Here is a 72,089-nt window from a genome sequence, read left to right on the forward strand (position 1 = left end):
CAGGAAGTTCACTGGGATGACTTTGGGCCAGTAACCAATTCTTAGCCTAACCTACCTCTCAGGGTTGTTGTGAGGGTGAAATGGGGAGGAGGAGAACCATGTACACCACCTTGAGTTCCTCGGAAGAAAAAAGTAGTACAGTGATACCTTGGGTTAAGTACTTAATTCGTTCTGGAGGTCCTTACTTAACCTGAAACTGTTCTTAACCTGAAGCACCACTTTAGGTAATGGGGCCTCCCGCTGCTGCCGTGTTGCTGGTGCGCAATTTCTGTTCTCATCCCGAAGCAAAGTTCTTAACCCGAGGTACTATTTCTGGGTTAGCGGAGTCTGTAACCTGAAGCGTATGTAACCTGAGGTGCCACTGTATATTAATGTAATTTTTAAAAGGAAATATTGTTTTTCAGTGCTTATTGAAGACCTAGATCTTCCAATACATCTTTAAGTGGAGGTGTTCATTGGATTTCTGCATTTATTTATACCCCACCCTTCAATCAAAAAGTCTCTCAGAGAAGCATATAAAGATCAGTTTTAAGATGGTCTCTAAAAAGGCATAGTACACAAAGGAAGGAAGGAAAATCAAGCTCCACCCCAAATTCTTAAGTTCCAGGGGAACTGTAATCTAAAAAAGTTTTATTTTATTTTATTTTATTTTGTCTTTGTCGTTTATCACAATGGTAGTGGTAATCTGCCCATGACCAGCAGTTGAACCATCATGTGTTTTGATTCATTTAAAAAACAAAAAACAAAAAAACATATAATTTTATTAATCTAGAATTTGAAAATAGAGATTTTCAGGAAAGAGAACCATAAAACAAATATAAAACAGATCAAAAGCATGAAAAACAAAAACAGTTGTTGTAGCAACAGTAAAAGTTAAAGAAGCAGTAAATATAAAAGCAGTTAAAATCCTGGGCAACCTTTTTTTCTTTTCTTTTCTTTTTTTGAAAATGTCTAAAACGTGGCTCTCTGGGCAATTGGAAGAGGCAGGATTTTGTTTTGTTTTGGTGTGATAGTACTCAATTATATGGAATATCGTGACCTCTTTTTTTGCCCCCCCCCCATGGTAGCCCTTTTGTGCTGGCACTCTGAGCACTTTTATCAAGATTTGAATACTGACACCTCAACCCCGCCAAAAAGGAAGGAAAAGGAAAAGGAAAAGAAACACTAAGGAGAAGGATCCATGGGTGACAAACCACATTATCCCTCTTTCAGGAAAAGGGTGAGATTTCGGAAGACAATGTTGCATGGCAAAGCCTTTTAAAGCACAGCTGAAATGGTCTCCGAAGTATGGCTGCCATAGAGAAGCTCAGCCTAGAGGGTCATGCTCCTCTAGGAAATGCTCAGGCATTGCAATAATCTTTTCCTTTACAGCAGACTGTCATGAGGCTGTGGGTAAGATTTCCGGTGGTATAATGACACCTGTCAGGTGGTATAGTGGTGCATCCTTTTTCCACGTAAAGCATCCGTTCAACTGCAGACGAATAAAAACAAATGCATAAGTCAGTGTTTCTCAACCTTGGGTCCCCAGATGTCGTTGGACTACAACTCCCATCATCCCTGAGCTCTGGCCTTGCTAGCTAGGGATGATGGGAGTTGTAGTTCAACGACATCTGGGGACCCAAGCTTGAGAAAGGCTGGCATAATTGGTGAAACCACATTCAAAGAGCTAAACCCCCACACACAAACATGCAGAGGGAATCCAATTTCCTTCTAGCCAGTAGTACTAACTTGAACAAAACATTGGGCCCCACATTCACCCCACCCCTCTCACCATGCACCGCTCCTTCCAGGGAAGGGCCAGAGGTCGGTGGCAACATGGGCATCAGCATCATGGCAGGGGCTCCTGCTCTGCTCCCTCCCTTGGTCTTTGTGTAGCACTGCAAAATGCAGGGTTTTCACTGCAAAACGCTGCAAAACTTTTTGCCAAAGTTTGGCGCCGGTTTGAAGTGAATTGGACAACATGGGGATTTTGGTGACCCCATGACCCCCGGGGTTGAATGTCTACTGCTCCATTTTGGGGGCACTGCAAAACACAGGGTTTTCACTGACCAATGCTGCAAAACTTTTTGCCAGAGTTTGGCATCTGTTTGGAGTGAATTGGACAACGTTGGGTTTGGGGCATTAATTATGAGCCCCGCTTTGATGTATCAATTACTCCATTTGTGGGGCGCTGCAAATGTGGGGCCTTCACTGCAAAATGCTTGCAAAACTTTGGCACTAGGTCCAAGGGGATTCCAGATTTGGGAGTTCATTAATGAAACTATCCATGGAAAACCTGATCACTGTTTGCTCTGATTCAGTGGTAAAATGTGGGTTTTCCTGGGGAAAGCACCGGGACCAAAACAAAAAACCTACTCAGATGTGGAGCTTTAAAGCTTGAACTTCTGCCTAGAAATGCCCCACCAAAGGAAGTCTGGATGAGCCCCTGACAGTTAAGGCCAGTCACGAACAACTCTGGGGTTGCTCATCTCGCTTTACAGGCCGAGGGAGCCAGCGTTTGTCCGCTCCGCAGACAGTTTTTCTGGGTCATGTGGCCAGCATGACTGAGCCACTTCTGGCACAACACCAACACCAGAGCAGTGCACGGAAACGCCGTTTACCTTCCCTCCAGAGCGGTACCTATTCATCTACTTGCACTTTTTGGCGTGCTTTCAAACTGCTAGGTTGGCAGGAGCTGGGACCGAGCAATGGGAGCTCACCCCGTCGCAGGGATTCGAACCACCAACCTTTTGATCAGCAAGCCCAAAGCTCAGTGGTTTAGACCACAGCGCCACCTGCGTCCCTGGATGAGCCCTAGTCTAGCACATAGCACTAAAAGACAGAAAATAAGCCGGTGAGATGAAACATGCACAAAAGTAGCTCGAGGGAACTGCTACATTTGCTTCCCAGCAGTTGGATCGCTGTTGTTTACCAGAAGGGAGAAGGGCAAGGAGATTGGCTTGGTGCAAAGGCACCACCAGGAGCTCTGGAACTGCTCTCCCAGTGCTTTTGCAGCACAACCACCTCCTCACCCCTCTCCTTTCCAGTAAGCAACAGGCTCAATGACCCACATGCCATGAAACTAGTATGGCCACTCCATCCCACTTAAATTAACACATAAGAGTTAATTTCAAGGCAAACATACCTTCTTTGATATAGGTTGTTTTGCAACTTAAGGCTGTGCATACATCACTTCCTTTGAAACAGATAAAACCAGGATATTGGAATTTGCACACCTTGCATTTGATAGCTTCAGCTGCTTGAAAGGGGGAAGTAATTTAGCATGCAATTGCATCACAACCCACCCTAATTCTAAATAGCTGCACGTGCATCAAAACTAATACAAGATAAAGTTACAGAATGATCAGAGGTCCAGTAGGCATTTACTGCTAATATATACGAGGTCATTTTGTTGTTGCAGCTGTTGGTCATCATTACTGATCTACAATGTGCAATCACAGGAATACTTTAAGAAAACATTTATATGGAAAATAAACTAGAATTCATTTTGAACAAGAATTATGCAGAGAACATGACATAAGAACATAGGAAGAGCTCTGTAGGCCTATCTAGTCCAGCATCCTGTTTTCATAGGATAGTGCTGGTGTAACCTTTCATCTTGTTAAAGGTGTCCCAGGAGTGTATGCTAAAAGTTGTTCCAAACACCCCTTATCAATAATGTGCATAAACTGACTTCATTAAAATCACTTGAAGCCTTGTTTACAGAGGCTCATGCCATTTCAAAAAATGTTAACATTTATGGTCCCGCTTTGCTAATAACAACAACAAACACTTACAGGACATAAAGCACATATGTATGGGAAATGCACAAAAATCATACCAAGATAGAATGGAAGAGACTTAATGGTTGCAAATGGTGTAACATGAAGCAATGGAATTATCTCCACACCCGAGACTGACAACACCCCATCTGTTTTACTCACAAAAGAGCAGAGCTAAAATGATGAGAAGCACAACCAAGTTAATCATCTTGGGCTTTCTTGCCATTCTTGACAACCCAGCAGAACAACAAGGTCTCCTCAGTGGAGCTGGTATAGGAACAACAAAACGTCACTCAGGATAATGGATTTAAACTCTCGTGGAGACTATAGGCTGCTTCTGGAGGAACCTCGTGTTACATTTCCCACCTGCTACGGTGGTTGATTACAGTCTTAGCAGCAAAGTACAGCCTAGGAACTGGATGTCCTTTGCCCATTTGAGTGTTCTGTTGCCAAATGCTGGACCATTAGGTGCCATTTCCATCAATTAGTCTAAATATAGGAGAAGCTGTGGTCTCAGGGTAGCCAGTGGGAGGCATAGATTGATTCCCAAATGACCCAGGCAGGTGATGGGTCAAGATGTGAAGATTATGAATTCAGTGTGAGAGTACCTTCAGTGCTTATCTCAGAGGTGGGAAACCCTGGGCTACACACCCACTCAACCCTCCTCCCTGGACCCAGGTGTTTTTGTCAGTTTGCATTTCTTGGTGCAGAAAGTACTGATGTGATGTGTAGAGATCTTTCCTATTCTGATTAATTCAAGAGGGTTCTGGAAGCTTCTAGCAGAAGGTTCATGATGTTTGGGTTATTCCTTCAGAGAAGCTGAGTACAGCTGGCTTAAACTGGTTCTGTTATCTCTTTCTGTCAAGGTCATGCTGACTATAATAATAAGGCCAGAAGGAGCCTGGGTTTCACTCTCTTTCTATCTCTCTTTCCTTCTGGTGTGATGTTCTCTATATAGTATGCTTAGTGTTAAGTTTTAGTCTTCTTTCAAGTTATTCTAAGTTTAAGTCTGCTGCAACTAGATTTCTTATGGACAGTGCCAATCCTGAATGTATTGGGTTTGTGACCATTATGCTCATTGGCCTTCAGTTGCTGGATGAAATACAATTGCCTCTGGTCTATTTTTTGGGAATCCTGCAACGTGTTTAAGTTTTTACTCTGCTAACTATACATTGGAGTACTGCTCTGGATCAATCTGAGTAGAGCTCCATGACAGTTTCTGTCTGGGTGGAATGTGTCCTTCAACTCTGATAATGCCTCTTGCATGTCCTGGATGAGGAAAGTGAAGGGTGTGTGATTGTTTGCAGAAACTTACCTACCATGCAAAAGTAACATTGACATTTGTTGCTTCATCCACTTTTGTCTCTGGCCCTGCCCACCACTAACATGCGGTCCTTGGAAGGTTACCCATCAGGGAATACACACCTTGAGCGAAAAAAGATTCCCCAGCCCTGACATATGCATACCCTTGTGGTCTTAAGGTTCTTGCATAGTCTGTTTTTGGAATTAGAGCTGAAGACCATAATTATCCCAAGAAATAAGTCTGTGTGCTGTGTAAATGGCCAGGCAGGATCCAGACACAATGGATGTCCAAATTAACTTCAGGTTCTTCCTAGTTTGTGTTATGAGCCATCTAGGCAGGACCAGCACAAGGGGTACACATAAACTTGACTTGCAGGTATGATAAGCTACCATCTACACCGCAGGGCTGTGTGTTTCTCACATAAACCTCTGCTCATATTTGCAAAAGGAAGGATGGCAGGCAACACAGACCACTGGGTTTGATTCAGACCAAATGATGTGACATCAATTTTTCTCACAGACCATTCAGAGACTACCCAATATGACTCATCGAGCCTAATCTACTTCTTTCCCCATCCCGATTCACTATTATTATTTTTTCCGTGCATAATTTTTATTAGTTTACAAAATCAAATACAAAGCAAATCGTAACATTTCTCTACATTGTCTTTGAAAAACTGACTTCCTTCAGTCTTACCACGAATTGTCCGTAATTTTAATAAACAATATATCTGCATTCCTTTGTTTGTAATGCCATAAATCAATCTTGTTTACACATTTCGTTTTGACATTACCCTTTACCTCTTACAGAGCACCTTTGAAGCCCACCAGGGTTATCTGATCACCAATTAGACTTTCCAGATATCTTGTGAAACTTTCCCAATTTTTGACAAACCTCTGATCTTTAATATATCTAATTTTACCTGTCAACCTGTCCATCTCCGCATATTCTAATAGTTTGGATCTCCACTCCTCCAATGTCGGTATACCCTCTAATTTCCAATTTTTAGCTATTAGAACCCTTGCTGCTGTTATAGCATATTGGAATAGCTTATAATCTTTCTTCTTAATTTCCCTTCCTACCAAACCTAGCAGGAACGCCTCCGGTCTTTTAGCAAATGTATATTTTAACATTTTCTTCATTTCATTATATATACTCTCCCAAAACCCTTTAACCTTTTGGCATTCCCACCACATATGGTAGAAGGTCCCCTCCTTTTCTTTGCACTTCCAACATTTGTTGCAGGATCCATACATTCTAGCTAATTTTGCAGGTGTCAAATACCAGCGATAGAACATTTTCATTAAGTTCTCTTTTAATAACACACAGGCCGTGAATTTAAGATGTTGGTTCCAAAGTTTTTCCCACTCCTCAAAATAAATGTTGCGACCTAGATCTCTGGCCCAGTGTGTCATTACTGCCTTAACCTCCTCTTCACCTAGGTTCCATTCCAATAGTTGTTTATACATTTTAGACAAAATCTTGGTGTTGTTTTCCAAAATCTCGGTTTGGAATCTGGATTTTTTGTCAGCATATCCTTTGTCTTTAATATCTTTCCTAAACATTCCGTTTATCTGATGGTAATGCAGCCAATCATACACTTGGGGCTTAACCTGGTCATATGGCCTCATTTTCCACTTTCCTTCTTCCTTCATTAGTAGTTGTTCATAAGTTGCCCATTTAGTTCTCTTATCGCTCTTTTTGACCGACATAACTTCTAATGGTGACAGCCATTGTGGTGTTTTGGGTTCCAGAGTATTTCTATACCTTTCCCACACTTCCATCAGGGGGCCCCTAAAAATATGGTTCCCGAATTCCTTGTGCATTTTCTTCCTCTCGTGCCACAGATATGCGTGCCACCCGAATCGATTGTCGTGGCCTTCTAAGTCTAGCACTTCCGCGTCTTCTAATTTTATCCATGTTTTGACCCAGCATAGGCATGATGCCTCAAAGTATAATTTCAAATCTGGCAAGGAGAAGCCTCCCCTTTCTTTACTATCCGTTAATAGTTTAAATTTTATTCTCGGCTTCCTCCCTTGCCAGATGAATTTAGAAATCTCCTTGTGCCAGGTTTTGAATATCTTTATTCCTTTGATCACCGGGATGTTTTGAAAATAAAATAGTATTCTTGGAAGTACCGACATTTTAATTGTGGCTATTCTGCCCCAGAATGACAGATTAAGTCTGCCCCACGTTTCTATATCTTTCTTGATTCCTTTCCATACTGTTTCGTAGTTATTTTTGAATAGATCTATGTTCTTTGGCGTTACCCATATGCCCAGGTATTTCACTTTCTTGATCACTTCTATTTCTGTTTCTCTTTGTAATTCCTCGACTTTATCTACCGACATATTTTTAGTTATTATTTTTGTTTTCCTTTTGTTTAATTTAAAGCCCGCTACTTCCCCATATTGATCAAATTCAGCCAATACTTCTTTCATTGAATCGAGAGGGTCTTCCATTGTTACGACCAGGTCGTCGGCAAAAGCCTTAGTTTTAAATTCATGTTGGCCCACCCTGATTCCTTTAATTTCTTTGTTGTCTCTGATGGAATTTAATAAGGTCTCTAATATCATTATAAATAACAGCGGGGACAGCGGGCATCCCTGCCTTGTTCCTTTAGTTACTGTTATTTCTGTCGACTCCACATTATTAATTATCAATTTTGCTCTTTGTTCGGTGTATATTGCTTTTACATCCCGATTCACTATTAGGACATTTCAAAATGGCTATACAGAAGTGGGTGCAATTTGAAGACATAGTAACCCCTCCAGAGAGAATAAATCCTGCTGAATTACAGGCATATACCCTAAAATGTCACACACACACACACACACACACACACACACACACACACACTGAACAGCTTCTGACATTTTTGGCCAGAAGTGGATGAAATTTGCAGGCAGTATCTCCCATTTTAAGAACATGAATCCCGACATATTTCACAGCCCTGCAGTAGCTTTCCTGAAAGAACAGCTGTTACAGGATCGGGGTATGTTTGTCTTCTAATTCAAGATATGGCATAAGCTTTCATGGGCTACAGTCCGCAGTTGGGTTGGAACAAGAAACTGCTGGGTTACAATACATCAGGGGGCGCCAACCCTTTTAGGCTCATGGACTGAATTGCAAACCTCGGCAGCACTTTGTTTTGTCTCAAATGGCAAAACGGGCTGCTCTCCCCCTGGTGTTATCATCAAATGTTTGGGGAATTATCTCAGTTAATTCACCCTGTCTTCATCCAGATTTGCTTGTGTGGTGCTGAAATGTCTTCCCTAACTATTCATTCGTCCCAGATTTTTCAATGTGCTTCCCTGTCACTTTCCCAACTGCAGAAATTCTGGGTTTTTTTATTTTTTTTAAAAAAGCCTTGTTGCACTAGGGAGACAGAGCCTTTGACTCCAATTTAACTGTGCACACTGAAAGGTCTGGAATACATCCCTGGAGCTGATGCAAATTTCAGACGGTTCAAACATTTTACATGGAATGAGAGCCAGTGCAGTGTAGCGGTTAGAATGTTGAGCTAGAACTTTGGAGACCAGGCTTCAAGTCCTCACTTGACCATGAAGCTCCCTAGATGACCTTGGACCAGTCACTACCTCTCCATCTAACAAACCTCACGGTGTTGTGGGGAATAATTGAGAAGGGGAAGAATGGTGTACATTACATTGAGCTCCTTGGGGGGCAAGGTGGGATACAAATGCCTCACTTTGGACAAAAAGATTCCTGCAACACAGGGTGTTTGACTAGATGATCACTGTGGTCCCTCCCAACTCTGTGATTCTAAATGCAACAAACAAACAAACAAACAAACAAACAAACAAACAAACAGCACCACCTTGTACTTTGCACCAGACAGCAAGATTTCTTGGGCTGGCTGTGCAGCCTACCTAAAAAAAAAAAAAGAAGTAATAAAAGAATCACAGAATCATAGAGTTGGAAAGCACTGTGAAAGTCATCTGGTCCAACCCCCTGCAAAGCAGGAATCGTTTTGCCCAATGCAGGACTCGAACCCTTGACTGTGAGATTCAGAGTCTCATGCTCTACCAACTGAAGAAGATATACACTTCTAATTTCACAAAGTAGCTGCTGATTTGATATTTATTTGTCTGTTTGTTTTTAAAGGCTTCCACTTTTCCATTGAAATACATGACCAGCTTACATGAAAACCCTAAAACCCATTGAAGGACTCAGCCAGACCCCCTTTGTTGTGATTGAACAGTTTATTAGTGGTCGATGCAAAGGACCAAACTGAAGGACTGGCTCTGTCTATGCGAAATATGCAACCGTTTATAAATACCATGATTCATCTCATTAAAGCCACTGTGAGAGGATGCTGCCTCATACAGAGTCAGACCATTGGTCCATCTAGGGTCGTTCTGTCTACATCGTTGCCTGACCCCACACTCCATTTTAAGACTTTTAGCAGAAGCAGACAAAGGTGGCTTGAATAATCCTAGCCTTCCCTTCCCCCTCAGCCCCCACTCTTGCATTTTTACTTTCTAACCTGGTGGGGAGTTTGGGCAAATTCACAACTTGCACACTATTTTGTAACATTTTGTTTGGTTTAATAAAAGTGTTATATATATATATATATATATATATATATATATAGTGTTTTAGGGTTGTAATGTGGGAAGCAAAGCTCCATTGACAGAGCACGAATTCTGTTCCTTAATAGTTGAATACAATCCATTAAAACTAATTAACTTTTTTTTTTTTTTACAAAGAAAAGAATTCCAAATTATTCAGATATTATTTTTCAGCCAGTTGGGTAAGGTTTCAATAGATCCATCTGTTAAACTCCAATGTTTTTCAGCCCTAAATGAAAATGTTGCTATTGGCTTTGAATGGAGAGAATTTTGTCCAGGAATTTCCACCATCACTGCCCTAGTTCGTTTAAATTTTAGAGCAAAAATTTCTTCACTTTTGGTAATTAAATGTTGATTCCCCCCCCCCCCCGATATTTGAAATAAGAGAGGTTTCCAGGAAAAACAGGTGGCAATAGCATGAAATCAATAAAGAATCTTTTGCTTCAAATCAGGCAGAAGATGCATGGAGCCCATTCATACACATCCCAAGCCTAGGGAGAGTTGCACATTTCTGTAGTGCAGCATTTGTTGACGTGATGAATGCGCCTTCCTCCATTTACATCCCTGCAGTCAAAGGCACAGCCTGCTGTAGTAGAAAGGAGAACAGATTCTGGAAAGGAAGAGAAAAATCAGTGAGCCCCCTGTAAGAAGGCAGACTTCCTATCTAGTTCCTATTAGTTGCCTGCTTATATGTCCAACTGAACATCTGGGACAGGACCAGCCTAATACATTTTGCCACCTAAGGTAAATGACAAAATTCAGCACCCTCAAAATTCAGAGGTAGACTGCCCCTGAACTTGGGGGGGGGGTTGCATTTCTTTCCCTTTGGCTGTCCAGGCTCAGAGAGCAAAGCTGGCTGGGAGAGGTGGCATGGCTGCATGTGCACCCACAGGAGCACAGCACTGCCTAGCCAGACACACAAGCAAGTGGCTTGGCTGCCTGGCTGACGGGGGCCTCCAGGTGCCAGATTGGCACTTACTCGCTCACCTGCCCACCCACTGGCCTCCATCCTTCAAAGCCCTATACGGCCTAGGACCCTCGTACCTACGGGACTGCCTCTCCTGGTATGTCCCACAGAGGAACTTATGATCTTCAAACAAAAACATCTTGAAGGTCCCAGGCCACAGAGAGGTTAGGCTGGCCTCAACTAGAGCCAGGGCTTTTTTGGCTGTGGCTCCAATCTGGTGGAATGCTCTGTCACAAGAGACTAGGGCCCTGCAGGACCTGACATCTTTCCGCAGGGCCTGCAAGACAGAGCTGTTCCACCAGGCCTTTGGTCAGGGCACAGCCTGACCCCCTCCTTGGCAATCTTCACAGAACTCTAGCCCAATGGTTGCCATCAATTTGATTTGAATTAATTTTATAAGGAAATTATTTTAGAATGTTGTACTATTTTATTGTTGTTAGCCGCCCTGAGCCCGGCTTCGGCTGGGGAGGGCGGGATATAAATTATTATTATTATTATTATTATTATTATTATTATTATTATTATTATTATCCCTCCATTGGTCAGTCCGCCTCGGAGAGCTTTGTGCCCTTGCCCAGGCCCCACCTACCATCCCACCTGTCTCACCATGGCAGCCTCTCGTCTCCCTCTCTCATTACATTAGAATTCATGGACATCTAATGAAGCTGGTAGATACAGGACAGATAAAAGAATCCACTTCTCCACACAGCGCATAGCTGAACTCTGGAACAATGTCCCACAGGAGGCAGTGATGGTCACCAACTTGGATGGCTTTAACAGAGAACTGGACAAATTCATGGAACGGAAGGCTATCGGTGGCACTATCCATGATGGTTTTGCCAAGGTTGGAGACAACCATGCTTCTGAATGTTGATTCTTGGGAACCATGGAGGTCCTTCTGCTGAGGTCCTGCTTGTGGGTTTCCTACAGGCATCTGGTTGGCCAAGCAAGATGAGCCAGTGGCCTGATTCAGAAGGATCTTCTTACGTTCTCATGGCAACCATGGGCAGCAGTGGTTGTTGAAAGAAGAAGACCTGTTGTTGTGGGCATGACTAAAAAATGCTGGCCCACTCAAGTCTCTGCAGCAGGAATGGGAACCTGTAGCTGCCCAGATTGTTCTGGACTACATCTCCCATCATGCCTGAGCACTGGCCACGCTGGCTGTTGGTGATGGGAGTTGGAGTCCAACATTGTCTGGAGGACAACAGATTCCCCATCCTTGGTATTGAGGGTGTGCATGCCAAGGGGCACATTTATTCACTGTCCTTTTAAGAATTCCTTTCTGGACAGTAGAAATAAATAGATACACAGAGTCCCAAAGCAAGCGCCATTAGGACCCAGAATCACACACCTTACCTGTAAAGAGCTTCTGCCGGAAGCAGGACTCCCTAGATTGCGCTATACAGGGAGGCTTTGGTGAAGGACAGGTGCCATTCTTAAGTTCAAACAAACAGGTGTAGCATTTGAGGCTGTTGACTGGAGAGGAGGGTAGATAAATACAGAGTTGGGAAACAGCATGGCATAATTTTGCCTGACAACCCATTAGTTGACAAATGAAAATTTAATCAACAGCGGTCATGATATGCGGGCATCATTTGAAAATGTGCAGACATGCTTTGAACAGTTGCTGATTTCTTCATTGCCTGCACTCTTAAAGCAAAGGGAGGGGAGGCTTTTTGGCTCGGTGGGTCAGTTCTTTATCTCCAACACTACCTCCATGGGCCAACTTTTACAGGTGGGTGGGACCACCCATGTTGAATGACCTGAGGTCATCATGACACAAGAATGGGTAGACAGAGAGTGCAGTGGATGGACAACCTCAAAGTTAGACAGCAGTGGCACCGTGGAACTTACTACACCTAAATCTCCTACTTTGAGTCCTGCTTTCTGCAAGAATTGACCACCCCCATCAAACCTCACCCAATGGAATGACACCACCTGACAGACAGATGGGTGTGATTTTCACAAAAATGGTCTCACATGACAAACTGGAATACTTGGTGGGCCAGTGGACCAAAGGTTCTGCAGCCTGAGGGACAGCTTGGACAGTTAACTCTCCTGAAGCAGGTCTACTGTCCCAGACACTTTGATTTTAGTCTTTGGTATAAAAGAAAGTTAGGATCAGTGCCTTGTCCAACAGAAGCTTTCTACCCCAGAAATTGAGACCTTGTGGCCCTTAAGATGCTGCTGATCTCAAACTCCCATCATGCATGATCACTGGTCCTGCTGGCTGAGGCTGATGGGAGTCCAACAACATCTGGAGAGCCACAGGTTGCCCAACTCTGGGGTCCCCTAATACAGCAAAACCCTACAATTCCTCATTTAGTTTGATAGGAGTCCAGTAAGCTGCCTTATAGGAAATAGGTCCATTGGCTGACCAAGCAAAGTATCACCTTTCTAAGCAGTTTTTGACCTTTTCTTGCCCAGGACAAGATTATTATTTTTCCAGTCAGAGCTCAGCTCCAGCACTTCTCAGAAAACAAGGGAGAAGTTAATGGTGAGCTCCAGCACCTCTTTTTCTAGAAAAATAGCACCTCCCAGGACCAACCTTGAACGCAAAAATGGATTTGGGGACCAATATTCTATCCCATATATATATTATGGTGGAAGTGCTCCTGCAACCCACCTTTGATTAAACTGAGACTTTAATACAATTATACCGAACTGCATTTTTAAAATTTCCCTCTGACCTTATTGCTAACATTCTTTTCCTCCCATGCAGCTAATAATTTTCCATCCATCCGATTGAGTGGACACAGTTCTGCAGAACCTGATGCCAAAATAAGTCAATATGTCATTAGGTGCCACAAGCCTGTTTGTTGCAACAGGCTAACATAGCAAACCCTCTGGAAACTGCTATGTTCTTGGTGTGCTTTCACAAAGTAGATAGTTCCTTTCTGTGGGGTGATCAGCAAAAACTAAGGATGAGCTCAGTTCCTTGTATATATTAGAACTACTCACCTCTGCTTTCCAGGCTCCTGCAAGTTGTATGTTCAGCGGCTCAACCCAAAACAACCCCATCAGTTAAAAGAGGAATCATACCTTCCAGACAAGTACAAGCATAAAGAATATGGTCAGCTAAGGACTCTGAAGTTGCTGGTGGTGCCTGTTTAGAAACCTACCCATTGAAAAGGCAAGCAGGATCCATAACCCAAGTGACAAAAGCTTGTTCATGCTGTGAATTGCAACTCTCGCACCAGGTTTGTTCCGGATATTTAGCCAGGATGCTTATGAAGGGCTGACCTGGAGCAGTGTACAAAGTTCCATTAAACATTAACATAGGTACAACAATCCCTTTCTAAAGATCAAAGGAGGAGCAACAGGAATGGTTAGTCTCTGAAACAAATGGCTCTTGTTTTTGGGAAGGGCTGCCAACTTTTCAACTGACCCCTGCAACTGTGCAGTTAACAGCACAGTGTAATGAGCTGGGATTGGTGTATTTAAGTAGATGTAGGTGAGAAGGGTTGGCTTTTAGGGGAGTGCATGGGGTTCCATGCAAGTGAATGAGTGGGCTGCTCCAGGAGGGACACAACTCTTCACCCCTCTAGACCCCAGAAACCTAGTGGTTGATTGATTCAGGCTAGTAACTTTTATGGGCTTACTTACAACTTGGCACCCAAGGGACAGGCCACCCATCACTAGCTTTCGAAACTAGCAGCTAAAAACAGTAGCCACCACAGTGCCCTTCAAATGTTCAAGCTCTCATCATCCCCAACTGTTGACTATACTGACTGGAGCTGATGGGGACTGAACTCCAGCAACATCTGGAGGGCATCACTTCGGGTACCAAGGTTGAAACATCCTAATTAGAGAATGCCTGGTGTGCAGACATTCCTTGCCTATCATGCCTCTCTCTTTCCAGAACAACCACCACGGAGACGAGCTGTCATAAATTTCCCGTCCATTGACTTTGTTTTTAACATTATTAAAATATTATGGGATGTGTCCAATGCTAGTCCTGCTCAGAGCCACTGGAAGTAAGAAACATGACAAACTTAGGTCTGTTCATTTCAATGGGTCTACTCTGAGTGGAAGTGAGTGGCGTAGTGTGGGGGTGCAGGGGGGGCTGGATGCACCGGGCGCAACATCTGGGGGGCGTGCTCGCACTCGCAGCTCTCTGCCCCTACCGGGTTAGGGGGCGCAAATTACCTGCCTTGCCCCGGGTGCTGACAACCCACGCTACGCCACTGGTATACAATATATAGAATTTTGATTTCCCTGAAGAACATTGTTTGAAACACATGGATGCATTGGAGATTACACACACACACCCATGGGCCCTTGGAAACTTTCTCACTCTTTTGTGCAGTTGTTGTGTGATGTGGTTTCACACAGAGGCATTTTCTCTTTCTAAAAAAAAATCATCATTGTGGAAAGGAGCTGAAGCGACAACTATATTCAGGATGTAGAATGAAAGGAATGGTTTGTGCAACTAATTTTTTTTGGCACAAAACCTGCCAGTGTTTTGGAACTAGCTGGCAATAAATTGTGCTTGGTGGAGGCAGTGGTCTGCTTTTCATGGATCTGTTAATTTTAGTTTCTCATTTTCCCTCCTTATGTTCAGTTCATCACATCTCTCCATCTATGCCATTTCTGCATAGTCCATTGCTTTCAGAAGCCACTCCTCCTTCATTGGAACCTTCTTTTCTTTCCATTTCTGTGCATATGATATCCTAGCTGCTGTTGTCATATACATAAATAGTAAGGGGATGTAAGGATGAGGTTGAAAGAGTGTGAGTTGTTGTTTAATCTTCATTGCTTTTGTTCTGTGGGAGTCACCAAAGGAGAATGTCAAAAGTGTTGACTTGGAAGGACAGTATGGTGTCTCTTGAATGTGTGTGAGAGAGAAATGGAGTGTGTGTGTGTGTGTGTGAGAGAGAGAGAGAGAGAGAGAGAGAGAGAGAGAGAGAGGGAGGGAGGGAGGGAGTACCATATGCATTTTTTGGTCTGTGTGTTTACTTGGTTGCCCTGCTTGTTGAGGTGTAGTGGAGGAGATTGTGATGGAGGAACAGAACCAGGTTGCAATGCCACCCACCCAAATAAGGGGCAAGCAGAATTCACTCCATATAATATCAATGCTTGCACATGAAAGAGAGGGAAAGATGGAAGAGTGTATATGCTGTCTGTGTGCACGAGAGAAAGAAAGTGGCAGGGAGAGGCATAACAGTGTGTGTGTGTGTGTGTGTGTGTGTGTGTGTGTGTGTGTCTTCACCTGACCTGATCATCAAGGGGGAAGGAGAAAGTGGGGTAGGAGAGCTGAAAATAATGTCTATTACGGAGAACAGCAACAACTGACAGAAGATAGACATAATATATTGCAAGGACAGGAAGAAACATCATGGACAGAATAATTGCCACACACAAGAAGAAGAACAAAGAGAGAGTCTGAATGCTTCACCTGTAGGACAATAAATAACTTAATGTGTTAATGTGAATGGAAGTCATTAAAATTGCAGTTGGATATAAGGGCTTGTTATTCTGACTGAAGTGAAATGGAAATTTATAAGATTTTGGAATGCAGAAATAAAGTAAATAATCAAACCATCAATTCTAGCACACGGAGGGGCCACCTAAATTGTATAATTTGGCTTTTGAATGATCGGCATTATTAATGATATTATAATTCGCCATTGTTATAACAAGGCTTTTATTGGATTGTTGTAATTGAAAACTAATAAAAAATATTTTAAAAAAGAAAATAATGCCAATATTTTTGGATCAATCCATCAACCTCTGATGGATGATTTAGAAGGATTGGTCCAGCATCACTTTCGCTGCCCATGTGTGCCTGTATCTATACTCAGCGGAGTTACATCTCAACACAACTCCTTCCTTGGAAGCATCTTCAGGGTTGAAGGTACACACGCAGTAGGCAATAAACACTCATGGATGCCATAAAGATTCAGTCAAGTGTAGAGGTTTACTTGACAGGTATAAAAGCATATTGGTAGCAACTATATACAGACATTCACCACTGTCGTGGTCAAGGCATGCTTAGAATCCAACAAGAGTCCAAGACTCTCTCTCTCTGCCTCTCTCACCACAAGGTGCAAGAAAGAGACTCACAACAAGTTACACGGAACCATTGTTATCATTACTTCCTGTCACACTGCACATGTCCGAAGAACAGTTCCCACAGAAAATGTCCTTGCATAGAAAAACAATCTCAGCCTTCTGCTGCCTCTTGGAACTTCTTTTCTGTTCTTCTCTGTTTCTGGAGAAAGAATATCCAACAAATATAGCTAAGTGCTCTGTGCACAGCAGAAATTGCATGGGCAACAAGACTCGTACAGCACACAAAGAATTCTTTGGTGTTTTGACTAAGATCATGTGCAATACCACTTGTAGGCGGCACATAATCTCTGTACAGACAAACAGTTGAAGGTGCAGAGGCTGGGACTGGGCAGAACAGGAGCAACCCCAATTCCTTCCCCCTTCATGCAAGCGCCAAATGACTCAAAGGGATTAGATGTTCTGCATCAGCTGATCACAATGATATGCTCGTAGCTTTTCATCCAAGCAAAACTAAAAGGTATGTCCTCTGTAGACCAATCACAGGTTCACCTCACACCTGATCCTCAGAGGTGGAGATAAATTCAAGTTGTACTCTTCTCACACACAGTGCGGACGTGAAGGCAGAAGGGGCAGCATGAATAGGCTTCTGAATATCGTGTTCTGGGTGTTGCTATCCATTGAGTTGGGTAAGTCAATTTCGGTTTCTCTCCATTTCTTCCCCACCCACCACCCACCCCAGTATTAAATTCAATTCTCTGAATTTCTCCATCAGCGGATACCTGATTCCAATGTTGTTACAGGAGCTCGAATAAGCTTTGCACCAGTTGCAGCTGAGGGAGCATGTTCAAAATGGCATATCAAGAAAATGGGTCATCTTCTGCTCATATAATCATTTTGTTGCTACCAGAGCCCTACATAGTTCTGGGTTGCTGCTGAATTACCTTCAAATGGTTATAGCATTAAAGATGACTAATGTATATTAAATTTCCATGCCACAACTGTGAAGCTTCTCTTGTGGATGTGTGATCAAGTGAGGAGGGGGTTCGTTTCTGGTTCCAAGGCCTCGTATAGTAAATTATTTAATTTTAATTATTTAATTTGACTTTTTCATGGAGGCAAAAATAGAGGCAAAACCAGTTGATTTTATTGGATGCAAATTTGGAAGTGAATAGGGAGAGGTGCGGGCTGGATTTTCACCAATGAAAAGTGAAATTTCAGGTATATTAGGGGCTCTGCACCTTCTTTGCTTCATTCACTGACCCTGCTTAACTCCACACTCTGCCATACCCCCTTGTCAACCCCCTGCCCTTTGCATCTCACCCAACCTCCTGCCTTGGCCACCCCTCTTCCCACTCCCACTTCTGCAACCTCACCACTCACCAACCCCTAACCCTTCCCATGATCCTTGCCAAACTCCCCTTACGTCTTGGCCAAACTGTATCCCTCCCCCCTAGACCTCTCCCCAACCCCTGCTCATGCTGCCTGCCTCACACCACTGCCATTTTTGGGCCTTTAAATGCAAACTGAACTGCATCTCTACCCCATCCCTTCAAGCGGGTTCTTTTCGTATGTTAAGCCTGTTTTACAACCCACACGTAACAGAGTAACACCCACCACAGGCAAGCAGGTAGAAAAAGAACAGTGCCCTCTTGTCCTCTGGGATGAGATCAGTTTAGCAGCTGATTCTCTTTCAAAGTTCATAGTTCACTTCCTGGTTCCTCTTCCCCTAGTTGCTGGCATCAAGTGCTCCCAGTGTGCATATCAGCTCCCAGGTAAAGGGTGCGAGAAATGGAGACGTCCGTGCAGACTGCACTCAGGGGAGTCATGCTACAAGCAGATGGTTTATTTTGGTAAGTGATTATGGTTACTCACGACTCAGATCCTGTATCCCAGGACCACGTAAGCCCTTGCAGCTTGATTACTCAGATCATTGGAAGGAGCACTGCTAGTTGGCCCCATGTTACAGAGGCCCAGCTGGCCTCCACTAGAAGCCAGGCATTTAGTGTCACTGGTCCCTTGCTCTTCTAACACAGATGTGGCAGGCGCCCTCGCTCTTGATTTTCCAGTGTCTCTTGAAGACCTTTTTATGCAGACAGGCCAATGCGACTGTTTAACTTATTTCTTTTTCAACCTGTCTTTTTAACAATAATTTTCTATGGTTTTTATGGTGTTTTATTTTATTGCATGTACGCCACCACACCCTATTGCATTAATTGGTGGTATACCTAATGCTATTGTAAATAAATAACCAAGAAAGAAGCCTTTCTCGGAGCATATAAATGGGTTTTCTCCACATCATCACAAGGCAACCACAGCCAACTTCTACAGCTATTAATGGACAGAGCTCCCAGAATTATCACTTTTGGACACAGGTAGGTGGAAATGGATTTTATGGAGTGCTATTAAGTAATCCAGTACATTCTACAAAGCAATCCTACAGGGTGTGGGAGGGAGGTGGAGAGTCATGGTGGAGCCATCACCATTTCTTAAGCCAGGGGAGAAGAAATGTGTGTTGGGATGGGGGGGGGTGATTGTTTTTCATTTTTATCTTTGGTTCTCTTCCATGACTTCTAATAGGAGTGAATTAACTCAAGCTCTCAGGCTGGCAAAGTTTCCGGCTCTGTTCTGGGGCATGTTGGGGGAATGAGGGAGAGTCAGAGCTGAGATTCTCTTGGAACTCCAGCCTGCAATAGAAATCCATATTCAAGAATCCATGCACTCGCAGGGGCAGAGCCAAGCACCTAGGGGTGGCGCCTAGACTGCTGGGTGGAGCAATAAGTAAAGGAGTGGGACCTTAGGGAGTGGTGAAAATGATCAGCTTCACAGCCAGAACAGAGGTGGAATTTAACTCTTTCTTTCCATGTGCAATCCTTCCTCTGAAGCTACCATATGTATCAGGAGGAAATCCCCACTGGTGTCAATGTGGAGAGAAAGGAGCCATCCAGATGGAGCAAGCAGGACCTCTGTGGACACTGTTCTTGTTCACTCTCTCATTAAATGCAACCTGTTGTCCATGTTTTCCAAGACAAGTGACTAGAGGGTGGGGAGTTTATAGGGCAAATAAGAGTGGTAACAAGGTGAGCTGGTGTGATGCAGTTCCTGAGAACAGTAGGCCAATCCTACCAATCAGGGTTGCCAACCACTCATTAAAAAAGCAACCAGTCTTATCTGCTCATGTTGTCTTAGCAGCACTCCGCTCTGCAGAAATTTATAGACGAAATGTTTCACTGCACAGATATGAGAATGATGATTAGTTAATTAATTAACCAATCACTTTCCACACATATCTCAAGGTGATATATAAAATTAAATAAAACAGGTATATAATCAGCTGAATGGCTGCAGACCATGAGATTCTTAAAGGCAGAGAAGCAGAGGATACTCAAAGTTGGCAACCCTACTACCAGGTTTTTGTCTCTGAAGCAATGGTACAATGATGGCAATATCTATGGTATGATCCTATGTTATCTGGAAGAATTCACTTGTAGATGTGTGATTGACATCAAAGCATTTGATCAGAAGGAAGGGGAAGGAGTTTGCCAGTACCTGGATACACCCTTATATTTCTTCCTTTACAGGACGGACTCCTCTCCATACCATCAAGGGCTGTTCTTCAGCTTGCATAAATGTATTGACACCAAAGAAGCCTAAGACAGTGAGTGAAGTCTATACTTGCTGCTCTGATCGAAATTTCTGCAACCATTAAGGCACAGAAGTGGTGTTTCAGTGTCAGTGGAGAGCACCATAGATTCTGCTTTCTGGGTGAAATTTCAAGGGCTGGAAGCTACTGCAGGTCTCCTTTCTACAGATACCTCTTCCTCTTAAGGCCAGGCTAGATGAGATCAAATATTTGTTTTCTTCATGCCCTCAGTATCCAAAAATACAAAATTGTAACTATTTCCAGCCACAGTACATGCTTTAAAAATAAATGCTCAGGCTATCAAAAGTGCCTATTTCCACCCACTTTAAGGAAATATTTAAATTACATGATGCTGGGGAAACAATTTTTCCCTATCTCATAATTCTAAAACTGGGGCAATCCAATGATGCTGAATTTTGGAAGATTTGGGGCAGGGAAAAGGTCCTTCTTCACATAGTGCATAGTTCAATGTATGAAAGTCTCTCTCGCATAATGCAAAAGCGGCCACCAGCTTAGATGGCCACAAACAGGAAGCAGCTGCAGAAAAGGCCTTCTCTCATGTTGCTACCTTCTGGAGCTCTCATGGAGGAGGCACATGAGAAAGGGCCTCAGATGATGATTCTCTCCTATGTCTAGCTTCCAAAGCAAATTTTCGTCAGTTTATTTCAATTGCAGATTAATGTGGAAATGGTGCTGAAATGGTTTATAAGTAGCACAGACCAGAAACAGTCTGATTACTCATCCCTGCATCTAGCTTTGTATTGCATACATTGACTGGCAATAACTTTCCATGGTCACCATCAAGACTGACCCTACCATTGGGCACTCTGAGGAGGCTGCCTTAGCTGGCAGATACTGAGGGGGCAGAATAAATCCAAACTAAAATGCTGGTGAATTTTCAGTGTTTGGAAGAAGGGAATGTGGCCTCTGGGTTGACAAGGGTTCCCCATCCCTGGAATGGGGTATCACCTAGTTCTTTTCCTCAGGTAGCAAAATGTGTTGGGTCATCTCTGGGCTCCATACTGTCTCTGAACCTGGAGGTCTTCTTTAGCTGCCACGACTAACAACCATGGGTAGGCTACTCCTCCATAAATTTCTCTGATCCCCCTTTGAAGCTGTATAAAGCCATCTAAGTTAATGAGTTACTGAGTTATCATTCAACCCTGAGAGATGTCAATCTGACATTTTAATGAATGCCTACAGCTAAGGTGGTTTGATACTTATGAGTGAGCATTGGGTAGGCACTGCATCACACTTCCCCCATTGATTCTCCCACCCAGCAAGAAGCACATCTTCATACTGCAGCAGAAAGGAATGTAGGGATACCTGTTAGATCATCTCAGGGTGAAAAAAACCATTCTGAGTTTCCAGCTGTACCAACAGATGGTACATCAAAAAAGAACATCAATGCTTGGAACAAATCCACCTCAATCCGCCTACTCTGTCCAAGTTGGTTAATAAACCAAGGGACTTGCAATAGATATGGGTTGCCTTTTACACTCCTATAGTCTATGAGAGAAGCTCCAGAACTTGATCCATTTCAATGTGAATAGATTAAAGCCATTGATAATCCCAAAACCATTAATTAATGGTGCTGGAGGAGACCCTTGAGAGTCCCATGGACTGCAAGAAGATCAAACCTATCCATTCTGAAGGAAATCAGCCCTGAGTGCTCACTGGAAGGACAGATCCTGAAGCTGAGACTCCAGTACTTTGGCCACCTCATGAGAAGAGAAGACTCCCTGGAAAAGACCCTGATGTTGGGAAAGATTGAGGGCACAAGGAGAAGGGGACGACAGAGGATGAGATGGTTGGACAGTGTTCTCAAAGCTACCATCATGAGTTTGACTAAACTGTGGGAGGAGGTGGAAGACAGGAGTGCCTGGCGTGCTCTGGTCCATGGGGTCATGAAGAGTCAGACATGACTAAATTACTAAACAACAACAACAAACCATTAATAGCAAATGATGAATCTAAGCACCATGAATTTGTCTAGTTTCCAATCAAAGTCATGTAAACTGGCGAGTTATCAGTCCTTGAGGGTTTCCAGGGGCAACCAACAAATGAGAGAAAGAATGAAACATTTGTGGTCCTGGTGGCCATCAAATGCAATAAAAAAATAAGGTGTTAGGATATTTAATGTTCATTAAGTTGTGAATTTCTACAGGTCCAGTTTTTCCAGACAGACATGGGGCCCCTCCAGGCAGGCGTTTTATTGAGGATGTATTCTGCAACGTGTTATTGACATGATAATAGTACAGCAGTGGTAGATTTATTCTGCTTTGTCCTGTGATGCTTCCCTGATATTGCCACATTGCTGCTGGGGTTATAGTACAATAAAAGTGTGTGGTTCTGTGTGGGGGAAATAAACCAGAACTTTTGTGGTATAAAAAGTTATGGAATTTCAGCACAAGCTTATAAGATAGGAACTGATTGGAAATGAAACAGTGGGGCCACCCCAAAACTACAGCCACAAAGATTATTGAAAGTGAGATGTATAACCAACCTGATACCATCATTAAAGCACAATAAAAAACACATCCAGATGGGTTCAGCATTGTGATATCACAACATACACATGAGTTCTCTGCACAATCAAAATCTGGGTGGTGGATGGAAGCAGTAAAAAAAAATGGGGGGAGCAATGAATTGATGAAACATTTTTTTTAAATCCAGGATATGGACAAGAAAGGTTTGCTCCAAAATCCTCCCCTAAGCCTAGATAGGATAGAATGAAAATCACAATCCATGTCCCTTCTCCTGTTGCTCACCTATCCATCTGATGGTCTGTGCTCAGTATAAATTGTATGGGCACCATGACTCATACATCATACAAAGACTTCTAGGGATCCTACACTCTTGTATTGCTTCTTGGTGTTTTATCTAAGATCACGTGTAATACCACTTGTAGGTGCCACATAATCTCTGTACAGTGGTACCTCAGGTTAAGTACTTAATTCGTTCTGGAGGTCCTTTCTTAACCTGAAACTGTTCTTAACCTGAAGCACCACTTTAGCTAATGGGGCCTCCTGCTGCCGCCGCACCACCAGAGCACGATTTCTGTTCTCCTCCTGAAGCAAAGTTCTCAACCTGAGACACTATTTCTGGGTTAGCGGAGTTTGTAACCTGAAGCGTATGTAACCTGAAGTGTATGTAACCCGAGGTACCACTGTACAGGCAGTCAGCCTATATCCTTGTCTCCCAAGAACTCTTTGATGAATATATTGAATTTACTGTAGATATAAGAACCGAAAGTGACCATCTACTCCTAAATCTTAAAAGGACTGAATTTTGGGAACCCTCTAGATGTGGGCTCGCCCCACAGACACCTGATCCTAATGTTCTACAACAAATAGGCAGATCCAGAATTAAATGGTCCCCCTATGTTAATAACAATTTTAGCATTTGGACACAATCAATGGAAGGTCAACTCCTCTGGGCTGATCTGACCTCCAACGATACTGAAGAGACCTCCCCAATTGACCATTATAACACATTAATCCGAAAACTCCAACCGTTATTGTCAAGACTCAGGAGATCTAACCACAATGAGTCCCCTACCAACAAAAAATGGTTTGACTGCGAATGCATCCAGGCAAAACTTATACTCAGGGAATGCTTTAAGGTCTTCCAGCAAAATCCTAACCCTATCACCAAATTAGAGTTACAACTAAAAAAAAAGAACTACAAAGAGTTACTAAAAACCAAAAAAAGAACTGCAGACTCTCTCATCTGGCAGGCCCTCATAAAAGCGTCAATAGAAAAAGACAATACCAACTTCTGGAAAATTATCTCCAGTCAAACCAAAGCTCCTAACGAGGGCACAATAATCCCTGCAAACTTATGGGAAGAGCACTATAAAGTGCTGTTTAGGGAACATCGTCCTTCTGCGCTGCTTAACATCCCCTTAGATAATGATACACCATGGCCCCCAACATCTGAAACTGAAATCACTTTGTTAATTCTACAAATGAAATCTGGCAAAGCCCCAGGAAGTGATTTCATTGTTGCTGAACTTCTGAAAGCGCAAATAAACTGGTGGGCCCCGGTTCTTGCAAATCTATTTTCATATATAGATAAGACAACTGAAATCCCTAAAGATTGGGGACTGGCTATAATTGTTCCTATATTTAAAAAGGGCAACCCCTCTGACCCATCTAATTATAGACCAATTAGTCTTCTGAATGTGATCTGCAAACTTTATACAAAACATCTATGCCTAAAATTATGTGAATGGTTAGATCATAATGACTTGCTAGAAATCGAACAAGCAGGGTTTACATCTGGACGTTCCACCATCGATCACTGCTTAGTGTTAGATTATTTTGTCTATAAGTATGTGAAACATTGGAAAAAGTCATTGTATGCGGCCTTTGTGGACCTAAAGGCAGCATTTGATTCTGTATCCAGGGGTAGGCTCTGGGCCAAATTGGCCAATATGGGTATTAACAGAAGGTTATTACTTCTGATGATTAAGCTTCATGAGAACAATACCCTCCAGATAAGACTCGCACAGGACGGCAGACTCTCTAGAGAAATCCCAGCCCAAAGAGGAGTTAGACAAGGATGCCTATTAGCCCCATTTTTATTTAACATCTATGTTAACTCCCTGGTCACATGCTGCCATGAAATCGAACCCCCCCCCCCCCGTGTTCTCTAACGGCAGAAAAGTACCAGTTTTAAAGTATGCGGATGACGCTGTTCTTCTCTCTCAAACCAAAGTGGGTCTGAAACGTGCCTTAGGAAAGTTTAGTGACCAATGTAACACTGAACTGTTAACAATTAACTTTGCTAAAACCAAAATTGTACATTTTAACCGCTCCTTCAGGAAAGAGAACTGGAGCGTAAAGGGAAACGCCATTGAACAGACTAAGACCTTCCAATACTTAGGCATTACTTTCTCTTATAATGCCAAATTGTCAACACACCTGACCACATCAGCTATATCAGCAGGAAGAAGTGCAAATGCCATCCTTAGATTATTCAGAAGGAAAGGAGCTGGCTTCCTCCCGATGGCCCTAAAAGTTTTTCAGGCAAAATCTTTAGCCCAACTCCTGTATGGCTCTCAAATTAGCCCTTCTGCCAACCTTAAGACCCTTGAAACAGTACAATCAAAATTCTTAAGATCATTATTTGCTACCCCAAAGTGTACACCTAATGCAGTCTTAAGGCAAGAGGCAGGACTGCCCAGAGTGGAATTAAAAGTCTGGGAGCAAGCAATATCCCTCTGGCTGAAAATCCATTACAATCCTAAGGGACTGTTACCTTGCTTCCTGGCCTCAGTTCCCTATCCTCCTTGGTTTATGCAAATAACTAACAAGATCATCTGTCAAGAAAAAAAAAATAACTAACAAGATCAAACAAATTGGCCTAAATCCTGAAAATCTTTTTACTGGAACTCTGAACAAGGCAAAAGCAATTATCACTCAGGGACTTTACGATGTCGAATTACAACAAGAAGACGCCCTACTCCCGGAGACGTATAGATGTTTAAAAGCTTGGCCTAATTTTGCAGCTGCCCCTTACTTAACTAACATCACTAATGAAGCTTATAGATGGGCTTTCTCTAGAGCCCGCTTTGAGACAATGCCCTTAGCAGTGCTGTACGGCAAATTCACGCGGGTACCAATGCATGCGCGTCTCTGCCCCTGTATGTCTAATAAGGTAGAATCTGTCACACACATCCTTCTATTCTGCGAATTTTATAGTGAAGAACGAGTCCAACTTATTTTGCCACTTTTATCAAAATTTATACCTCTACAACATTATTTGGAATCCTCCCCCGAAATTCTACGACAATACCTCCTGGAAGATTCCTCAAGCTCAATATCATATGAGGTGGCCAAATTTTGCACTTTAGTAATCAGGAAGCGCAAATCTCCTCTGTTGAATGGCACACTGCGAAGCTCCCTTGTATAATCTTTTTTTTTCTGATGTTGTTGTTGATTTCTTCTTGTTTGATCTTGTGGTGTTTAGTGTCACTGGCTTTTGCCGCAATAAAACTTGACTTGCTTGACAGGCAGTCAGTCGAATATGCAGGGGCTGGGACTGGGCAGAGCAACTCCAACCCCTTCCCCCTTCATGCATGCACCTAATGACTCAAAAGGCTAAAACGTTCTGATCACAAGGATGCGTCTGGGGTTTTTCATTCAAGCAAAACTAAAAGGTGTGTCCTCCAGAAACGAATCACAGGCTCACCTCACATCTGATCGTCAGAGGTGGAGATAAATTCAGATTCCAGCTGCACCCTCCTTGCACATAGTGTTGACGAAGGTAGAAAACAGAACATGAATAGCCTTCTGTATCTCGGGTTCTGGCTGCTGCTGTCTGTTGAGATAGGTAAGTCTCTGGTGGGTAAGTTTCTTATTTATTTTTTTAGAGTCTTAAATTCAGTTCTCTATATTTCTGCATCAGTCTGTGATGGTTGCTGCTGCTGCTGCTGCTGTTGTCAAAACGCCCTTGTGAAAGTTTACTGAATGTTAGCCTGCATGCATCTCAATGTACGCATACAAACTTTTGCATGATATTGTCGCTAATGTACATACATCCCCCAAAGTCTAGGGCCAATTGAATCTGAGTATGTGTGCGCAGATCAATATAGCTGACTGGTTAAGTAGGTAGGTAGGTAGGTAGTCAGTCTCCTTTTAACCAGCAAGGCTGTTGTGTGTTCACCTGCTAAATGTACAACTGTCCTGTAGAGGAGAATGAAATAATGAAGTAAGCTGCTTAAACAGCCACCCACTCAGGACCACCTTTTATGCTTCTATGATCTGGAGAAAATTATCAAAGGGCCCTGCAGGTTTAGCATCAAGACAGGAAGTTTCCCCTCTCCTGCACCCTGTGTCTATAGGGAGTGTAGTCAATTCCCCCCATATAGAGCAGGAGGAGGTAGAGAACACAGCTGCAGAGAAAGGAGGAAAGGTGTCCTGGACAGAGATTCTGCGCTCCTCTGCCAGTTCTCTCCCCAAGGCACTTTGATATGCGTTTGGAGGTTAGTGAGTTCCCTTTGCACATTAACTCTTCCATCTTTCTTTCTTTGTGGCTTACCAAGAATGGGCTGACATTGCAAGCAAACATTTTGAAAAGCAAGGAGTGAATTGGCTCTGATGGATTGTTAACAGGCAGGGTGATTTTTGCACCTTTCACCTGTTGATCTCATCGTCTTTGCTTTTCTCTAGTTGTCAGCATCAGATGTGCTCACTGTTATTTTCAGCATCCGAAAGGTACCTGCCTTGAGCGGAAACGTCCTTGCAGATTGCACGTGGGGAAGTCTTGCTACAAACAGACCATCTACTTTGGTATGTAATGACAGGACCACAGAATCATAGACTCTGAATCATAGACCACAGAATCATAGACCCACATTGTAGAGGTGGGACCCCAAGAGACATCTAGCCCAACCCCTGCAATGCAGGCATCACAGCTGAAGAATCCCAGATGGCCACCCCAATGCCAGTTTAAAAACCTCCAGTGATTGAGGGTCCACCACCATCCAAGGGAGTTCATTCCACTGTCAGACAGTCCTTAGCATCAGAAAGTTCTTTCTATTGTTAAGTCAGAACCTTCTTTCTTGACATTTGAATCCATTTGGTTTGGGTCCTACCCTCTGGAGCAGCCATTTAGATCTTCAAATAGTTACCAAATTGGAAACTGCTTTACACTGAATCAAACTATTGGTCCAGCTGGCTCAGTCTCCTGGTATGTCCCACGGAGGACCTTACGGTCTTCAAATAAAAACATCTCGGAGGTCCCAGGCCACAGGGAGGTTAGGCTGGCCTCAACCAGAGCCAGGGCTTTTTTGGCCGTGGCCCCGATCTGGTGGAACACTCTGTCACGAGAGACTAGGGCCCTGCGGGACTTGACATCTTTCCACAGGGCCTGCAAGACAGAGCTGTTCCACCAGGCCTTTGGCCAAGGCACATTCTGACCCCCTCCTTCTGTAATCCTCATAGAACTCTAGCCCAATGGTTGCCATTAATTTGACTCTGAATTGATTTTAGAATACATTTCAATTAATTGATTATGATTTTATGTAAACTGTGTTATTTTTACTGTTGTTAGCCACTCTGAGCCCAGCTTCGGCTGGGGAGGGCGGGATATAAATAAAATTTTATTATTATTATTGCCTGTACTAACTGGCAGTAGCTTTCCAACCTTTCAGCCAAAAGTCTCATTCCATCCTACTCAGAGATGCCAGGAATTGAACATGTGATTTATGCATGCAACAAGGCAGCTCTACCACTGAGCTGCAGCCTTTCCCCAGGTCAACAGAGTCGCTTTGACTGAATGGTCAGACATGTCACAGTGGTTCCCTTGTGTACAATTTGTGGGGGAAGTGTGCTTTGGGGCATTTGCTGTGCGCTCTTGCAATCATGGGCAGTTGCAGTCAAGGACGTAATGGACTGGGCTTCTCAGTCCAAGAAGTTACAATTTATAGGTAGCATGCATCAAGCATGTCCAGTAACTTAAATGCAGGGATTAAGGGGTGATGTGGTGCAGTCCTCTAAAGACAGGATGTCCTCTCTCCTAATCAGGGCCGCTGTCTGCTCAGAAGTAAAAATAGCAGCCTCCTCTATTCATGTCGGTTAATCACCCACTCTGTCTTGCACAAGAAGTTGAGAATGGTCACCTGCTAATGTTTGCATCCCATGTTGTTCAGGAGCACAGGCTGATAAAGGTGGCAACCTTACCAATTCTCCAAGCCTGAAACAATGGTACAAAAATGAGAGAGGCACTAGCTTGGTTTCTTATTATCCATAGATGTTGTGGTCCCACTAATCAATCTTCTTCTACAGGAAATACTCTTCTCTTTTCCAAGAAGGGCTGCAGCACCCAATGTGTTAATGTTCAAGAAAAGCCAGCAGAGAATACCATCACCCAGACTTTCAAATGCTGCTCTAACAGAAGTTTCTGCAATCTCTAAGTGGTGTTGAGCAGCACCAAAGCATCTGCTTTCTGAATGAAGGTTCGAGGGTTGGAAGCTTCTACAGGCCTCTTTTCCTTGAATACCTCCCAATCGCAAGACCAAACTAGAGGCCATTATCCCTGATAAGGTGTCTCATCTTTTAAAAATGTTGGCAAATAGTAGCTATACCAAGGAAGAAGAGGAGATGGAGATTCAGGTCTGTTGTAAGGAATGGCAAAGGGATTTAACACTTCCCCTGAACTCTATTTTCCAAAGGACAATCAAGATCTGGCCTCCACCTTCAGCTGCCTCATTACCAAAAACTTTGACATACACAATCATTTGATTTATTGAGCAGAATTTGTTCACTGCTCAACTGTAAAGGAAGCCTATAAGCAGTTTATGGAGAATATAAAATTTAAGTTTGCCAGTGCATCAAATAAACAGCAAACGTCAAAGATATCCCACCCTGCTTGTTTTCCACTTCTGGTATGAAAAATGCTACACCATAACAATTCCAAACCACAGTACATTTTTGTTTGTTTTTAAAGCTGACAATTTCCATGCACTTTAAGGAAAGATTTTAGTTGGTTGTCCTTCAAAGGTTGCTAGATCACAACTCCCATCATCCCTGCCCACTGGCCATGCTTGCTGGGGTTGATGGGAATTTTATTTTATTTTATTTTTTTTTAAATAATTTTTATTGATTTGCATATTAAAAAATTTAAAACATAAAAGTTACAGTCTCATAATTACAAATTGTTTGATACGACTTCCTTCAACCTTTCCACAAATCATCCATAATATCCTTATAGGTATTCGCATTTCTTAGTTTGTAATGTCGTTAACCATCCTAGTTCTTCTCTTTCTCTTTGACAGTACCCTTTTTTCTTTTTACAGAGCTCCTTTAAAACCCACTAATGTTATTTGTCCTTCACTCAAATTTTCCAGATAGTTCGTAAAATTTTCCCACTCCTCAATAAACCTCTGATCTTTAGAGTATCTAATTTTCCCTGTCATCTTATCCATCTCCGCATAATCTAGCAGTTTTGCTCTCCATTCTTCAATTGTCGGCAAATTCTCAGATTTCCAATTTTGGGCTATTAAGATTCTTGCAGCCGATGTTGCATACTGGAAGAACCTATGATCTTTCTTTTTTATCTCCCTCCCTACCAATCCCAGCAGAAACGCCTCCGGTTTTTTAACAAAAGTATATCTTAAGATTTTTTTCAGTTCATTATACACCCCCTCCCAGAATTCTTTAACCTTTTGACACTCCCACCACATGTGAAAAAGGGACCCCTCCCTTTCTCTACACTTCCAACATTTATTACAGGTCCCATACATTTTGGCTAATTTTACAGGAGTTAGATACCAACGGTAGAACATTTTCATTAGATTCTCCTTTAGTGACACACATGCTGTAAACTTGAGATGTGTTTTCCAAAGCTTCTCCCATTCTTCGGCATATATGTTATGACCGATGTCTCTCGCCCAATGTGTCGCAACCGACTTTACCTCTTCATCTATTAAGTTCCAGCCCAACAGCTGGCTATACATTTTAGACAGAATTCTATGATTGTTATTCAATATTTCAATCTGAAATCTGGATTCTTTATCAGTATATCCTTTATCTGTAAAATCTTTCCTAAACATTCCATTTAACTGAAAGTAGTGCAGCCAGTTGTGTACTTTCTCCTTAATCTGATCATACGTCTTTAATTTCCACTTTCCTTCTTCTTTTGTTAGCAGTTGTTCATATGTAGGCCAGTTATCTCCCATATTTATCTTTTTAACGCTCATCACTTCAAGTGGCGATAGCCAATGGGGTGTTTTAGGTTCTAACAGATCTTTATTCCTCTCCCACACCTCAATCAGTGCACCTCTAAAAATGTGGTTTTCAAAACCCCTATGTGCTTTCCTCTTCCCATGCCATAGATAGGCGTGCCACCCAAATCTTGTATTGAATCCCTCTAAATCCAGTACCTCCTTATCTTCCAATTTTATCCAAGTTTTAACCCAGCATAGGCAAGATGCCTCATAATATAATTTCAGATCAGGTAGGGCAAAGCCCCCCCTTTCCTTCACATCTGTCAGCAGTTTAAATTGAATCCTTGGCTTCTTGCCTTGCCAGATAAATTTCGAAATCACTTTCTGCCATTCTTTAAATACCTTTATACCCCTAATTACAGGAATGTTCTGGAAGAGAAACAACATTTTGGGTAGCACACTCATCTTAATTGTGGCTATTCTGCCCCAAAATGACAATTTTAGCCTACCCCACGTTTCAATATCTTTCTTAACTCCTTTCCATACTCTCTCATAGTTGTTTTTAAATAGATCCATATTTTTTGGTGTTACCCATATCCCTAAGTACTTAACTTTCCTGGTCACCTCTATCTCTGTTGCATTTTGTAGTTCTTCAACTTTATCTGTCTCCATATTTTTAGCAATGATTTTTGTTTTCTTTTTATTTAATTTGAAGCCGGCTACTTTCCCAAATTGATCGAATTCCTCAAGTACCTCTTTTGTTGAATTAATTGGGTCCTCCATTGTTATGACTAAATCGTCCGCAAATGCCTTCGTTTTGTATTCATTCTGCCCAACTGTTATCCCTTTTATCCCTCTATTTCCTCTTATTGAATTTAATAGAACTTCTAACACCATAATGAATAACAGTGGGGACAGCGGGCAACCTTGTCTTGTTCCTTTTGCTATTCTTATTTCTGAGGTCTCCACACCGTTTATTATCAATTTTGCTTTCTGATCCGTATAGATTGCCTTTACCCCATTGTAGAACTCAGCACCGACCTCCATATATTCCAGTTGTTTCAACATGAAATCCCAGATTAAATTGTCGAATGCCTTTTCAGCATCCACGAACAACAGCATGCCTTGTTTATCACATCTGTCTGATAAGTTGATGGGAATTTTAGTTCAGGAGCATCTGGAGTTCACCTTACCTGGTTTTGATTATTCGTTGCCAGGAAAGCAATCATTTGAAAAAATAGATTCCACAAGAAATTTTTTTAAATCCACTTTTCTACCTATAAGGACAAATGTTTTTGGGTTCTGCCATAGTTGATTTTTAGGGTGCTTTGCTATTTTCCCGACAGACTTTTTATATTTAACATAACCACTATTGGGTGGTAAAGCTATAACAGGGTGTGCCGTCTTCAATAGCCAGGCTCTCAACAGAAAACAAAAAAAAGTATGCCTGTCAGGAGGTCATGCCTGAAAATGACAGCGGTATCAAAATGTGGGTGTGGTGTTTTGTTTTTCAAGCAGTGAAAAGGCCGATTCCAGCACAATAGTTAGAATATTTCCTCCCATATCACCCTGTTCATGTGTTAAGATCTGCCATAGAGTCCCCCAACCTGTGGTTCCATCACTGGGTAGAGATTGGGGAGTGGGGCTCCCCATGTAAGGCCTTAGCCACAGTAACTCATCTCTAGAACAATTTCTCTTCAGAGTTACATCTACCCCCAACATGGTACTTTTCATCTGTTTGTGAAGATGCACCTCTTGGCTCAGACCTTGGCAAGAGAGGGTGAAAACTGGAGAAAGCCATGCAGTTTGAAGCTGTTTTTATCACCAGCCAATTTCATGCGTTTTGGGATGCGGGTGGCACTGTGGGTTAAACCACAGAGCCTAGGACTTGCTGATCAGAAACTTGCTGGTCAGCGGTTCGAATCCCCATGATGGGATGAGCTCCCGTTGCTCGGTCCCTGCTCCTGCCAACCTAGCAGTTCGAAAGCACGTCAAAGTATAAGTAGATAAATAGGTACCGCTCTGGCGGGAAGGTAAACGGTGTTTCTGTGCGCTGTTCTGGTTCGCCAGAAGTGGCTTAGTCATGCTGGCCACATGACCCAGAAGCTGTACACCGGCTCTCTCGGCCAATAAAGCGAGATGAGAGCCGCACCCCAGAGTTGGCCATGACTGGACCTAATGGTCAGGGGTCCCTTTACCATTACCTAATTTCATGCATTTTAAGGAGGTCTGGTGACTGGGAGTGGCAGCCGGGTTCATAAAACACCGGTGCTAAATAAATCTGCACTGGCTCCCAGTACGTTCCAAAGCACAATTCAAAATGTTGGTGCTGACCTTTAAAGCCCTAAATGGCCTCGGCCCATTATACCTGAAGGAGCATCTCCACCCCCATCGTTCAACCCCGACACTGAGGTCCAGCCCAAGGGCCTTCTGGCGGTTCCCTCACTGCAAGAAGTGAAGTTACAGGAAACTAGAGGATCTTCTGGGCAGTGGCGCCCGCCCTGTGGAACATACTCCCATCAGATGTCAAGGAGATAAACAACTATACAGTGGTGCCCCGCAAGACGACCGCCTCGCAAGACGGAAAACCCGCCAGACGAAAGGGTTTTCCGTTTTGGAGGCGCTTCGCAAAATGAATTTCCCTATGGGCTTCCTTCGCAAGATGAAAGCCCATAGGGAAATCTCCGGGACAGCGGGGAAGCGCAGCGCGTCTTCCCCACTGTCCTCGGACCTCCTCCGAAGCCTGGCGGCGGGGCGGGGACACCTCCTCCCGCCGCCCGGCTTCGGAAGGATGCTCCGAAGCCGGGCGGTGGGGCGGGGACACCTCCTCCCGCCGCCCGGCTTTGGAAGGCTGCTCCGAAGCCGGGCAGTGGGGCGGGAACACCTCCTCCCGCCGCCCGGCTTCGGAAGGATGCTCCAAAGCCGGGCGGCGGGGGGGGGAACACCTCCTCCCGCCGCCCAGCTTCGGAAGGATGCTCCGAAGCCGGGCGGTGGGGCGGGGACACCTCCTCCCGCCGCCCGGCTTCGGAAGGATGCCCGGCAGCATTTTAAAAAACCCGGGACAGCGGGTTTAAACTCACGTTTAAAATCGCGTTTAAAATCGTTTCTCCGCTGTCCCGGAGGGCTTTTGAAGGCAGGCGGGGGGAGCAAAGACTTTTGCCCCCCGCCCACCTTCAGAAGAGGTCCTGGACCTCTTCTGAAGGCAGGCGGGGGGCAAAAGTCTTTGCTCCCCCCTGCCTGCCTGTCCCGGAGGGCTTTTGAAGGCAGGCGGGGGGGGAGCAAAGACTTTCGCCCCCCGCCCGCCTTCAGAAGAGGTCCAGGACCTCTTCTGAAGGCTGGCAGGGGGCAAAAGTCTTTGTCCCCCCTGCCTGCCTTCCCAGGGGCTTTTAAATCGCCCCGGACAGCGGAGAAGTCCTCCGCTGTCCCGGGGCGATCTTAAAATGCCGCCCGCCAGCATTTTAAGATCGCCCCGGACAGCGGAGAAGCCCTCCGCTGTCCCGGGGTTTTTTAAAATGCTGGGGGTGGGAAGAAAAGCCCTTGTCCCCCCCCCCCCAGCCTTCAGAAGAGGTCAGGGGACAGACTGTCCCCAGACCTGGTCTGAAGTCGGTTTCCATAGGAACGCATTAATTGGTTTTCAATGCATTCCTATGGGAAACCGTGCTTCGCAAGACGAAAAGCTCGCAAGAAGAAAAAACTTGCGGAACAAATTAATTTCGTCTTGCGAGGCACCACTGTATAACTTTTAGAAGACATCTGAATGCAGCCCTCTAGCAGGAAGTTTTTAATGTTTGACTTTTTTTTTTTACGTTGGAAGCTGCTCGGAATGGCTGGGGAAACCCAGCCAGATGGATAGGGTATAAATAATAAAATTATTATTAAAATGTATTTATGGTTATTAGTTTATACACTTGTTTTATTGTTGTACTCCCATTCTGAAACCAGTTGGTGAACTCAGATCACCTCCAGCCTCTTCCTCATTACTCACAGCAAGAGGTCCAGTGCAAGACCTGCAGAATCTGAAGCCTCTCTGCCCCCCACCTGGCAGCAAGGCTTCAAAAGGGCTTTTCCTCGAAGACATGCCCACCCCCCACCCTACTGGTGGGGCTCTGCAAGGGCTTATTCTTGAAGCAGAAGCCCTTGTACATCCCCATAATCCCCCTCATTGCAGCTGTGGGGCATTTTGCCTCAGGCACCAAAACGTCACAGGCCACCCCTGGTATTCCTGCAAGTGTTTCCATATTTCTCTAAAAAGGCAAGTCACAAAGCTTATTCGTGTTTTGGCTGTTCTGTTACTTAAAAGGGGACTGAACCATCAGTCCTCCTTTTCCAAACTTCAACCACTGTTAGGAAAAAATAAATAAAGCTTGCTAAAAGCCAGCATCTTGTAGGACCTGTTCTTTTCAGTTGCCACAGGAATTGCCATTGTTGAGGGTCAGTCTTGCTTAAATTCCAGTCAGATTAAGGAAAAAGGATGGATTCAGACTCAGGAATAATACATTATGCACATTTTATTTCTTCTGAGCTCTGCTAAATAGACCCAGCACTTCTTTCGGTTCCTGGAAAAAGGAAAAAAGAAGTGTTAGGATTTTCTAGAACATTGTCACATGTATTTATGGATAGAGGATACTCTACAGACCCTTGTGAACTACACTGGGATAAACACTGGTCCTTGTGCCTGGGAGGGAGTCCCTAAAGCATCCGTCAAGGTTCCAAACACCAGAGGGTCTCCCAGAATCAGCTCCTTCATGGGGAAAGCGCCTATATTTGTGACTGCTACTGCTGTCTGATCTTTGACCACAATTAAGATTAATTCATTGATTGATTGTAACTGCTGCATAATTGCCTGAGAAGATACCAAAAAGCCCCATCATTTCTCTTCTTGTGGGCCTTTGGTTAATTCAGCAAACTATGGTGGTATTTTTATTATTGTTGTTGTTGTTACTGTGTTATGCATTTTTATGTTTTTATATTGCAAACCACCCTGCAATCCTTGGATGAAGAGCAGTATAGACATTTAATAATTAATAACAATAACAATACTCATTCCTTGAAACTCTTTTGGTTTCACTCAACTGCAACAGAGCAAAAAGAATCTGGAGCAAAAAGAACCTATAGCTGAATATATGAAGAGCCTGCTGAGACAGACCAATGGCTCATCTAGTCATCAACATCATCAAACCTTTATTGGCATCACATAAAACATTCAAAATAAATAGGCCAGAGCGATCTCGTTGCCATTTCATTTAGTCCAGCATCCTGTTCTAACAGTGGCCAACACCAGGTAGCTATAGAAAACCTGCAAGCGGAAGCTGAGCTCAAAAGCAGTCCCCCTCCTGTGGTTTCCAGCAAGTGGTACTCAGGAGCCTTTCTGCCCCCAACCATAGAGACAGAGCACAGCTATCATGGCAAGTAGCCATTGATAGCCCTGCCCTCCAATATGGTTCTGCTCCATGCCTAGGATCAGTAATGCTCTAGAATACCAACTGCTGGAAATCCACAAGGCGAGAGAGTGCTCTTCTGCTTAGGTCCTGCTTGCAGGTTGGTCACAGATGGTTGCTGGACTAGATGGGCAACTGGCCTAATCCAAAAGGATCTTCTTATGTATACAGCCATCAAAGACCAGATAGGAGCAGGAATATATTCCCACAAGGCCAGGAGAAATGGGACACTTGTGTATTAACAAGTGTTGCTATCCACCTTAGGGAAGTCCTGTAGCCACATTCTAGCTTGTCTTGTGTAGGAAAGCAAGCCCTGGGTTTGTGCTTTTTATCCTGAATTTATTTCTTCTCTCAACCATCATCAAGAAGGTCAACAACATTGGGGGAGGGCTGTAGCTCACTGGTGGAGCTTCTGCTTTACCATGCATAAGGTCCCAACTTCCATCTCCAGTATTTCCAGGTCAGGCTAAGAAAGATTCCTGTTCAGCACCATGGAGAGTTCCTGCCAGTCAGTGCTAGGCTAGATAGCCCAATGCTCTGACCTCGGTATATGTTCTTATGTCACTTCTACCTTACCTTCCATCAGAACTTATAATCGCAGTTGTCCCTTGTTTGCAGCCTTCCCCCCTCTGCTTCCTCTTCTCCCCTGTAGAAGAAAGTTTAAACGGCACTTTCATGAAGATCACGATGCAAAGAAGGAGGGCAATATTTTTAGGAGCACCAATAAAGTGAGAGGGTCACTCCAAACACTGAAGGAGGTCCTAGAGTGCTGCTTTTGTATCCTGCAGTACCTTTGGGGCAACAGTCTTGGATCTGCTCTAGCCACTGCCAAACCCACCCAATACATTTTCTAGGTTTTCTGTTCATCTAGCCTGGCTGTTTAGACCAAGGGTGTTGCAAGTCTGAAATGCAACAAGGGAGCGTCATTACTCTGTATGAAAAAATAAATTCTAAAATACTTCAGTATAGTCATAGAGGCTAGCTTTCTATGACCAATTTTTAGGAAGGGGGAGATCTCTAAACCTAAGTGGGGAAATAACTTCTCTATACCAGTCGTGTTTTATTTTCCCAGTGCCCACTGAAGGAATTTTAAAAACAAATTCCAGCAGACATTTTAACTGAAGTTTAATGGATTTTTACCTTTAGATTTATTGTACACTGCTTAGAGATGACTGGGGTTAAGGGGTAAACAAATTATTTACATGGATAGGTAAAAAGGGGAAAGATAAAGGACCCCGGGGTGGTTAAGTCTAGTGTTTGTCCATAGACAGCTTTCCAGGTCATGTGGCCACCATGACTAACTTGCTTCTGGCACAGTGGAACACCATCGCGAAAGCCAGAGCGTACGGAAAACAACATCAGGTGAAGATTCTCTAAATACATGAGTGTAGGCTTACCAGAGAGTCCTCCTGAACAGGTTGTGGTGGCTCTTCCTTGGATGTGCTTGCCTGCTTGCTAGATTGGGCTTTGACAGGTTTTACAGGAGAAGCCTCCATCTCATCTGTCTTCGTTGACAGGTTTTCCTTGGAAGAAGCCTCCATCTCCTCTTCTTCATTAGAGGACTCTTCCTGATCTTCATCCTCGTCCAAAGGGGGACCAACTGCAAGAGGAGAGTTGGGTCATGATCATGTAGGAGGTGGTGTATGAAAATTTACCATGATTAATCAAGCCACAGGTAAACGGCCAGGTTTACTGCTGACACCCAGTACATTTCCAACCACAATTCAAAGTGTTGGTGCTGACATTTAAAGCCCTAAACGGCCTCGGTCCAGTATACCTGAAGGAGCGTCTCCACCCCCATCTATCCACCCGGACACTGAGGTCCAGCACCAAGGGCCTTCTGGCAGTTACCTCGCTGCGAGAAGCCAAGTTACAGGGAACCAGGCAGAGGGCCTTCTTGGTAGTGGCACCCACCCTGTGGAATGCCCTCCCACCAGATGTCAAAGAGAAAAACTACCAGACTTTTAGGAGAAATCTGAAGGCAGCCCTGTTTAGGGAAGCTTTTAATGTTTAACAGACTATTGTATTTTAATATTTTGTTGGAAGCCACCCAGAGTGGCTGGGGAAACCCAGCCAGATGGGCGGGGTATAAATTATTATTATTATTATTATTATTATTATTATTATTATTATTATTATTATTAGACAGCTGGACTCTGTGGGCAAACCTAGATGCCGCGTTAAATTTTGTAGATGTAATTTATGTCTGTTTTCCTTATCTAAAATGATAGCCACAGGAAATCCTGGACGATGACTGGTGCAAATAGAACACCTGATACCCTGAAGCTACGATCCCCAGGATTATATGGGAGAAAGGGTTAGTCGTGATGATTATTCCGGTAATGCAAGCAGCAGCTTTTTCGAAAGCACCAGGTTTCAGGCAGCACTTAAGCAATAGCAGTATTTTGATATGCCCAAACACATGCAGGCATGAATGAGGCAGCAATAAAGATATAAGGGGGGTGTGAATGCAAGGGGAGAAACACTAGCCTGTCAGCAGGATTTAGCCCACCTGGGCTCATGGATGACATAAACTCAAATTCAGATGCCTATGGGGAAACAGGATACAGGATAAGCAACTATCAAGGCATGTATCCACCCCAAGTTACAGGATAAATAGATTTCAGGAGAGCCTTTGTCAGACAGCGTACTTGGTGCATCTCAAAATCAACTTTCATAGAATCATAGAATCATAGAGTTGGAAGAGACCACAAGGGCCATCAAGTCCAACCCCCTGCCAAGCAGGAAACACCATCAGAGCACTCCTGACATATGGTTGTCAAGCCTCTGCTTAAAGACCTCCAAAGACAGAGACTCCACCACACTCCTTGGCAGCAAATTCCACTGTCGAACAGCTCTTACTGTCAGGAAGTTCTTCCTAATGTTTAGGTGGAATCTTCTTTCTTGTAGTTTGGATCCGTTGCTCCGTGTCCACTTCTCTGGAGCAGCAGAAAACAACCTTTCTCCCTCCTCTATGTGACATCCTTTTATATATTTGAACATGGCTATCATATCACCCCTTAACCTCCTCTTCTCCAGGCTAAACATGCCCAGCTCCCTTAGCTGTTCCTCATAAGGCATCATTTTCAGGCCTTTGACCATTTTGGTTGCCCTCCTCTGGACACGTTCCAGTTTGTCAGTGTCCTTCTTGAACTGTGGTGCCCAGAACTGGACACAGTACTCCAGGTGAGATCTGACCAGAGCAGAATACAGTGGCACTATTACTTCCCTTGATCTAGATGCTATACTCCTATTGATGCAGCCCAGAATTGTATTGGCTTTTTTAGCTGCCGCGTCACACTGTTGGCTCATGTCAAGTTTGTGGTCAACCAAGACTCCTAGATCCTTTTCCCATGTACTGCTCTCAAGCCAGGTGTCACCCATCTTGTATTTGTGCCTCTCATTTTTTTTGCCCAAGTGCAATACTTTACATTTCTCCCTGTTAAAGTTCATCTTGTTTGTACTTTGCCTCTTCCCTTCACAATCACATGCTTTAGACCACAGGAGGGGGTCTAAAGGGTCCCTGTCTGGAATTGCATCCCTGAAGCAAGATAATGCCTCTTGCTTGCCTAGATAAAATGAGAAGGGTGTGTATTCATGAGTAGAAACCTCCAATTTTTTGCATAGCTGGAATGCAGTCCCTATGACAAGAGGTTGGGATTAAGGCAACCATGCTTGCAATGAGTTATCTGAACCAGTCAGGAGGGACAGACAGAGGGCCAACCTGTTCTTCCTCCTCACCAATTTCATCTCTCTTAGTAAATACTTGTTGGTAAGTTAGTTCACTTCCTTTCTGGCTTTATTCCCTTCCGGATTCTTCTTCCGTTTAGTCAGTACGAGTTAGCATGGGCTACCATTAGTTTTTGGCTCTATCTTGGCCATGTGTAAAACCTATACTCAGAATGGCTTTCTTTGCCACGACTAATAAACTTAAGTTTATTTATTCTTTCAACCAGCTGTCTTACCAGACTACGTATTTCTGCACTCCCCTGCAACACACTTACCAAACTCCAGCCCATGAGTCACATTCACTTTTCTCTCTGGCCTCACCCACCCTTGACATGGGGGCCCTGGAAAGGAATTCAGTCCTTGAGCTGAGAAGGATTTCCCGCCCCAGTAGACATTACCTGATAAATATTGTCCGGCAAGGTAGACTGGCCCAGAGCCTGATTTTAGCCTGAATGTGACAGGAAGAGCCAGGTCAAGTCCCATTAAGGAAACCTGGAGGGTACATAAGTTCATATTTTGAGACACTCACCAATACACATATCATAACAATGACATCAACAGCTATTCCATTTTGATAGATTTGATAGATTGCTAGATAAATAATAATAATAATAATAATAATAATAATAATAATAATAATAATAATAATAATAATATAAAAAAAATTATTTATATCCTGCCCTCCCCAGCCGAAGCCGGGCTCAGGGCAGCTAACAACAATCAGTCCTCCTCTAGTTGATGGCCTCCCCAGTCAGATCTTTTGGGAGTTCCAGGCAATACATTTGAGCTGTCTGGAAATTATTTTGGCAGAGGTAATCAACACTTCTAAAAAAATGCATAAATAAATGGCAAAGGAAGTACTCACCATTGGAAGCACAGAAAGTTTCAAGGTTGCTATGTGCACTGCAGTAGATGGCTTGCTATCTTTGGGGGGCAAGATCTCCACCATATTGAGTTCATCCCTTGCATTTTCCCCTAGGCAGACCTTTTGGCAGAAATCAAAGCCATCAAGACCTCAAAGAAATTGTAGTAAGACCACCATTTCTGAAAGTAGTCTTATATCTTTCGCATAACACCATGATAGTTCCCCCATGAGCCAACCCCAAGTACAGTGTTTTTATTTTAGCTATAATGTAGACTGCAATCAGATTCTTGCCATCAAATGGACTGCAAATAAGAAACAAGCAAAGTGAGATACTGAACTGGGTTATCTCTTTCCCACTGCAATGTGAAGTTCCACACCACTTCAAGGCCTAGGCCAAATATAGGGAACCTCCAGACACTGAACTCAACCATGCCCTGGCACGCGAGATATGAGCTACATGTGAACAGAGGTCATGTAACATTACAGTTCATTTTGGTTTGACTTGGCTGCAGAAACTGAACTTTGCAGAATAAGCTGGGTGGAGGGACATGGGGTATTGGCTTGGTCATGGGTGAGGAACTTGTGGTCCTCTAGTTATGAGCCACAAGTGGTCAGGGATAGGTACTCTGTACCAAGAACAGGCAACCTCAGGGGCCAAATGTGTCTTTGGCCCTCAAGGCTGTCTGCAGGCCACACATTTACTGGCCCTGCTCTGTGCCTTCCTCATGCAGAATGTATCCTTGAACAATAATAATGCCTCTTGCTTGCTTAGATGGAGACATGGGTGTGGGTAGACACCTCTGACTTTTCTGGAATGTAGCACCCCATTAAAAAGGATCCAGGGGAGATGCTTCTGTCTGGATACCCAGGTGGGGGCGAAGGGCCACAGCACTCCCCAGGTGCAATCCAGTGGGGGAGTTACTCCCTGGGACTCCGTCATTTCTGGTGGGCTGGAAGGCATGGGGATCTACCCAATGCCTATGCCAAACCTCTTACATCCGTTGTCATTGAAGCTGTGGCCTGATTTCACCCAAATATTGGTTGTCATGTCTCTTATTCTTGATACTGGGGAGGACCAAAGAGCAGGGGGAATGCAATGCTTCTTGCTTGCCTAGATGAAGACAGGTGTGTGGGTAGAAATCTCTGACTTTACTGGAATGTAGTGTGTTGAACAAATGGAAGAGTCGGGTCCATAGCTCCACCCACTATTGCCTCTACCCTGTGACCCATGAAAGACTGGGCACAAAGGGATGTGACCTTAAGGCTGAAGAGGCTCCCCCCCCTTACCTGCTCTAAAGGTAAAGGGACCCCTGACTATTAGGTCCAGTCGTGACTGACTCTGGGGTTGTGGCGCTCATCTCGCTTTATTGGCTGAGGGAGCCGGCGTACAGCTTTCGAGTCATGTGGCCAGCATGACTAAGCCGCTGCTGGCGAACCAGAGCAGCGCACAGAAATGCCATTTACCTTCTCGCCAGAGCGGTACCTATTTATCTACTTGCACTTCGTGCTTTCGAACTGCTAAGTTGGCAGGAGCTGAGACTGAGCAACGGGAGCTCACCCCATTGCGGGGATTCGAACTGCCAACCTTCTGATCGGCAAGTCCTAGGCTCTGTGGTTTAACCCACAGCGCCATCCGCTTACCTGCTCTATATACACCCAAAGTCAAACCTTCTCACACACCATATGTGAACTAGATGCTACATACCATGGCCAGCCAACTGTTAGATATCCTTCACCGACAAGGCTAGCAAGTTACTTACTGTCCTCAGGGACAGCTGCTGCTCATATGCCTCCTCTTCTGGAATATCAAATGTGTAGTTCGGGTTCTTACCATCTAGCCGACATCCTGTGCGAAATAAAGGAGATCTCAGAAAACCCTCACCAGCCATTGAGCAAAGGCTTCTTTGTACGCACGGAGAAGCAAAACTTCTTACCCCAAATGACACAAGTAGGCTGCTCTGACCTAGAGCTTTGAGTGGTGGCCGTGCTGTCTTCCAGGACCATGATTTACAGAGGGATTAGTCTGAGGGGGAGAAAAAGGAATGTGGTGAAACCTGTACTTTTCTAGCAAGGAGAAGAACCTGGAACATATAGAAAAGGCAGTGTGCTTCATTTCAGCTCGGCAAATGCTCTTTTGCTTTGAGAAGTAAATTGGAGGAAAGGTTCATTTTCAAAAAAGGAAATTGCATCAGCTGCAAGCGACTATTAAGAGCACTGCAGCAGGTATGGTAGGGGAGTTTCCTCTAAACCACAGAAATGGAGGAAAATCTAGCTTCTGAAACCTGTATTGCCAGCCAATGGTTGTTTATATACCAGTGAGGAAGAGCTACATTTAATAGCTGAATATGCACTCCCCACATTCCCAAGCACCGAGTGTGGTTTACAGTTTCTGCACCTCACAGGTAGGGAGGGGGTAGAAATTTTATTTAATTCATATTTAAAGGCAAATCTGATTTACGTTCCCCATGTACAGTACAGTATGAGAGTCAACACTGCCTTTGAAACTTGCATGTCTCTGAATTTTGCAATGAAGTTCTCCAGCCAAGCAATGTGCCTAAAAATGCATATATTAGCAAACAGTTTTACACATAAGATTAAACCCCAAGTTTAGAATTAGGCTGACATTCCAGCCTAGAGCCAAGATAGAAAGATTCTTCATGGATAAATATTTTGGCCTTTGTCATTCACAGGTGTATGTATGTGTAAGCAGATATGTCAGAAAGACAGCAGACACACTGAATTAGAGACATGTTACTGATGGTATGCTCTAAACTAGAATCTGAGTTATTTGCTAAAGGCTCCTGGTGGAAAACAGGTAGAGTCAAATAATACTGACAATTTTTTTATATATTTTTTTAAGAATATCAAGAGTGTATAGGCTTCTTCTAGAAAGCCACTCCCGACTTAAAGAGGGGGGGTTGCGGGCTCACGCCCCCATCTACAATCTCGCGGGGCTGGCGTCAGCCCCGCGGGACTCGGGGATTCCCCTGTCTCATTAATATTCATTGCCTTCAGCACCAGCCAATCGGCTGGTCTGGGGGCGGGCTTACCAGGTGCTCTTAAGGTCGGGGCAGCCCTGGCTCGCCCCTTTTCTTTCCCACAGCAGCCGCGGTTTCCCACCCACCCGCCCTCTAGGTTTTGCATTCAGACTTTGCTATGGGCTTCGGCTGGTCGCCGCAAGGGGCCTGGTAGGAGTTTTTCCATTTGGCTAATTGGCTGTATTTTGAAGCCACTTGGTTTTTTCACCTACCTCGTAGCAAAATGTCACAACTCCTTGGTTTTGGCGGTTAGGCATTGGCAGGGGTATTGTCATGCAAATGAAGTCGGGGGGGAGGAATGCCATCACCTCCCCCAAATCATGAAGGGTAGTTCGTTAAAGGACTCCGGGGGGCGTCGCCTCGTCCGAAACCTACGGAGGCTAGGGCCTAAGGCGCGCTCCTGAGCGGTAACCCCTCGGGGAGCGCCTAGGGATGTGCATCTCGGGGGCTCCCCCTGTTGGTGCTTAACCCTTCCCGGTTAGACCGGATAGTCTGTTAGGGCCAATGCCTAAAGCCAATACCGCTCTTACCTGTAATCAATAAAGTTATGGCCATTTTTCGCCCATTAACCTAAATTCTGGTGCCTGGTGTCTTTATTTACTCCATCTGTGGGAGGGGGCGGGAATCGCCACGCAATGGGAAGTGAAAGATGAAGAGGTGAAAGAAGTAATAATTAAGTGGGAGAAAGATTTTGGTAAAAATATCCAACTATTGGCATGGGAAAGATTATGGAATAAAGAATGGAAATTTATGGCCTGTTATACACTAAAGGAAAATCTTTTGAAGATGTTTTACAGGTGGTATATAACTCCCAGCAAACTATCCAAAATTTATAAAACAAGATCTAATACGTGCTGGAGGTGTAAACAGGCAGAAGGGACACTGTTTCATATGTGGTGGGGTTGCAAAAAAAGTAAGAATTTTTGGGATATTATATTTGAAGAACTGAAAAAATTGTTTAAGAAAACTTTCATAAAGAAACCAGAAGCCTTCCTCTTAGGCATTTTAGATTCAAATATTCCAAATGAAAAAAAGAATATTTTTATATGCTATACTACAAAGGCAGCAAGAATATTAATTGCCAGAAATTAGAAAGGAGAATTAGTACCAACAAAAGAGGAATTATTTGAATATCTTGAACAGGCAAAAATGACAGAGACAATTAGAAGACAGCCAAACCAAGAGTTCAAAAAGGAGTGGGAAATTTATAAAGAATATTTTTTAAAAAAACAGTGCCCTCAAGTTAAAACCTGGGCATGCTTTGATTAATTTTCACAAACTACAATATGGATTATTAGTATTCAGATAACAGAAGAAATGGCAAAATGGTTAAAGAAGCAGTTAATTAAACAGGTAAGACAGACCCGCTTTGAAAAAGATGGAAGTCTATTGGGGAAGATAAGGAACTGGGAATTAAGAACATGGTGGCATAAGTTCTTTTGTAAGAACATATGGATTTATGGATGTTTTGGGGTTTTTTTTGTTATTTTATCATTTTTGTTAATTTTGTGTGTGTGTTAAGTAAGAAAACTAATAAACATTAACAAAAACAAGTCAAGGCAAGGTAAAACACAAGGAGCAACTCTTTGAGAAGAAGACTAGAGAATCTTACACAAGAGGAAATTAAGCAAGCAGAAGTATTTTTACTGGAATTTCTTCCTTGCTTTAAGCTTTTGTTGGCAGCAGTAAGAACAGCATTTCTTAAATTTTACCAATAGCGAGGAAATAGGGGGAACAGGAACTCATTGCAATCAAGTAATATCAAGTTTTGGATTCATAGATAGAGAATTGCAAATTGTTATTTCCCTTCCATGGTGGAGTTGGGACATGCAACCTGCTGTATTACAATGAGAAGGCTAAAGAGTTTAGCTTTGTTTGTGTCTACATGTACCGGCGATTAGTGGTGCCAATGTTGGTTTAGAAGTCACCTACCAGAAACAGGCCTATGTAACAGCAAAATGGCTGATCTCAGAGCACAGACAACAAATCTATTACCCTCTGCTCCAAGTCAGCTAGTTCTAGCTATCTCCAGCCTTCCAAGTTAATTCTTAAAAACTGATTCTAAGCTGTTCTTCCTATCTGTTTCAAAGTTAGATTCCAAAGGTTTCAGAAAGGTCACAGCTTTCAAATCACTTTACCATACTTTAGTTTGAACATCTTAATTACATTGAATGGGCACCCTATAATGTTTTCTCAAGCAGAACACAGTTCAACAAATCTTCAAATTTATGGCTAGCTTTACAGATTCAAGGTTTTATAGACAAAGGATTTCACATTCGGTTATGACTTGTTTCTTTTCCTAAGCTTTCCAACTGTGACTAAGTTCTAGATATCACCAAAGCTTGTCAATTGGAGGAATGTTAAACAGAACTCCAATTCTCCACATTCCCCAATTACAGGCCCAACTCCTCACTTACTGTACTTTTTCTTGGCAAGCTGTGGTTGGGTACAACCCTGCAACTCACTCCTGCTTACTACAATGTCATCATTGCTAGAGTGTCCTGTTTAAAAAAATATTAAGTGCATCAGAAGACTTTAAAACAAGCCTCTTTCATCTTCACTACTGCTATTCAGATGAAGCAACAGGGGTTTTTTATCCTTCTTACAGCCCTGTGAAATAAGGATTAAAGAGCACCTTTCCAAGGCACAGGCAACGCCTCTAAGCCTTTAATAAGAAATACTACAAAAATGAAGTTTCCAAAGCAAATAATAATATAGTTGAAATGCCCTCTAAGTTACCAGAGAATAAGCATACTATGCCAACATATAATAATAATAATAATTTATTATTTGTACCCCGCCCATTTGGCTGGGTTGCCCCAGCCACTCTGGGCGGCTTCCATAGAAACCAAAGATACAGTAAAATATCACAGATTAAAAACTTCCATTCAAGTTTCAGCATTTTCCTACCACTTTTAGGTCCCTGAAGGAGTCAGTGCCGCTTACAAAAACTGTAACTCAGCAGCCTCCTAAGCCTCCAGAGACCGTTTATATATAGAGAGAAGGTGCTTAGCTTCAGCTTGGGCCAATGAACTTAGCCCTGAAACAAGTTGCAAACATTTTATCTTAAAGAGAACCCAACCCTTGGCTGCCCCAGTGTGCGAGACTGCATCTATCTCCAAAATTGAGCAGTACACAAAAGGATGAAACAGGCATGACCACTTCCAGTTCTTTAATTAAGGAGCAAGCCTTTAAAATCCATCTAATGCAACCATCTGGTTAGTAAGTACATTACTAGCATGGTCTTAGTGAAACCGAAGGCAGGGTTTCTGCCCCTGTAATAGTTGTGATGGTGTAACTTGCATCCGACTACCCTACATGCGATTGAAGGCTACTGCTTTTTTCGCATTCACTCTTGCATTAGATCACCGTAACTGCCCTATCATTTAAGCTTGTGGCTGTATGTTAAAATGCAACATTGCTTCCAGGTAGCCTGTTTATTCAGCACTCATCCTTATTCATTTGTATAAAGATCTTGGGGAGGTTAGAGAACATCACCCTGTTGAAGTCAGCTGTTTCTGATTTGGTTACCATTAGTTTTTATGCAAGCACTTTTTATCCTGCACTTTTGAGTGCATTTTCCAATAACTTTTCTTATTGTAAAAAGTTCAGGTTTCTCTCTTCTACTTCTTTTGAAGGGTTGATGGGTTTGCTGTGCAGTGTGAATTCAACAGTATGTGAATCCCACCCCAAAATAGTGATGTGTACCTTTAAGAGGGGATTTCAGCAAGGAATAGCTTGTCCTATCCAAGGGCTGTAGGGGAAGAGATACAAAGGGCTTCTGATTTTTCAAATAATTATATAGGAGAGGTCCTAAAGAGAGCCCTGTTGGATCAGGCCAATGGCCCATCTAGTCCAATATCCTATTTTCACAGAAGGACCCAAGCACAACAGCACTCTCCCTACCTCTGATTCTCAGCGACTCACAGTCAGAGGAATACTCGATCCAAAAATAGAGACAGAAAATAATAATAATAATAATAAAAACAGCATACAAGTGACTGACATGCACCCATGTCTGCAGATGCTAGATTCTACAAAACAGCTGTAAAATGTTCAGATGGGGAGGGTAATTTCCCAATAAGAAGTGGTACAATCCCTCTCCCCCAGCTTCAAATCGCTCATCCCTGTTGTCATTCCACATCTCCATCTCCACCTCTAGAGCTATTTGGTTTTCCCACTGAATGCCTGCTCATCCGGCAGCTGTTAAAGAGCCCTACAAGGGAAAGAAATAAAAGGCAGCCACCCTACAACTCCGATAGCAAGATATAAGAAAGGGATCAGGTTCCTGCACCTTTAATTGTTGTGCAGAAAATGGGATTTCAGCAGGTGTAGCACGTCATACAAGCTACATCTGCTGAAATTTTCTCTTAAAGGTGCATAAGAATCTGGCTGACCATTGTAAGAGCAGAACTCTGAACTATATGAGCCTTGTGGCCTGATCCAGCAGCACTTTTCTTATGTTTGAAGGGAAAGGAGTCAACACAAGCCTATGTCTCTGCCTAGTCTTATTCACTGGTTTGTTGTAAGGATAAAGTAACAGGGCAGGCACCATGTAAACTCTCTTCGGTTCCGTGGTGAGGAAATATATGTGCTCAGGATTGCAGTCTTAGTCTCAGTTAAGTGTGTGTTTTCCACCTTATGAAAGGACTCCAGGCAGATTTCTGAAAGTTTATTCATAAAATGAACTACAGTAGGAAATTATTCACAATGGGGTGCCACTGGGATATGTAGCTCTTCGGACACTTTGTCAGTTTGCATTTTTTGGTGCACTATGCTGTGCAGAGATCTTTTCTATTCTAATTGATTCAATAGGGTTCTGAAAGCTTCTCTGTGTGATACAAGCTGGTAGTTTCTAGTTAACAAGCAAGCTTCTATTCTGCCTGGAAACAAGCAGAAGGTTCCTGACGTTTTGACTATTCCTTCAGAGAAACTGAGTACAGCTGATTTAAACTGGTTCTGTTATCTCTTTCACTCAAGGTCATGCTAACTATAATAATAGGCCAGAAGGAGCCTGGGTTTCACTTTCTGTCTCTTTTTCCTTCTGGTGTGGTGTTCTGTACATAGTATGTTTGCGTGTTAAGGTTTTAGTCTTATAGTATGTTTAAGTTAAGTCTGCTGCAACTGGATTTCTTATGGACTGTTCCAATCCTGATGATGTATTCATTTCTGACCATTAAGCACATTTGCCTTCGGTAGTGAAAAGCTCTGCTGGATGAAGCTAATTGCCTCTGGTCTATTTCGGGGAAATCCTGCAACGTGTTTACGTTTTTACTCTGCTAAGTATACGTCTGAGTCTGCTCTGGATCAATAGCAGCAGAAATCATGACACGTCTTCTCCATCATCTCTCACAAACACACCTGGCCTCCAATATCCTGCTGCTTCTGATAGCAAAGAACGCGGGAGAAGGGAGAAAGGCATGCATTGTGATAGATGATGGCAGCTGCAGATTGGGCATGCAGGGTGACAAAATAAGCAGGAAAAGAATGGTGCTGTGCCAGAACCTTTATTCCAATTTCTCGAAAAGATTCTCTTGACCTCCAAGGAGTGGGGTGGGAAGGCTCCACTTTTTTGCCTTCGTTTTTGCTGCACTTCAGAATTTCTTTAGAATTTTGGTGAAAGCAGGGCTTGTTGTGCGATAGCCAAAGGTGTGGTCCACGTTTCTTCTTTACAGTATGCATCTCTCTGCAGCCTCCCTGGCTGCCTGTGATTCCTGGAAGGAGGAATCTCGTAATGTCTTCCCCAGGGCTTTGACTGAAACATGGCAGCCCAGGAAAGCTGCAGAGCGCAGGCCACAAGTGAGATGATTTGCACAATGAAGGAAAGGACACCCACAAAAACACCCCTTGGCCACCTCAAATCTAAAGCAAGTGCTGTTAATTTGGCAATCCAGCCAAGGCCAGTGCACACCATGCCAAATCCTAATACTCAGTGGATCCCTCAATAAAGGCTTCCATTTTGTGGATCGCAAATTCATTAAATTGTAGGAAGCAATGAGTAGGAATAAATGGACAGTTCTCAGAATGAAGACATGTATAAATTGAAGCCCCCTGAGGATCTGTATTGGGTCCTGTGCTCTTTAATTTGTTCATAAACAAACTAGAGTTAGGAGCGAGCAGTGATGTGGCCAAGTTTGCTGATGATACTATATTGTCAGAAGTCATAAAAACAAAAAGAGCTCTAAAATAACCTCTTCAAACTGAGCATTTATATGTGGCTGCTCTGCTGTCTACATTACTGTAAATGTTCCGTATCTGATGAGTATGCCTAGATTACCGTATTTTTTACTCTATAAGACTCACTTTTTTCCTCCTAAAAAGTAAGGGGAAATGTGTGTGCGTCTTATGGAGCGAATGCAGGCTGCGCAGCTATCCCAGAAGCCAGAACAGCAAGAGGGATTGCTGCTTTCACTGCGCAGCAATCCCTCTTGCTGTTCTGGCTTCTGAGATTCAGAATATTTTTTTTCTTGTTTTCCTCCTCCAAAAACTAGGTGTATCTTATGGTCTGGTGCATCTTATAGAGCAAAAAATACGGTAATAAAAACCCTGCGCCCCACTCATGGGACTATTACCAGGATTTTCTCTCTCCTTGCTCATTTTCAAGGCGTTTTCTTTTCTTGTTAATTGATGAAGAGTGGTGGTGGAGAATGCAGGAGAAATTTATTGGCACATCATTAGCAAGAGCACGCTGCTCCTGACCTCTTGATGCTGAAGGCTTTTGGTCTCCTAAGATCACATCCACTCCCCATCCAAAACTACATGTTGCAATAATCTGTGGAACAGCAAATGATTTCGTGCCATGTGTAGGGACCATATAATCTGTAACCTTCACATTGCTGGAGGCAGCCAACCACAGTAGCGATCAAGGTTTTGACTGAAAAGGGAAAAAGAAACTGATCATTGCATTGGCTGGAAAGAGTTGCAAAATAGTCATTTCCCTCTGTTCCCTCTGATCTTTCTGAATAATATGTGGTCTCACTGAAAATGAATGTGCCTTTCACTTTTGAATCCTGTCTCTCTCTCTCTCTCTCAATGATTTAAATCAGGTATGGGGAACCTTTGAGCCTCCAGATGTTGGTGAACTATAGTTCCCATCAGCCCTAACAGCTCTCTTCCTCTTCCCCATTCTGCCAAGACTCACAGGCTTGAAGGTCAGTAGGTCTGATAGGAAGGGATGTGACAGTAAATTTGCTGGCCTCTCTCATCTCTATGCTCCTTAGCAGCTGATATCAAGAGCCACCAGTGATTAATAAGGGCCCACACTACCTCTTGAACTGTTTTTCTAGTGCTATGATACTATTGAAACTTCCCACAATCTCCCAATGTAGCCATGCAAGGCGTTTTATGGAAAAGTAAAAGGCAATCGCCAGACTTTCCCTTTGAGCAGCTTAGTACTTATAGGGTTGCTGCTTCCACTACCCAGTAAACCTGCTATGGGGCCTTACTGATGCAGGAGAGGACATAATGGTGAGGCTGCTTATGAGTGTAAGACAGCCTGCTTAATGAGAATTCATCCTTATTGATTTGCACCAAGTTTGCAGGGGGTGGGGCTGTTTATTGAGTATTATTAATTATTATTAATTATTATTAATTATTATTAATTATTATTAATTATTATTATTATTAATTATTATTATTAATTATTATTTATTATTATTTATTATTATTATTAATTATTATTAATTATTATTAATTATTATTAATTATTTATTATTATTTATTATTGTTGTTGTTGTTATTTATTATTTATATACTGCCCTATACCCAGAGGTCTCAAGGCGGTTCACATAAAAAGATCACAGCATATAAATTAAAAATAAAAGCAATAACCCAATAATACCCCCCCAAAAGTGAGCCACATTTTAAAAGGGTATGGGATGTTGATCAGGTCAACCAAAGGCCTGGTTAAAAAGCAAAGTTTTTGCCTGGCGCCTAAAGGTGTATAATGAAGGCGCCAGGCGAACTTCCCTGGGGAGAGCATTCCATAGACAGGGAGCCACTGCAGAAAAGGCCTGTTCTTGTGTTGCCACCCTCCGGACCTCTCGAGGAGGAGGCACACAAAGGAGGGCCTCAGAAGATGTTCTCAGAGTTCTCAGGTTGGTTCATATGGAAAGAGGCGGTCCTTGAGGTATGGCAGTCCTGAGCCATTTAAGGCTTTATAGGTCAAAACCAGCACTTTGAATTGGGCCCGGAAACTTAATCCGTAGCTAGTGCAGTCGGACCAGGATCAGTGTAATATGCTCAAACCGTCTGAATTCTGCACTAGCTGAAGTTTCCGAACCGTCTTCAGAGGCAGCCCTACGTATAATGCATTGCAGTAATCTAACCTTGAGGTTACCAGAGCATAGATAACAGTAGTTGTCATTCTGATTAGCTTGTGGGGAGGTTATTTGACATCAAGCAGTTGTTCTCCCACACCTTCCAATGCATTTTCTTGCTACTTTCCTTGCTGCAAAGGAAAATCTGTTTTATTATTGTTTTGGGGAGTACGTTTATTGCGCAAGACCAGCAGCGGGGAATCGCTGACCTTCTCCCCAGGGCACAAACCTTTCTGAGCCACATCGCCTCACCAACCCTGCTTTGAACCTTCTTTGAGGGGGTTTTTCTAGCAGGAATATATCCTTGAACTCTGAGAATGCTTGTTGCTTATCTAGATGGAGGCTAGAGAGGGATGTCTACTGGACTAAGGTCAAATTTGCATTTGTTGCTCTGCCTACTTTTGCCACTGGGCGTGGCCCATATGGGAACGTGGCCTTCCAGTTGAAAAACATTCCCCATCTCTACACAAGGGTATCAAACCCACTTTAACTGTGTTACCTAAATTCACTGGTAGGCAATTGCATCCGACCTGCAAAATATTTGCAGCCTGGAAGCAACCACAATGTTTTTAGAACTGTGAGGTCAATCTGGAAGACCCTCCACTGCATTGAACCCAAATACATGTTTCTTCGTCCACTTACAAATATATAGGTTTAATGTATAGCAGGCTGCTTCACCACCAGCCCAGCACAATTCCTTTTTTGCTGGACAATTCCCAGTTTTTCGTGGCTTTCTGCACTGGAAACACCAGGTGGCATTTGCTGTAGAAGAGGAGAAGAAAGAAGAAGGGGGGAGAGTTTGTAATAGGAACTTACATTGGCCTAAATGCAAAATTGCTTTACAAATGCTTCTAGTTCTGATATATATTAATCGATTTTAAAAATTAGATACATGGGAGTAATTTAGGTCTCATGTAGGAGAATACTTTAAACTGGCAGACTCATTCAGGATCAAATTATATTTTACTTTTAATGCAAATACTCTTGGGGAGCAAGGAATGTTAATTCAATATGTGAGGTATGTGGGGGGGGGTCATCAAGTCTGTTATCCATGAGGAGGGGAAGTTTAGTTGGCCAAAATCTCCCCACAATACAATTCCCAGGTTGTGGAATGACCTCCCCACCCAGGCGTGTATCGTGCCATTATTGTATATTTTTGACAATTCACCAAGAGTCAAAACTAGGAAAAGTTTTTCAGAATGCTTAGTTTTTCAGAAAGTTTTTTTTCCCCGAATGCTTAGTTGGAATCTCTTGTAACTTGAAGCCATTGCTTCGAGTCCTACCCTCGAGAGCAAGAGAAAGCAAGCATGCTGCCTCTTCCATGTGACATTGGACTAAGATATTTGAAGATGGCTGATTGTAAACAACAACAACAACAACAACCAGTCCACAGAGCTGTACCAGTTTAGAAGGGTAGTTTTTTTGGTCTATCTTAACACTTGACACTAAACAGGCTTTAGGATTGCTGCATGCATGTGCATTAATGGAAGTCAGAAATCAAAGACATTTTTTAATTTAAAGAAATGTTTTTTTAAATAAAAATATTTCTTTAATTAAATATTTCTTTAATTAAAAAATATTTAAAAGTGTTTTATTAGCAATATGCAAAAACTCTTGCATGTGAAAAATGCAGTAACTATTACTGATTTACAAAACGTGAAAAGCTTGACTTGAGATTTGAAGCTCTTTCAGTTCAGTTTTCCTTTAGGGACTTACCAGTGCAAAAGCAGAGAAGAATCCATATCCCAAAAGCTGGAAGCCATTTCATCTTCAGCTGTTTTCAGTGTTGAAGAAGTCCTACTAGCTGGGTCATGTGAATGGCCCCTGTTAACGTGGGACAGGGTGGGGACACACAAATAGGATAGCAGAGGAAGCTTAGCGAAACAAACAAACAAAAAACCCTCCACTAAGCAGTTTGTGGGGCAATCAGTCCTCAACTGGGCTGAGGATGGTATTCAGGCAGTGCAGTGTGCATCCTCCAAGCTGCGAGGCTGATGAACTGCAGAGTTCTCCTGTGTCCACTATGCCCTCTTACTGAATCTCTGGAAAAGCTCTAAACCGAGAGTGCAGAAATGTACCACTGATTTGAAATAAGCTGGAATAAGAAATAGGTGTGCTAACAGACTCCCTGTTCTCAACCTCCTCCTCCCCCACCAAGCACGGTGTGATGGGCACACAGCATAATGCCGCCCCAAAGATCACACTGAGCCTAGTACACAAGAATGCAGAAAATGATAACATCAATGCGCAGGAGTAGAAGAACATCATGGACCAGAGTTCGCCCTCCAAGGCCACTTTTCTGAAAGCACAGGTGGTCAAGTGGTGTCTCTTGTGAGCACAAGAACCCAACTTCAACAGGAGAGAGGCAACTTGTGCACCTTTACTCAAAACCCCCAAAATAGATCCCTTTGCTGGAACCATAAGCTCATGTGCATTTGCAATGTGACTGCAATGCCTTTGGACAGGTCAAGCCCCTTGCTGCCAACTTATTTATTGCCTTTAGCTAGGTATTGTCATTCAATGGGGCATTTTTTTGTCAAGAGCAATTCACCATGAAGTTCGCCGGACGACTTGGCGCAGCCCTGAACAGATGCCGGTTTGACAACAGCCATGTTCACCTCCCGGAGAGATGCTAAAAATTGCGGCAAGCTGTCTCCCTAGCTGGTTTGGGGGTCGCCCCTGGTTCTGGGGCAGGTGAAATAAATGCTTAACATTGCTGTAGTTCAGTCAACTGTATGTCAGTAGTAGAGCACATGCTTTGCATTCAGAAAGTCCTACCTTCAGTCTTTAACATGTCCAGGTGGAACTGGGAGTGCCTGCCATCTGACATGCTGGAGAGCCGCTGTCAATCAGGGCAGACAGTTCTGAGCTAGGTGGACCAATGTTCTGACTCAGCAGAAAGCTGCCTCCTGTGTTCCCAATGAGGGATCCTTGAAAGGACTGTTAGACTAAACTCCCCCAAACTTACACCAATACATAATTGCATATTAGGGTAAATGGAGATCCAGTCAGTGTTCCTCTCTCTCCTTTCATGACTGGTGGTTTCCATGAAGCAGGAGAATATCAGGTGGGGGTGCATTCAATTTTATGAGGTGGCAAATGTGGCTCTCTCCCCTTTCCAGTGTGGTGTACGAGAGCCAGTGTGGTGTAGTGGTTAAGAGCGATAGACTCGTAATCTGCGGAACCGGGTTCGCGTCTCCGCTCCTCCACATGCAGCTGCTGGGTGACGTTGGGCCAGTCACACTTCTTGAAGTCTCTCAGCCCCACTCACCTCACAGAGTGTTTGTCGTGGGGGAGGAAGGGAAAGGAGAATGTTAGCCGCTTTGAGACTCCTTAAAAGGAGTGAAAGGCGGGATATCAAATCCAAACTCCTACTCCTCCTCCTCCTCTTCTTCTTCTTCTTCTTCTTCTTCTTCTTCTTCTTCTTCTTCTTCTTCTTCTTCTTCCTTTATTCTCTAAATTTTTAAACAAGCTAAGCCTCCCCTCCAAGAGGTAGATAGGTATCTGCTGAGCAAATGGGGCCTTTCATCAAAGGTGGTCACAGAGATGTTTACACAACATTTGATGCAATGATCCATCAGTTAATATAATACGGTGTTTAAAGCAAACCAAAACCCCAGGTAAAAAACAGAAAATCAATAAATAGGCATAGTACAACTGACTTAAAATGACCGCCAAAATACAAAGGTCTTCATCAAGCGCCTGAAGTTCAGCATGGAGAGAGCCTGTCAGATCTGAGCCAGGAGGGAGTTCCACAGTTCTGAACACACAGAACCATAGAATTGTGGAGTTGGAAGGGACCACGAGAGTCATCTAGTCCAACCCGCAGCAGTGCAGGAATCTCAACTAAAGTATCCATGATAGATGGCCAACCCACCTCTGCTTAAAAACTTCCAATGAAGGAAGACTCCTGGTGGATGCAAGCTGTGCATCCAAGTCATGGGGGAACCACTAGGAGAGCCTCTCACAAAGACCTCAGTGATTGGTCAGGGATATAAAGTAAGTACCTTCCAAAATTCCAGAGATGTTCACCCCGCTCAATCTTTCATCCCCCCACTGGAGCACCAACACCCACCCACAGTTGACAAAAAAACAAACTCTAGGCTGAAATAGTTGATCCAGCCCTATAATATAGGCTGCAGAGAACTGGGAAGTTATCCCCTTTTGTGGTCCATACCTTATTGGGGGAATAATATTGTAGCTGAGCTTTGTCATTATTGTATTTTCTAATAGAATTGAGTTGCATGTCTCCCCCACCCTGGATTTTTCTCGCTCCTTAAGCTGTCTAGCTAGTCCTTGAGATTGTTGTGAGGATAAACTGATAGGATCTTTATGAAATTATTTACACAGAAAGATACCCGTACAAAGTTTTGGTGCTTCAGAAAAGTTTTAATCAAAGCAATTTATTTCCAGAGAAGTAAGCAAGTTAATGGAAACTTCGCATGACACGCAGACAGGTGTATCTTTCCCCACCATGTTTTCTGTATTTATTTATTTTTAAGTATGTACAAAGTCCCCTCTGAAGCAATTAATTCAGTCAAATGAATTCCATTTCAAAGAGGGGCAGTAGAGGGGTAGCACAATCCCTCCCCACCACACAAAGCTGTCCTTTCTTCTCAGCTTCCAGTCCTCAAGGCCTTGGCCACAAATGGAGGGTAAGATGTTGGCCCTGAAGGCATCTCAAGAACTGGACCTTAAAAACTAGTCCCTAGAACAGGATCCAAGACCAATAAGGTGTGTGTGTGTGTGTGTGTGTGTGTGTGTGTGACTTGACCCCCAATATCTGTTTGGTTCTTGACAGCAAAGCATGTGGAAGGAGACATTCATGATGGCTGGTGATGGTAGCTGCAGACTGTGCTTGCAGAGGGACAAGAGAGGACGGGAAAGAACATCGCTGTGCTGAAATGTGTCCTCCAATTTATCAAAAGAGTGACAAGCATCTTGATGTTGAGGCTTTTTCTGTCCTAGGCTCCGCTCCACTGCCTATGCAAGCTTAGGCATTGCAGTACTCAGTGGGGCAGCATATGACCTCCTCCAGTATTAAACCAAGTGTCACTGAATGTGAATTCCTACAGTCCTGGGTACAACCCACCACAGAACCAATCTTTGTATTCCCTAGAAGCCAAAAGAGAGAGAATGTAAGAGACCTTGTACAATGCATGAAACACTCGTTACCCTCTGCTCTGTTATCACTGATCTCTCTTGAGGCTTAAACGGCCTCGGTCCTGTATACCTGAAGGAGCATCTCCACCCCCATCGTTCAGCCCGGACACTGAGGTCCAGCGCCAAGGGCCTTCTGGCGGTTCCCTCATTGCGAGAAGCCAAGTTACAGGGAACCAGGCAGAGGGCCTTCTCGGTAGTGGCGCCTGCCCTGTGGAACGCCCTCCCAGCAGATGTCAAGGCAATAAATAACTATTTTACTTTTAAAAGACAACTGAAGGCAGCCCTCTTTAGGGAAGTTTTTAATGTCTAATGCTGTATTGTTTTTAATATTCAGTTGGAAGCCACCCAGAGATGGGTGGGGTATAAATAATAAATTATTATTATTATTATTATTATTATTATTATTATTATTATTATTATTATTATTATTATTATTATTGATACCCTGAGATCTCAAATGTCAATGAGCAAACTATATTATGTATCTATGCTCAGTCACAGGGGCCTTATAGGCTTCCTCAACAAAATGAATACTGTTTCTTTGCTCAGTGAAACAAGCTCACAAATAATGATTTATTTTTTTTACAAAAATGGGACAGGGGAAATTTCTGAGATGTCCCCATTATCAAGGAAGTACAGTAGATGTGTCCCCACCCCATGAGTCTTACAGAATGAAGAATGGGGAGAGGACACAAAATAGATAGATGAATATAGTCCCAATTTGGGGGATTCCCAAAATTCCATCCACTCTGAGCATCAGGTCACACTTTTGGGTGAGGTGACCAAATCGCCATTCAGTAGATGCCAGCACACACAAACAAGTTCAATTAATGTGCATGAAGATAGGGGAGAAAGGTAACACTTGCTAAGTATGCCTTCTCTGTTTTGACTACTGGCCATGCCTCCCTGGTGGCCACAATCCAGCATTAATCTGAAGGAGGACCTACTCTGCATAGAAGAACCTACTAGGGGGCCATGGCCTATGGGTGCACTGATGCTGATGTGCCATGGCTAAAGGGTACGTTCCCATTGCCTCTATGTGCATTCATTGACCATGTGAGTTGGATCTTCTGAGCAGGTATAGTACCTAGGGTGAGGTCAAGCAGGTAGAAACAGGTTGGGTGGCTTCGCCAAGAGCAAGGAGCAGATGTAGGGCCCAATTCAAATGGGCTTTCCTTCCTCCTCTATAAGTGAAGAGGCACCATTCATGCATATGTGAAAAACAATCATTTTAGGGCAGTGTTACATTGAAAGGGAAAGCTGCTTGAAGGCCATCAGTATTGGCACAGTCTCCTGGGGAAGAGACACAGCTTAGCATCTTCAAGAGCCAGCAGAATGCCAATACGGGTGGATGCCCTTGCATTTCATCAGGGAGAACATTGTACAGCCAGGGAAAAGAAGCCCTCTGAAGGTGGAGATAACTTCTGAGGCATGACCTGCTGCTATACATCCTTCAGAATCGGTGGAGCTGCTCAGAGTAAGGGCATTTTTACCAAGGCCAACCTGGAATCATCTTCTCTCTGGCCCCAGGCTGCATCCCTGCTCCTCAGACCACACGCTCCACTGCTCCACAGCCTTTTCAAGTTCTCCCGGATGGCCAGAATGTGTCCTTGGAATGTGAGAATGTTTCCTGTTTGTGCAGACAGAGAGAGCTGTGGAGGTGTAGAAACCTTTGGCTTTTGTGTGGCTAAGTGATAAGATTCTCATTTGATGTCCTACCTACTTTTTGCCTCTGGTCTTACAGCTGGCACACAGCTCCACTCCCAAGCGTTACTCCTGAGGGAATGGATCCCTCAGCCTGCTGGGTTAGTCCAACTCACTTGCATACTTACTGACATAAGTGTTCACTGTGGAACATGATGCTCCTATCCCGGCCCAACAAAATTCTGCTTCTGGAGGACAAGCGGTCGCTGGAAGCTTTTTATCGCAATAGTAACACCAAAAGGCATTTGCTGCAGAAGAGTGAGTGGAACAGAAATGGGGAGAGATGGAAGGAGGGAGAGACAAGAATCAATGCAGAGGGCTTATCATTCAGGAGGGTTTTGTGGTGTTTTGTTCAAATCTGTTTGTAACAGGAAAGCAAGACACACATACCACTATACCAGCAAGTGCTATTGGGTAGAGTGAAGTAGGGGAGCTGGGTTCAAAACTGTGATGGGCCCCAACATCATGTGCAGTGCCCTTCCCACTGCCCCCAACTTCCTTAAAGTAAATAGGAGGAACAATTAGCTGGCAACTGAATAAGATGCAGGGAGGGAATGAAAGCTAGGAGTTATTTAACCCAGAAGGTGAGAATAAGAGGGAAGGAAGCAAGAGGAACAAGGTCAATCTCAGTGAGCCCCCAGCCGTAAACCCTCCCGCCGCCACCATATACCGTACCTACAGCCCCAATTTCAACAACTAAGCAGAGAACAGGGAAGCACACGATCCTGCTGATCATATAAACTGGTCCACAGACATAAACCAGAAGTGCTTTCGAATCTTTGTGGAGGCCAGAAGTCAAATACCATGTTGAAAAACAAACAAACAAATAAATCTCTGCTTACCATTTGCATCAGCAATTTGGGATATGCAAATTTTTGTGAAAAATTGCATGTGAAAAATGTCATTGCTGGTTTACAAAATGTCAAGGGTGTGGCTTGAGATTTGAAAATATTTTTGCTCTTCCGGTTGTCCTTTAGAGACTTACCAGTACAAAAGCAAAGAAGCATCCATATCCCAAACGCCGGAAGCTTTTTCATCTTCAGTGTTGAGGAAATCCTACCAGTGGGTTCAGATGGTGGCCTCTGTGAACTGGGGAACAAACATAAATGCGATAATGGAAGAAGCTTAGCAAATATCTCCTCCTTTAAACAGTCTGTGGGACAATCAGTCCTCAAGGGCTGAGGATGATATTCAGGCTGGCAGTGCAGTGTGCGTCCTCCTAGATGTGAGGCTGATGAACTGCAGATTTCTCCTGTGTCCACTATGCCTTCTTTTTCAGCACCCTCTTACTGAATCTCTGGAAAACCTCTAAAGCAGCAAACCGAGAGTGCAGAAATGTACCACTGGTTTGAAATATGCTAGAACAGGGGTCTGCAACCTTTAAGACAAAAAGAGCCACTTGGACCCGTTTCCGAAGAAAAAACAACAACTGGGAGCCGCAAAACCGTTGCGACATTTAAAACAAATATATCTCCGGAGCCGCGATCTGACAGCTGGCGGGAAGGTGACGTTGGGACGGTGCGTGACTAACGCACGCACTGCCCCCATGCGACGTCACAGCCAGTACAGCGCCCGCCACAGTGAGGAGTGTCGGGGCGCACAATGCGCCTCCTCCCCTCGCTAGTATCCGCCCCGGAGCCGCGGCAAAGATGTAAAAGAGCCACATGCGGCTCCGGAGCCGCGGGTTGCGGACCCCTGTGCTAGAATATTGAATTAGCTGTTCTCAACTTCCTCCTCCCACCCCAAGCACACTGTGATGGGCACATAGCATAATGTCACCCCACAGATCATGCTGAGCCTAGTACACAAGAATGCAGAAAATGATAACATCAATGCCCAGGAGCAGAAGAACATTGTGGACTGAAGTTCACCCACCAAGGCCACTTTTCTGAAAATGCAGGTGGTCGAATGGTGTCTCTTATGGGCGCAAGAACCCAACTCCAGCAAGAGGGAGGCAACTTGTGCACCATTACTTCCAAAATGGTACTCCCAACCCCCCAAATAGTTTTAGGAGCAGAGGGGTGAAAATTCCTGCAGTTCAGTGAACTGTATATTCGTGATAGAGCATCTGTTTTGCATGTAGAACATCCCAGGCAGAATTCGCTGGAACCTCCATGTAGAACTGGGAATGTCCCCCATCTGAAACTTTGAAGAGCCACCAACATTCAGTGCAGATGGAGCTATATGGACCAGTGTTCTGACTTGGGATAAGGCATCTTCCTGTTTTCCTTATCACAGGTCCATGAGGAATCCCCCAGGTGACATCTGGAGTGAGCCTCCATAGTGAAGCTAAAGTCTAGAATAAGTCACTGTTCCTCCCTCACCTTTGCATTCAGTTTTGCTGGGCTTGTTGTGAAGATGAAGTGAGAGGAGAGACCATTAAAACTGCCCTGAAGCCCTTGTGGGGAGGATGGAATCATATATTGTTATGAGTTTGTGGGGAGCAATCCAGATGTTGCCCTGGGTCCCTTCAAAACCTGTGAGCCTGTGTGTGGGAAGCTAAAAGCTATAGGAAGAAGATGGTTGAACCAGTCAGGCAAATTCCTTTTTCGACAGAATGACCAGTGGTTTTGAACCAGTGTGCCATGGCACCCTGGGGTGCCTTGAATGATGGTCAGGGGTGCCGCGGGCAACACTGGCCTCTGTCCCTCATTCCTTCCCTTCCTCCTCTGATGCTCTCTCATGTCTCTGCCTCCCAAAGGCTTGCATGGTTGTTTCTTGCAGCAGCCCTAGCAACAAGCTCCCCAGGTGAATGGTTCTTCTGGGGCTAGCCAGGGGGTGCTGGTTGCCAGAACCTGAGGTGCCCTCAGGGTAAGCAAGCAAGTGGGTGAGGGGGCCCAGCCAGTCAGTCCACCAGCCCTTGCTGTTGGGAAAGTCCAGACAAGTGGGAGACCAGGCAGGCAGGCAGGCACCATGCTGGCCTTGCTGTGTGCAATGCCTACCTGGGAGCTGAGTGCCTGGCACCAAAGGGAAGCCTTTCCATCAAGCAGGCCCAGCAGTGCCCACTGCTGCCTCCCAAGGTGAGTAAGGTGCTGGCCTCACATTCACCTTGGCCCAGTCTCCATTGGGCCACTAAGGCTGAGGGCATCCTCTTCCCGGGCCCCTGTTGGGCAGTGTGAGGAGGCATCTCTCTTTGGGGCAGGAGGGTGGCAGCTCAGAGACTAGGGGAGGTGGCAGCAGCTGCATAGAGGACTCCCAAGGAGAGGGGAGAGGAGAGGAGCCTGAGGGAAGACTCCACAAGGGAGGGTGTCCAAAAAGGGGTGAGGGACTGCCAGCTCTGCAGACAAGGGATGATATAACTGGGTTCCTGAGCCGCACAGGGGAGCTGCATGAGGAATGTAGTTGGTCAAGGGAGCCACGGACTCAAAAAGATTGAAAACCTCTACCTTAGACCCCCACAATTCTGCTTGTCCCATTCCTAGAAAACACTGGTCCGAGAGGTTTACAGTTCATCCAACACTTTCTAGGCACAGGACTGAGTGTCTTTTCCATTTGTCCCACCACTTTCTCTAAGAAAATCAACTGTTGATCACAGAATCGTGGTGGGGGGGGGGACACCCTGGTTTACATTTCTTTCACATTCAGCAGCAAACAGTGGACTTTCCCAGAGGAAAGTAGCAGGACAAGCAGAAGTGTGAGCGAGTTACTGTATTTTTTGCTCTATAAGACTCGCTTTTTCCCTCCTAAAAAGTAAGGGGAAATGTGTGTGCGTCTTATGGAGCGAATGCAGGCTGCGCAGCTATCCCAGAAGCCGGAACAGCAAGAGGGATGGCTGCTTTCGCTGCGCAGCGATCCCTCTTGTTGTTCTGGCTTCTGAGATTCAGAATATATTTTTTCTTGTTTTCCTCCTCCAAAAACTAGGTGCGTCCAAAAACTATAGAGCGAAAAATACGGCAAATGCCCACCATTTGCATCTTTAAAAAAATGAGCTCTGTTGCCATAGAGACAGATGGGTGGGCCTTTTCCTGCCACACCTGGCTGGATGCCATGTCATCCTAGGATGGAGAACAATAGGCCAACAAGGGCTATGTGAGAGTTGTGCGTTGAGATGCTGGGCATAGGGATGTATCTTGCTCTGGGCTGGACTTGGGATATATCTTGCTCTGGGCTGGACTTGGGGCTTCCACGGAAACCTAATGGGGGAGCCAGATCTGTTGTGATGTTAAGGCTGGGAGACCCTTCATCGTCTACTCAGGTTGTATCAATGTGTATATAAAATTATATATCCTAAAGATACCACAGACTCCATTGACCTTCATTCCAAAGAAACCAAACACTGGGTAAGTGCTGGCATGCTCGGAGTCTCTCACCACGCGGACAATGGGATTGCATGAAATGACATTGTATGCTCAGGTTTGCTATATTAGTTTCCTGCATTTGTTAGTTAATGAAAGAACACACACAGCACACTTTTGGTGGTTCAGATGAAGTTTGGTTGGTTTTAATCAAAGCCATTTCTTGCCAGAGACAGAAGCAAGTTACGGAAGTTTCAAATGAAACGCTGCCAATTGTATCTTTCTGCTCAGTGTTTCCTGTGCTTTAATACAGAACAGCCTTTGGAGCTATTAATTCAGTCAAATAAATGCAATTCAAAGAGGATCGGGGGGGGCAAAGCCCTCCCTGCAAGTTGTCATTTCTGCTGAACTCCCGCCCACCCCAAGTACTTTTCTACATATGGATGACAACATACATTCCTACCTTGTGAATCGAATGCCTTGTGAGTTGAATGTTTTGGCTCCCGAATGCTGCAAACCCGGAAGTGAGTGCTCTGGTTTGCAAACGTTCTTTGGAACCTGAATGTCCGACAGGGCTTCCATGGCTTCCAGTTTGCTGCAGGAGCTTCCTGCAGCCAATTGGAATCCACACCTTGGTTTCCAAACATTTTGGAAGTTGAACGGACTTCCAGAATGGATTCCCTTTGACTTGAGAGCCAGTGTGGTGTAGTGATTAAGAGAGGTAGACTTGTAATCTGGTGAGCCGGGTTCGCATCCCCTCTCCTCCACTTGCAGCTGCTGGGTGACCTTGGGCTAGTCACACTTCTCTCAGCCCCACTCACCTCACAGAGTGTTTGTTGTGGGGGAGGAAGGGAAAGGAGAATGTTAGCCGCTTTGAGACTCCTTCGGGTAGTGATAAAGCGGGATATCAAATCCAAACTCCTCTTCTTCTTCTTCTGAGGTACGACTGTACTGTATAGTCACTGGAACCATCTCAAGAGCTGGACCTTGAAGTCTCAGCATCTCAGCATCCTAGAATAAGTTGAAAGGTTGATGGGGCCAGAAGGACATGACAGTTTTATAGTAGCAGATAGTTATCTGTCTTGAAAGCACTCTTCCTGGGATAGGGTGGGGAGCAAGGAGCCAAAGTAAAGGAAGAGCAATTGATTTCTAAACAGGCCAACCACTCTTGCTCACACACAGAAGGAACCATATGGGGAGATTATCCAGATGAAGTATCGTTGGGAGGAAAACTGGAAAGCTTCCTTCATAGACTCTCACCTGACTCCAAAGACCTCTCTGGTTCTGTTAGCACAGCACATGCGAGAAGGGAAGAAATTAGCATTATGTCTGGCGGTGGCAGCTGCAGATTGGGAAAGAAGAGGCCCATGCTGAAATCTGTCCTCCAGTTTCTCAGAAGAGCAACAAGTTGGGAGAAGGGGAAAACCTGAGTGACAAGAGCACGTTGCTTCTGATGTCTTGACACTGAGGTTGTGGCTGCTCTAAGCTACGCTAGCCTATTTATTGCAATATTCGCTGTGACAGCAAATGAACTCATTCCACATGAAAAGATCCTGTGATTTGGAATTCTGACAATTCTGGACGCAACCAACGTCAGAAATGACCATGGTGTTTCCTGGAGACCAAAAGAGAGAGAACATAAAGGACCTTGTGTGATATAAGGGCATTCTTGATTAGCAGCTGATCTTTCTTCATAGCCTGAGATCTCATTTAGCAAAACTTTGTATTTTACACATATGCTCATAGCAGGTACCTCAACAGAATGAGCTCTAGTTCTGTGCTGGAATTTCCATTGACACAAGCTCACAGATGATTAAAATTGAGCAGGAATTTGAACAAAAATGGAAGAGGGAAAATATCTGAAGAAATTTTCAAGAAAGTTGGGATATATCTTTCCCAAGAGCCTTTGTGGTCTATATCAGTTTAGAGAATGAAGGGGAAGGGACACAACATACTTAGATGTAATGATTCTCAATTTAGAGGATTCCCAAACTTCCATCCTTTCTCTCTGAGCATCCAGTTACACTTCTGAGTGACCAAACCCCTTTTCATAAGATGCCCACACACAACACAAACAGGTTCAATTAACGTGCATGAGGGGGGAGAGCAATATGATACTTTCTAAGCCTTCTCTGTTCTGTTCTGACCTGACTGCCTGTCAAGGCTCTCTGGTGGCCGCAGTTCAGCATGGATCTGAAAAGGGGCCTAGTCTAAAGAGGTTCCCACTTGAATATAAGAGCTCAGTGCATAAACATTTGAGGCTCCCATTAGACCTACTGTGTGGCCACTGACAATCTGTGAAGAGAAGCCTTTCTCAACCCAGATGTTGTTGGACTACAACTCCCATCATTCCTAGCTAGCAAGACCAGTGGTCAGGGATGATGGGCATTGTAGTCCAACAACATCTGGGAACCCAAGGTTGAGAAAGGCTGGTGTAGACAATATTGAGCCAGATAGACCAATGGTCTGACTTCAGCATGAGGAAGCTTCCTATGTTCCAGCTGACTTATGTTTGCTTAAGTGATATGGGGCAGGAGTGTGAGGTTATTGCTTTGCCTTCTAGCATCTATGGCCTGAGCTGAGCACTTCACTCTGCCTAATGGTAGGGTTGGCCCTGATCATTATCCAAGAAGAATCCTGAGGAAAAGAGAAATCTGCTAGCTCCAGTTTTCAGTTTACCTTGGGTGGGGATGGTGAGAAAATCGTATCAGTTTCCACTTTTTCCACTTCCTGAAACAATATGTGACCTGAAACCTAGATAACCTTCAAAATTTGCACTTTTATGAATGTTGTGTTGCAATTCTCGGGGGGGGGGGGAGACGTGTACAAAAAAGTATATCTTGCAGAGAAGCATGCCTGAAACAGGCATATATTGTTGACAGCAATGTGCAAAAAATGCATTGTTTTAGGAGTAATTGCTGGCATATTGAAATGCAACACACTTTTGTGAGGCCTTTTTAAAATCAACAACACGGTAAACTAATGTGGATATAGGGTATACTTGAGCTTTGATGCTGGGGAGAAAATGTATCTCTACTCTTGAGGGAGGGAATTGATTGTTAAACCACTTAGGTTTCATAATGTCAATACAGCCAAAAGAGGAGGCAAAAGCTGCGATCCTACACCCACTTACATAGGAGTAAGTCCTATTGAACTCAGTGAGAATTACTTCTGTTCATACATGTATAGGATTGCACGGAAAGGTGCTACAGACTGGAATCCCCCTTGGTATTCAAATCAGTCAAATGTTGGTTTCGCTCCGACTTCTCTAGAGGTGGAGATAACTTCTGGGACATAACCATCTTTTGTGAATCCTTCAGAACCACAAGGGAGGCTTGCTGAGAGCAAAGGTATTTTCACTGAGACCCATTTGGAAGCCCCCTCATGGGAAGGCAGGGGTGGGGAACCTCAGACCTAGGGGCTCCCCTAAGCCACACCCCCTCTCCCTAGACCACGCCCCTTGCTGGTCCTGCTCCACCACCACCCCATAAGTACTTTTGGCTGGCCAGAATATGTCCTTCGATTGTCACAGTGCTTCTTCTTTGCCCCGAGAGAGATGCGTGTAGATGCCTTCAGCTTTTGTGTGGCACAAAATGTATAAATCACATTTGTTGTTCTGCCCACTTTTGCCTCTGGCCCTACTAGTGGCTAGATCCCTCAGGCTGAACATTGTGTCGTTTCCCTGCTGAGTCAACCCAGCTGTGCTTTTCCTTGCAGTCTTACCAATGTAAACGTTGCTTGTGAAACATGCCGCTCCCTGCCCAGCCCAGCACATTTCTTCTCCCTCGGGACAAGGCAGCGTTGGGATTGGCTTGTCACAAGAGTAGCACCACATGGCATTTGCTGCAAATAGTAATTATTATTATTGTTGTTGTTGTTGTTGTTTATTATTATTTATACCCCACCCATCTTCTGGGTTTCCCCAGCCACTCTGGGCGGCTTCCAGCAAAATATTAAAATACAATAATCCATGTATATTAAAAGCTTCCCTAAACTGGATTGCCTTCAGATGTCTTCTAAAAGTCAGATAGTTGTTTATTTCCCACCTTCTGGTGGGAGGGCGTTCCACAGGGTGGGCGCCACTACCGAGAAGGCCCTCTGCCTAGTTCTCTGTAACTTTGCTTCTCGCAGTGAGGGAACTGCCAGAAGGCCCTCGCAGCTGGACTTCAGTGTCCAGGCTGAACAATGGGGGTGGAGACACTCCTTCAGGCAAAAGAGTGAGAGGAACAGAAATAAGAGAGAGAAGAGGAAAATGGAGAGATAAGAAATCAACACAGAGGGCTTATCGTACACCTTTTTTTGTTGAAATCTGTTTGTAACAGGGAGATTATTATTTTTAAGCGCCATTTGGTAGAGTGAAGTATGAGACCCAGGTTCAAACCTGAGATAGGTGATGGGGAAGAATGCCAAGGCCCTTCAAAAAATGTACAGTGCTTCCCAACCCAACAGACTCCAATTGGGATTGTCTGGGAAGTGTAGTTCTGAGAAGAATTCGAGCCTCCTAACAACTCTCAGACACTAAAGTCCCAAGATTCTTTGGGGGGAAGCCATGGCTATTTAAAGTGGAAAGATACTGCTTGAGTGTGGATGGTTCCTGTAACTGACAGATTCTTCCATTACATATGCGTGTCATTGGTGGAATGCATGTGGATGTTGTCAGTGGCGGGCAGGGAGCAAAGAGACCCTATTAAAAAAAGAAAAGTCAACCTTACGCTTATATAGCAGAAGCGGGAAACACAAAATTTTGGTTAAGCCTAACACAGGATTTACAAGATGTTATGATCTTGCTCCAAGACCAGAAACACTTTCCAGTTTTCAACTTACCAGTGGAAAAGCTGAGAAACATCCATAGCTCCCCAACCAGAAACTTGTTCATCTTCACCTGTTGGGTTGCTGACATTGCTTGCCGTTTTTTTAAATGATGAGTAAGGTCTTCCTAGTTGGATTATGAGAACAGAAGGAAAGCCTTTGTTGGATCATGTAAAAGGTCTGTCTAGTCCGGGCTCCTGCTTCGCACAGTGGCCAGAATGATGCCTCCAGGAAGCCCACAAGCAAGAGAGGTGATTGCCCTCAAGGACAGGCTGCCTCTGATCTTAGAGGCTGCTTACAGCCATCACAACTAGCATCCATTTAAAGCCTTGGCCACCAGCTTAGATGGAGGCTATCACTGCTTCAGGTGGAAGCAAATACCACACCCTGTGAATAAGTGCTTCCACCTGGCTGCCCTGAATCTCCCTCCCTTCAGATGATGATCTCCGTCAATTGAAAAATTAGAGAGTAAAACAAAATAAACACAGGATTGTGGGTCACGTTTAGCAAATCCAGATGACTAATTACCTCTTGGGACCGTCAATCCTTAACTAGCCTGGGGATGATCTCGGAGCTGGAACATGCAAGGGATAGCACAGTGCTGTTCAAAGTGTGTGCTTGATGCACTCGGGATTTTGCCTGCCTGCCTCCCTCCCTCCCTTCCTTTCAGCAGCTCTCTTAATGGGATTTCCAGGAGAGCTCTGAAGCAGCAAACCAAGAAAGAGCACAGGAATGTTCCATCACAAACGGATTTAAAATAGGATCGGAATCAGCTGTGCCAACAGGCTACAGGTTCTCTAGCTTCTTCTCCCACTCCCAGCACACGGCGATGGGAGCACAGCAGTTGATGTTCCCCCTTAGATCATGCTGAGCCTACCTAGGCAGGTAGGAATTGATAATATCAGTGCTCATAGGCAGCTGAACACCATGCCTTGCAGGTTCGGTTCGCCCACAAAAGCCATAAAAATCTGTGTTTTTACATTGTAAAGTGCCTTGGGATCCTCAGACAAAGGGCAGGATAGAAATTTGATTAATTAATATACACATCTGGAAATGCTGACTAAATAATGACATCTTCTCTGCTGGGTTGCACTATTGGTGGGGCAATTAGTACAAAGGTAGCCCTTTACTGGGTCAACAATCCCGCATACAGCTGTAGTGTTGTGTCACATTGCAGGGCCTAGGTGTGGTATAGTGGTTAAGAGCGGTGGACTCGTAATCTGGTGAACCGGGTTCACTTCCCTGCTCCTCCACATGCAGCTGCTGGGTGACATTGGGCTAGTCACACTTCTCTGAAGTCTCTCAGCCTCACTCACCTCACAGGGTGTTTGTTGTGGGGGAGGAAGGGAAAGGAGATTGTTAGCTGCTTTGAGACTCCCTAGGGTAGTGATAAAGCAGGATAGCAAATCCAAACTCTTCTTCCTTCTTTTTCTAGGTGCAGACTGAAAGAGCAACGCCACGCTGGGTGGAGAATGAGGTATGGTCATGTCAGTGCCTTTTTTAAGTGTTTGTTGTGGGGGAGGAAAGGAAAGGAGATGTTAGCCACTTTGAGACTCCTTCGGGTAGTGATAAAGCGGGATATCAAATCTTCTCTTCTCTTTTTTAAGGGCAGTGATGCAACCCTCTCCCAAATTGTTTCAAGGGAAAGGGGTTTTACCATTGTTGCAGCTGATGGGCTACTTCTTGTTGTTGTCTCTTTTGAAGGCCCCACCATATCATTCGGTTTTTTCTTTTCTGATATGTTTAATGGAATTGTATTACTGCAGTGGGATCGCAACTTACACTGGTTTGACTCATGCAATCACATGGATTGCCAATAAATAAATAGAAAAGAGGCGGGAGACGCTTGCTTATTTATTTATTTTTATTGGATTTATATGTTAGGATATAGTTCCGTTCCACCTTAAAAGGGTACAGGCATGACTACTGTGTGTCACATGCCTGTTTACATTTCCAGCACAATCTGCTGGGAACTTCTGTTTTGTATATTGCTTTTGCTTTGCTGTTTAGCTGGACACGAAGGGAAGCAGACATGTTTTTTTTCCCTTTGTTCCTGAACTATGCTGAACTATGCTGAATAAATGCTGTAAATATGCTTACACATGACTCTGTCTGCCACTTCCGTTGTGATAAGATTTATTCACTCTGCTGATAGAGCATGCACAGCTTCTAAATGTATCTGAGGCTCGTGTCGCTAATTGATGCTGTTCCATTGGATCGCTGTTCCAAAGGTTGCTGTTCCAAGGTGATCGCCCGGCTGCCGGCTGGTGGCTGGAGCCAGCTGGGGGCCTTCCTGAAGCCCCCATCTCCCCTGCAGTATCCCATACCCAGAGATCTCAGGGCGGTTCACAGAACAAAATCAAATTATAAAACCACAATATACATAGTCAAATTAAAAACAACAACCCAATAACACTCCCCCCCCAAAAAAAGAACCACATTCTAAAAGGGTGTTGGATGTCAATCAAATCAACAAAAGGCCTGGTTAAAAAGCAACATTTTTGCCTGGTGCCTAAAGGTGTATAATGAAGGAGCCAAGTGAACTTCCCTGGGGAGAGCATTCCACAGACGGGGAGCCACCAACGAAAAGGCCCATTCTCTTACCAGGCTCTGGAGGCTACCACAAGATCTCTGGAGGCTCTCATGAGATCTTGGACCGCAGGAGAGGATCTGGTGGTTGTTCTGACCTAGCACAATTTTGCCTTTACACTCAACCCTGTATATACTTTAAAAACACTATAATCCACTTTGGGTATGATTTGATGCGAAAGGGCCCAAGGGGCCTGTAACACATATTATTTTAGAGCTTATTTTTGTAATCCCTTCTGAGAGCCTTTTTGCCTAAATGGCAGGGTAAAAATGCTGTAAGTAAGCACATAAAATAGAATGGATAGCTCAGCTGGTTAGAGTGTGGTGCTGATAACACCAAGGTTGCAGGTTCAATGCCTGTTTGGGATGGCTGTATATTCCTGCATAGCAAGGGGTTGGACTACTAGATGATCCTCAGGGTCCCTTCCAAATCTACAATTCTATGAAATAAATGAGAATCCACTCAACACACTCATTTGCTTTCTTCCCCTCTTGGACAACATATACTTTATTTTGCAAGTGTTCTCACTTTATACAGAAAAAATGTTCACAGTGTTGTACATTTAAGTATGGTCAGACGAAAGCACAGTCAGAGATATTATTGCTGTCTGTTCAACAAAGGACTTCAGCTCCTAGTCATGCCAGGTCATCCACTGTCAATCAAAGTGAACCAAAATGTAGGGTTTGGACACAATCTAAGAGAACTGGAGGGGAGGGGAACACTATGGAGTTAACACTGAAACCTGCAAATAATAATTGCATAAATAGCTCTTGTAAAATCATTATTAAAAGGTTTGATCAGGGAACGAAGCAGCAGGAATAACCTTTCTATCCAAATCCCATAAAATTGTTTCCACATTGTTTTTAATAAAAGTTACCGTTTGAATATTTAAAAAACCAAAAAAACACACCAAAGGACTGAAGAATGCAGACATTAAGTTGCCAGAAAACAGAGGAACAGAGAAGCTCCAGAACATCAGGCTAAGCTTAGTAAAGCTGCCAGATATTATTTTTATTACAGTAATCTGTTTGGCAGCAATAAGTGTACTTTATGTAGTCGATGCTCAAGTTGGTGACTGTTACACAAACTGAAGTGCAGCCGCGGTGCACTCGCCTGATATTCCCCCCTGCAAATGAAAAGTGGGAAAGAGAAGATTATAGAGGATCTGCATAGAGAATCCCTGAGTCTTGGTACATGCTCATCATTTCTACGCATGACTCGTGTTTTATAAGCTTCCTCCATACTGT

General features: G+C 43.9%; 1 protein-coding gene and 2 long non-coding RNA genes across 5 annotated transcripts; 1 reads left to right on the forward strand and 2 right to left on the reverse strand.

The window, feature by feature from the left end:
- Positions 1–9,227: 9,227 nt before the first annotated feature.
- On the reverse strand, positions 9,228–13,866 carry LOC144325698 (uncharacterized). Its single transcript, XR_013390920.1, has 3 exons — positions 13,746–13,866; positions 11,980–12,099; positions 9,228–10,266 (listed from the first exon to the last, which is right to left on the reverse strand). It is a non-coding gene; the product is annotated as an uncharacterized LOC144325698 (long non-coding RNA).
- Positions 13,867–18,361: 4,495 nt separating this feature from the next.
- Positions 18,362–29,645, forward strand: LOC144325679 (uncharacterized). Of its 3 annotated transcripts, none has more exons than XR_013390901.1 (6): positions 18,362–18,488; positions 18,896–19,010; positions 20,217–20,293; positions 26,458–26,617; positions 27,457–27,576; positions 29,074–29,645. It is a non-coding gene; the product is annotated as an uncharacterized LOC144325679 (long non-coding RNA). The 3 variants fall into 3 exon arrangements; XR_013390900.1 differs by having other exon boundaries at positions 18,374–18,488; positions 18,892–19,010; positions 26,433–26,617; XR_013390899.1 differs by having other exon boundaries at positions 18,374–18,488; positions 18,892–19,010.
- Positions 29,646–35,005: 5,360 nt separating this feature from the next.
- Positions 35,006–42,989, reverse strand: LOC114585123 (nucleophosmin-like). Its single transcript, XM_077919800.1, has 6 exons — positions 42,920–42,989; positions 42,746–42,831; positions 40,986–41,105; positions 40,519–40,612; positions 37,789–37,991; positions 35,006–35,197 (listed from the first exon to the last, which is right to left on the reverse strand). The coding sequence occupies exons 1-6, from the start codon at positions 42,987–42,989 to the stop codon at positions 35,006–35,008; spliced, it is 765 nt and encodes a 254-aa protein (XP_077775926.1).
- Between the last annotated feature and the right edge of the window lie 29,100 nt (positions 42,990–72,089).

The sequence above is a fragment of the Podarcis muralis genome, chromosome 15 (assembly GCF_964188315.1).
Source record: "Podarcis muralis chromosome 15, rPodMur119.hap1.1, whole genome shotgun sequence".
NCBI classification, from domain to species: Eukaryota; Metazoa; Chordata; class Lepidosauria; order Squamata; family Lacertidae; genus Podarcis; species Podarcis muralis.

Bases quoted from the DNA above. Each gene is read 5' to 3' on its own strand.
- LOC114585123 (XM_077919800.1), bottom strand. From the start codon at position 42,989: ATGGTCCTGGAAGACAGCACGGCCACCACTCAAAGCTCTAGGTCAGAG. The intron at 37,992-40,518 runs GTAATGTCTACT...CTCCTCTTGCAG, and splicing joins TGCCGGACAATATTTATCAG to TTGGTCCCCCTTTGGACGAG. The intron at 35,198-37,788 runs GTAAGCCTACAC...TTGCCTTTTTAG, and splicing joins CTGTTCAGGAGGACTCTCTG to AGAAATATGGAAACACTTGC.